We start from the raw sequence: 72,089 nt of genomic DNA on the forward strand, positions 1-72,089 counted from the left end.
CCACTCATTAGGCTGCTTAACAAGCTGTGAGCCAATGGGGAAGGATTATAGCTTGGATAAAGCAATGGCTGATTGGCAAGAGGCAAAGAGTGGGAATAAAGGGAGCCTTTTCTGGCTGGCTACAGGTGACTAGTGGTGTTCCACAGGGGTCCAGGTTGGGACCATTGTTTCTTACATTCTATATCAATGATTTGGATGATGGAATTCATGGCTTTGTTGCAAAGTTTTCTGACGATATGAAGATAGGTGGAGACGCAGGTAGTTTAGAGGAAGTACAGAGGCTACAGAAGAACAGACAGATTAGGAGAATGGGCAAAGAAATGGCAGATGGAATACAGACGATGGGCCAAATGGCCTAATTCTGTTCCTATATCTTATTACATATTATTTGTGGTCTTATTACCGTATCTGCCATCCCTTGTGTCTCCATTTTTGATATGGGCTTCTTGGCGTCTTTCACTAAGGTGAGGCTATTGAGTCATGTAGTGAAATCTGGGCCAGGACTGAGTCAGTAGGTGATGAAATCTGGGCCTGGAGTGAGTTACTGAGCAGCATGGTCTAGGCCCGGGGTCCTTCACAGCGATGGTGACTGACTCCTAGTGCAAGGAACCTTACGCTGTTTAGACAATTTAAATGCCAGCCCAGATGGGAGGCGAGTGCCAATTTCACCTACTCTCCACGATCTTCACTCAGGGCAGGGCGCCGGAGCCTTTCGCTGTTCTGTTGTTAGGTCAATTTAAACATGGTCCCAACAGACTGAAAAGACAGGGGGTCGGTTGGAATAAGAGCTGATTTTGCTCGTTCTCTACGATTGTCATCTCCATGGCACTGGCTATGAAGACTGCCCCAGCTGCTATGCTTTGTGCCCTGATAAGTGAGGATTTGGGCTGCTACAGGGTTTGATCCTGAATTGTGGTTCCGAATGCTGTTATTTGCTTCAACTGTTTGCATGATTTTAATTTTTTCCCTTTCTGTGGCGCTTCGAATGTTGGTCTTTTATTTTTATTCTTTTTTGGTTTACTTTGGGTTTCTTGCCTTGTGGCTACTTGCAAGCAAACAAATCTCAAGGTTGTATAATTTATACATTCCTTGATAATAAAATGTACTTGAAATAACTAAAGGGATCTAACAAGCTAACTGCTTTGATGAGGCAGCTAAAAGAGATCTTCTTGCTATGTAGCATTTCACTGTGATCAGACTGCCAATATTTTCCATATTCTTTGATGAGCTAGTACTATTACACCATGATGTGTCAAGTGAAATACAATCGATGTAAGGTTTACCTGGAATTGTGAGATGAGGGAAAAGACTCAAAATTCTGGATTAACAGTATTTTGCCTGGGAGAATGATGTGTATGTATGATGACACACTGTTCAAGTTTTATTATTATCTAACCATACATGAATATAGCCAAACGAAACAGCATAGTTCTGGGGCCAAGGTGCAAAACACACTACCAACAGCACACAGTACAAAGCTCTAGCACATATGGCTACCATAGTAGAAAAATGTACCGTCACAAAAAAATAATAATAATAATATAGCCCAAGTCCCTGAGTGGCAGGGTCTGTAGATTGATGGTGTGTAGGATGTTCTTTCACCAATCTCTCAGCTGCCCTCCAAGAGAAAATATCACATAAAAAAAGTATACAGAGGAGCTGCTGGATATCAGAAGTTGGAGACAGAATGCTGAGGTAGGTAACCATAATAATTACAGCAGTGCTAAATCTTCCCCGATGTGCTCTTGGTCTACAGTGAAGTAAAATGCAGAACAATAAGCGGGAAAGACAGAGAGATCTACGAAATACCATTTGGTCCTACTCAGATTGTGCACATATGCACCATTGTACACACATTAAATATCCAGTACTATGCAATGTTGTCACAACTATTTGAATATGAGACTGAGCAAACCTGGCCAGAAAAAAACAAATCCCTTACTTTCTAGTCCCGGTGACTCCACACTGCAGTGAGGTCATGGACAGTGTACAAATTACAGAGGAGGAAGTGTTCACTGTCCTGAGGTAAGTTAGGCTGGAGAAATCCCTAGGGCCTGGCAAGCTGTTCTCCTGGACGCCATGAGAGGCTAGTGCAGACATTGCAGAGGCCCTAGCAGAGATATTTAAAATGCCCTTAGCAACAGGTGAGGTGCCAGAGGATTGGAAAATAGCTAATGTTATTCTGTTCTTTTAAGGAAAGCTCTAAAAATAAGCCAGGAAATTGTGGGCTCGTGAGCCTGATATTAGTAATGGGTAAATTATTGGTAAGTGTTCCAAGGGACTGGATATATAAGTATTTGTGCAGACAAGGACTGATTAGGTATAGTTAACATGGTGTTTTGCTTGCTAGATCATGTCTAACCAATCTTATAGAGTTTTTCGAGAAATTTATCATGAAAGTTGATGAAGGCCAGGCAGTGAATGTTGTCTTCGTGGACCTTAGCAAGGCATTTGACAAGGTCCTGTAATTTGGAGTATTGTGTGCAGTTCTGGTCATCTACCTAAAGGAAAGATACCAATAAGAGTGCAGAGAAAATTTACAAGGATTTTACCAGCACTAGAGGAGCTGCGTTATAGGGAAAGGTTGAATAGGTTAGGACTTTATTTCCTTAAGTGTAGGAGAATGAAGGGAGATTTGATTGAGATATCCAAAATTATGATGGGGATAGATAGAACAAATGCAAGCAGGCTTTTTCCGCTGATGTTGAGTGAGACTAGAACTAGAGGTCATTGATTAAGTGTGAAAGATGAAATGTTTAAGGGAAACATGGGGGGATGGTGGATTCTTCTTTAATCAGAGGATGGTGAGAACGTGGAATGAGCTGCCAGCAGAAATTTTGTGTTTGGGTTCCATTTCAACATTTAAGAGAAATTGGATAGGTACTGTACATGAATGGGAGAAGTGTGGAGGGCTATAGTCCAGGTGCAGGTTGATGGAACTAAGCAGATTAATAGTCTGGCATGGACTAGATGGGCTGAAGGGCCTGTTCCTGTCTGTAGTGTTCTATGACACTCCAGGTCTTTTATGTTGTGCCTTCAGCACCCACTTATCTTCCAGTCCAGGTGACGGCACACCAGGACATGTTGAACCAACTAGATGTAGATACTTATGTTGGAAACATGGTAAGCACTGCAGGTGAGGCTGAAACAGCATGGGTTCAAGTCTCTCTTCCCCAGCATACGTCCAGGGCACAGGGAACAACGTTCATGTACTAAGAGCGAGACTGATCTACCAAAGAGAACTGAGGGACTGCTGAGTGCTAAGTCTTGTTGAAACATGGCTCGCAGTCACTTCACCCGACTGTGTCATACAACCTGAAGGCCCCTCAATTCACTGGATGGGCCCTACAGCTCTTGTTTATGTCAAAGGTGCTAATGTCGAGAAGGTTGAGAGCTTCAACTTCCTAGGGGCAAAGACCACCAATAGTTTGTCTTAGTCCAACTTCATAGATGGCTAAGTGCCTCCTGTTCCTCAGGAATTTTGGCAAGTCCTCTTTGACCCTTTCCATTTTTATTGTTGCACCATAGAAAGCATCCTATTTGGATGCATCACGGTTTGTTCTGGCAGCTACTCTGCCCAAAGGCACAAGGATCTGCAGAGAGTTGTGGGCACAGATCAGCATATCATGGAGACTAGCCTCTTCTCCATATACTCCATGTACTCTTGCCACCCCAGTAAAGCAGAGAGCATAATCAAAGACCACACCCATTCTGGTCTTTCTCTGTTCTCCCTCCTCCCATTGGGAAGAAGATGCAAAAGTCTGAAAGCACATATCACCAGGATCAAGAACAGCTTCTGTCCTACCATTATAAGACTATTAAATAATACCCTAGTGCACTAAGATAGTCTCTTGAACTCAGTTTACCTGACAAGGATCTCGCACCTTATTGACAATCTGCAGTGCATTTTCTTTGTAACTCTATCAGTTAACTCTGCGTTCTGTTACTTTTGTCCTACTTCAATAAACTGCTGAATTGATGTATATGAACAGTATACAAGACAAGTTTTTAACTGTACCTTGGTACACGTGACAACAATAAACCAATTTAGCAGTATCCCAAACTTAACTAAAACCATCAGCAAATCTTCAAAAGAAATCCAGGAGAGGAATAACCATTGTTATTTATTTATCATAGAAAAAGCAAAATGTCAAATTTCTTAAATAATACAACTGTCTCCTATTTCTACTAAAGCAGTTTTATTGCTGTGTGGCAATTCTTTTAAGAACATTTCTCCATTAAGTGATATGAAGAGCATGAAGTTCGCAGGCAGAAAAAAAAACTTTGGTTTTAAACTTTATTGGAATACATAGTTTAAAAGCAGTGAGATGATGTTTAAGAAGTTCACACATTAATTTACAATATTATTCACATTTTCTTACAACATTTTCAGTGCAGACACAGGACGTGACAGTACATTGTTCTATATACATTTGACAGGTAAGGAAAAGAAACATTCCGAAAAGAGAATGAAACTGTTTTCAAACTTTAGCTCCTAAAAGTAGTGTGATTAATTTCATTGGAACATGATCGGGAAAAGTTTAGAGCAGGTGTTCCCTAACTTTTTTTATGCCATGGACCAATACCATTAAGCAAGGGGTCTGAGGACTCCAGGTTGGGAACCCCTAGTTTAGAAGAATTGGGTCAAATGCAGGGAAATGGGACCAGCTTAGATGGGCATCTTGGTCAACATGGATAAATTGGGCCAAGAGCCTGTGTCATGTTATATTACTCAATGACTCTACACCTCTCTCATTTTGCATGGAATGGATTTAGACATACAATCCCTAAATCAAACCCGCTCTTCACTATCACTGACATTGATAATTCCACTCTCCCTAGACTTTTGAACTACATTCCAAGCATATTATACTCTACCCCTTTAAATGATGTCTCAACAATATATATTACTTTTTGCTTAAGTCAAACAGTCACTACGTGACTTTGCAAATTTCTTCATGATTGAAAGTGATTTTAGGAAGTTAGGAAGTGATTTTTAAAATTAATTCATGTTATTTATAATTCACATTTAAGAAATATTACTTCGGGAACTTCTATGCAGTTAGCATCGAAGCATGTTGAAGAACTAAAGTTTTGGGAATAATCTTTGCTGCTTGATTTTGATCTCTTTCCTTGTACTTTGCTGGATAAAGCAAGGAGAGCTGCTTGGTACTACATTAAGCATCTTCATTGCTCCTGTACAATTATCTGGCTTTAGATGCTTGAGTAATATACTTTGTAACATTTAATATTGAGTTTTACTGGGTATAACCTACATTGCTACCTACAACTCCTTTTCAATGTAGATAAGAGTTAGCTTTCTTCTGTTTTGTTACTGGCAACAAAATAATAAAAACCCTTTCTTAATAACACACAACAATAGCGATCAGAGGAAGTTATCCATCACTATAAAAGAAGATCACAGGCAAATTTAACAATTTTCTATTGAGTGTGTATCATTCAACTTACTTTAGGGACTGGTGCTCCAACATAGATTATAGTTCTATTTTCCGGTGTTACTGATTGCTCAGGGTACAATGCAAAGGTCTTAGTAAAACAACACACCATTTGAGTCATACTAGTTGATGTTTAGAAAACTTTCTAACAAGTAAAACTTGGACCTGCAGACTGTTGGAAGCCTTAGGTCTTCTGAAGATTGCATACTCAGACTGAATATGTCTCTCTTATAAGACTGGATGCCTTTCCTTAATCAGCGAGATCAAACGTATTATTCTAGCAATATGTAGCAGGTAATTTTTATGGTTATTGCATTATGGAAATGTGTTTTTAACTTTCCTCCAAGATTACTTTTAATGGTCCAGTCCTTAATGGTTTATCCACAGCAATGACCCTAACACAATTAAAAATAACCTTCTCCAATGTCCTTTTTAATCAGCTGATGGGCTCATAGTAAGAGGATGAGGATTAGGGTTGCCATCTGTGAAGCTTTCTCTGTTCTTTGAGAGCTGTGCTGCTCTATGTCGGTGTGTTTATCTTTTTCACAACTGCGAGAAAGGACAAGAAGAGTTGAACTATAGTCTATTACCATTAGTTCAATCAAGCATTTAATTTTAAGCATTATAAGAACTTGTAGATGCTTGAATCCGGAACAACATATGAGGCGCTGGAGGAACTCAGTGGGTCCGGCAACAGCAATGGAAGGAAACAGACCAGCAAAGTTTCAGCTCAAGATCCTTCACCTGGATGTTTAGTTGAAGGGTCTCAACTGGAAACATCAACTGCCCACCACCCTCCATAGAGGCCTGTGGAGTCACTCCTGAATCTGTTGTGTTCTAAGTTTTTAGTCTCAGAATATCCTCTAAATTGATTACTGTCTTCCAGATTGCCAGCATTCACATAATTAATAGTGATAGGAGAAGATAGATGGCAGTTTTTTTTTAACTAACCACAGGAGGCTCTAAAATGCTGTTAACTCACTGTCATCATATGGAGAACACAGTAACAGATTTGAGTACAGCAAGATTTCACAAATAACAGTAACATCGTTAGCAAGGACACCTGTTCAAGCATTTTGGAGAGAGGTTAAATACTGGGCAAGACAATATTCTTGGAATGATGCAATGGATCACTTACATCTACTTGGGAAAGATCCAAAACAAATTGAGTGAACATTTGATCAGGAAGAAGAGACCAGTGACTAGGCAACACTCCCCTGCATTGCTCCACAGTACCAGCTGGGATTATGTTTTCAAGTGGGGTTTGAAATATTCATAATCAAAGCCAAACTTAGAGAAGCCAAAGGATAAGCACGTTATGGGATTGAAAATGGACCTTGCTGTTTTATGGGGAGAAGGCATTACAATGGGGTATGTCAGCCATGATGGAATGGCAGAGCAGACTCAATGGGCTGAATGGCCTAATTCTGCTCCTATGGTCTTATGGTCTTAAGTCTTATATTGAGGATTAGCTTTGTGACCAAATATTATACAACCAATGAATCTGTCTGATCTAAAAATAAATGTTGCATTGAATCTGAATCTTCCCTGAAGTTGTCACTGGACCCCTCACACATAATAAAACCAGAATTTTTCTGGCATACTCAGGCAGTATTTAAGGAAAGAGAATGAGAGTTACCTTTTCACATCAAAGACCCTTCAGCAGAACAGGACAAGAAGAAAGCAAATTGGAGAGAGAGTGAGAAAGAGGGATAGATAAGGTAAAGGGAAGATTGCTGCCATTGTGAAGCCAGGGTTGCTAACGAGGTAAGACACAGACATAGTCATCTGGTTTACAGACTTTATCAGTGTCTTCATCCTGCTAAGTTAACTCTGTTTCTTCCTCCTCACAGATGCTGCCTGACCTGCTGAATGTTTGCAATATTTTCCAATTTTGCTTCAGTTTTCTAACATGCACAGGTTTTATAATTTCCTTTACACACAATGCCTGCTTCACCCTCTGTCATACAGACATTGTTATAATAGAGCCAAGGCTGGGTTTCTCTGCTTAGGATTCTTGAATTGATCCTGACTAAGCTCAAACAGGGATGGACAATAAATGCTATTTATTTTATGCATTGCCTCTGATTTCAGCATTCCAAACCTGCATATCAACACAAGTCATTGATAAGGGAAACCGAACTCTTCAACCCTATAACAATTTACCTGTTTAAATCTACCTGACAATCTCAATCAAGTGTAAGCAATGAAAATGGATTGGATCGCTCTTCTGTCAGAAGATTTATACAGGAAAATACACAAAACTTAGAAGCTTATGCATTTGTAGAAATAAATTACCTGGGCAGTCTCCTTTTGAAGTTTTAATGCTTTCATTTTTTTGTATCTTGCCATTTCTTCCATCTGCAAACCGTGAGTACTTTGCCTAAATAAAAGCATGTTTAGTTGAGATGAGTTGCTGCTGGTCCTAGAGTTATTGTGCAATTTCCAGTACAAGTGGACGCCAAGTGGCCCACCATGTCCACTTGGAGCTGAACAGTTCCTTCCCTCTTCACTGTCATCCACTCAGTTATATCTTAATATCATCTGAAATTAACTCTGTAATGTTCACATAGTTAAATTCAAATCTTTGATATACATCACAAAATGCAAGTGAGTCAGCATGAGTTCTGAGGAACCCCCATTCAAACAGCCTACCAGTCTCTGAAGCACCAACTCTGAGCCAACTAGGGATTCAACTCACTACTCTTATTTGCATCATAGAAACATAGAAAACCTACAGCACAATACAGGTCCTTTTCCCTACAATGCTGTGCCCAACATGCACTTACTTTAGAAATTACCTGGGGTTACCCATAACCCTCTATTTTTCTAAGATCCATGTACCTATCGAGGAGTCTCTTAAAAGACCCTATCATGTCCGCCTCCACCTCGCAGGCAGCCCATTCCATGCACTCACCACCCTCTGTGTAAAAAAACTTACCCCTGACATCTCCTCTGTACCTACTTCCAAGCACCTTAAAACCGTGTCCTCTTGTGATAGCCATTTCAGCCCTGGGAAAAAGCCTCTGACTATCCACACAATCAATGCCTCCCATCATCTTATACAACTCTATCAAGTCACCTCCATCGCTCCAAGGACAAAAAAGTTCACTCAACCTATTCTCATAAGGCATGCTCCTCCTTGTAAATCTCCTCTGCACCCTTTCTATAGTTTCCACATCCTTCCTTTAGTAAGGTGACCAGAACTGAGCACAGTTCTCCAAGTGGGGTCTGACCAGGGTCCTATATAGATGTAACATTACCTCTCAGCTTTTAAATTCAATTCCACGACTGATGAAGGCCAATACACCCTATGCCTTCTTAACCACAGAGTCAACCTGCGCAGCTGCTTTGAGTGTCCTATTGACTCAGACCCCAAGATCCCTCTGATCGTCCACACTGCCAAGAGTCTTACCATTAATACTATATTCTGCCTTCATATTTGACCTACCAAAACGAACCACTTCACACTTATCTAGGTTGAACTCCACCTGCCACTTCTCAACCCAGTTTTGTATCCTATCAATGTCCCGCTGTAACCTCTGGCAGCCCTCCACACTATCCACAACAACCCCAACCTTTCAGGGTGAAGGATAGTAACATCCTCTCCACTTTCACTCCCTGACCTGTTCAGGGTGAAGGAGAGTAACGTCCTCTCCACAGTCACAACATGACCTGGACAGGTGGAAGAACTGTAATTTCCTCTCTGCAGTCAGACCCTGAATGTGTCATCTGCAAATTTACTAACCCATCGCTCCATTTCCTCATCCAGGTCATTTATAAAAATCACAAAGGGAAGGGGTCCCAGAACAGATCCCTGAGGCACCCCACTGGTGACTTAACTCCATGCAGAATATGATCCATCTACAACCACTCTTTGCCTTCTGTGGGCAAGCCAGTTCTGGATCCACAAAGCAAGGTCCCGTTGGATCCCATGGCTCCTTACCTTCTCAGTAAGTCTTGCATGGGGTACCTTATCAAATGCCTTGCTTAAATCCATATACACTACAGCTACTGATCTACCTTCATCAACGTGTTTAGTCACATCCTCAAAAAGTTCAGTCAAGCTCTTAAGGCACGACTTCCCTTTGACAAATCCATGCTGACTATAATTTTATGATCTTATTTCCCTAATTAACCTGTCACATATGACTTTGTTAAAACATTTGTAAAGTGCATCAGAATCAAGTTTAATATCACTAGGATGTTGTGAAATATGTTGTTTTGTGGTAGCTGTACATTACAGTACATAATAAAAATCTATAAATTACAATAAGAAAAGAAAAAATACACAAATTAAATATGTAGTGCAAAAACAGGGCAAAAAAAGAGAAAAAAAATAGTGACACACACAAAAATCTGGAGGAACTCAGCAGGTCAGGCAGCATCTATTGAAAAGAGTAAACAGTGAACATTTCAGGCCAAAACCCTTCATGAGTCCTGATCAAGGGTCCTGTTCCAAAATGTTGACTGTTCACTCTTTTCAATAGATGCTGCCTAGCCTGATGAGTTCCTCCAGCATTTTGTGGGTATTGCTTGGATTTCCAGCATCTGCAGATTTTCTCTTGTTCATGAAACAAATAGTGAGGTAGGATACATGGGTTTATTATCCATTCAGAAATCTTATGTCAGAGGAGAAGAAACTGATCCTAAAATATCAAACAGACTACCTTTATCAACTCTCTTTGTTGTCCATACACAATTTTCTTATATAAGTCCTTGTCCATGCATCGTTAAACAATCACTTAAAGGGCATTTCAGATTTTTTCCAGTTATTCACCTGCTACTAGATCTTTAATTAATCAGTCTATTCCCTTTTCACTTTTTAAATAATGGGGCCACATCAATAGCCTTCCTGTCCTTTGACAATATGATGGCATTTAAAGAGGATCTAAAAATTGGTGATCGGAACCTACAACATTGCTTACATTACTATTGCCAAGGTACTACCATGTAGACTTGACATAGTTACTTTACTTACCCGGGCTTCAGTTCTGGAGGCTTTGGCAAAGGCTTAGTAAAACCAACTTTCCCCACCAGCCAATAGGTCTCATCAAAGTCTGTACCCTTTCAGCAAAGGACATTGACACAGTATCAGTTACATTTTCAGCACCAGTGAATCCAAAGTAAAGGAACCTTATCAGGAAACAGTGGAAACAGTGCATACCTTCAGTTCCGCCTTGTCTCTTGGCTCCACATTATAACCCTCGTCCAGGCTTATAAGAATTTTAACAGTTGTGTGATTGACATGTATGCGATAGGCTACAAAATAATTGAAAGGTGTGCAACTTTTTTTGATGTAATTTCATTTCAATTAACTTACATCACCATGACCACCCCATTCCCCTCAGTACCCCTCTAGTGGAACGACATTTAATCTGCCGATCAGCAAACAGAAAGCTTTTTAATTTTAATTTTTAATTTTGTCATTTTTAAATTTTTTATTCTCTCTCTCATGTCTCTTTTCTCTCTGTATTTTGCCTGATGGCCTATTTTCTGTTGTTCATGGGTGAAGTATTTACTATTATTAGGGTAGAAAAACAGCTAAGGCATCACCAGCAATCCTCACCAAGTACCCTCTCTCCAGCAGAAGGCATTGAATAACAGTTGATGATAATTCCCATCATTAACGAATTTAAACCGCATGACAGTATCGCAAGACTGGCTGCTGAAACAAACTGTACTGGAGTGTGAGCCTAGAAGGTTCTGACAGCTTAGTCACGTACTGGCTCCCACTGAGTCAAAGATCTCTACATGCCATTCAAACAAGTTATCATTACTGAGGGCAGATGGGACCTCCTGACAATCTCAAGATTTTTCCTTCATCTGCACTTTCTGAAACTTGAAAAATAATTGCCAACTTAGAAGTGAAAGCAAGTTCTACATTCTAGTATTCTATAAGTGCCCATTTTCAAACAAGTGATCAGCTATGAACGACACAGGAAATCAGAGACTTCTTGTCATGCTAGTTAGTCACCTTGCCCTGTAGATTCCATACGAGAGGCTGTAGTGACAGTATCTCCGAAAAGACAATAACGTGGCATAGTCAGACCCACAACTCCGGCCACTGATGGTCCTACAAAAGTCAACATATTGTTATATCTGCAGCAGAAACTGTGAAGGTGAAATTTCTTCTTTGAAAGTGAATAGGCAATGAGCAAGATCTTGAGAATACACTGCAACTTCTCCCGATGTTCTGTACCTAATATATTTAAGACAGAGGTTAATAGATTCTTGATTGGGCAGGGCAGGAAGGGATACGGGGAGAAGGTAGGAGACTGGGGCGGAAAGGAAAATTGAATCAGCCATGATGAAATGATGGAGCAGACGTGATGGGCCAAATGGCCTAATTCTGCTCTTATATCAAAAAAAAATGTGATAGGTGAAGCCAAGTGGGTGGGAAAGGTAAAAGGATGGAGAAAGAATTTGATAGGAAAGGAGAGTGGACCAATGGAGAAAGGGAAGAAAGAGGGGCTCCGGGAGGGGGGGGGGCGGTGATAGGCAGGTGAGGAGGTAACAGGGTAAAGGAGAGAATGGAAGAAGAGGGAAGGGGGAGGGAAAAACAAAACAGAGAAAAAGAATTAACAGAAGGAAAAATCGATGTTCATGCCATTAAGTTGGAAGCTATTTAGACACAATATGAGAAGTTACCCTGAGAGTGGCCTCATCATGGCAGAAGAGTAGGCCATGGAGTGATACAGTGGAATGGGAGTGAGATAGAAATTAAAATGGTTGACCTCTGGCGAAATCTGCTTCTGGCGGATGGAGTGGAGGTGCTCGGCAAAGCGGTCTCCCGACTTACATCAAGTCTCACCAATGTGGAACAGGCGGCATCGGGAGCACTGGATACAATAGATGGCCCCAACAGATTCACGGGTGAAGTGTTACCTAATCTAGAAGGACAGTTTTGGGCCCTGAATGGAGGCGAGGGAGGAGGTGATTGGGCAGGTGTAGCATTTCAGTCGCTTGCGGGGGGAGATGTGCTAGCAGGGTGATTGGTGGGGAGAGATGAATGGACAAGGGAAACACAGAGAGAGCAATCTCTGTAGAATGGTAGGTAAGGACAAGAGGAACTCTGTCCCTGGGGTGAACACTGATGTCCAGGGTATGGAGGAGATGAGGGTGATGTCCATGTCAATGGTGGTGAAAAATAAGCCCTTTCTCAGCTTATTTTCCTGTCACACATTCTCTGTCACTCATTCACATGCAAAACGCTATCACATGCTCATCATTAGGGAATTTATTGTTAGTGTCCTGACCGATGTTTACCTCATTCCCCATCTGGTCACAGTCACATTTGACAGTTAACTGTTCCCAGACTGGCTGCTGGAGTTATTCACCATATAAGCGACATGAGACCAGCTATAAAATTATGAGATAGTTTTAAAAAAAATTTTCAATTTTATGTTGTCACTTTTGATTATGCTGCAATTCAACAAGTTGTAGAGCCTCACTAGCAGACAACATAGTCTGGGATATCAGAGAGATCACATCAGGGTTCTGTACCTCCATCTGTGTGTCTCGAGTCTGGCAGGAAGTGGAGCACTGCGAAGTTATCCCCAGCATTTCATCCCAAAGCGATAAGCCTTCCTCTTGACCAGTCATTCTTGCCATATTTTTAGTTTTTTTTGCTATTTTGCTGTTTGCCCCACTCCCATCAGGGAAGAGACTATGCAGCAGCCACACCAGAATCTCTAGATTCAAAAATAGTTACTTCCCCCAAGCCATTGGGCTGATCAAACACCTCCACCCATGAACACACCCCACCACGACTGCATGTACATCAGCCACTCCTCTCCTCTCCCCCCATGCACTACCACTTCATGATCACACCTCAAAGCTACACTGACACAGTTTGCCCTGCTGCTACCTAAAAGAGTTCCTCTTGCCAAGAGTCCGTGTGTCACTTTCTCATTTCCCGTTAGTCACTTTATGTTTAGATAATCCTCCGCCAGAGCCCAAGAAGAAAAGGGTGAGCTGCCTCAACAACTATCACCCAATACAAGGATGACCTTCCAGGTTTCCTGAAGTCTTGCTTCAAGAAGAGAAGAAATTCTAAACGAATTGAAGAAATACCTCCAGCATGTGGTGTCACTGAAATATGAGGAAAAACCAGATTATGCAGAAATACGTAAACAACTGAAAGATGGTCTTCAAAGGCTGAAAGCCTCACCAGATGATCCCCTGGATCTTACAACAACCACTATTTGAAAATTTCACTAGTCAACTGTGAAGCCAACGTATTATGTTGAGATAATTGTCAAAACATATGCCTTACAAGATGCATGGTGCCTGTTTGTTTTTAAATCATGCTTTTTATAGCTTTTTGGCCGGAGTTACTCTACAAGTTTTTCATGAACTTGGGTCAATGTGTGCCTCTGTGACTTTTCAAATTTCTATATTTACATTTAGTGTTTTTAAATAAAATTGAAAGATGCTCTTGTGAAGGGATTTTTGTAGCTGCATTTTTAATGTTGTTTCTCACCTGTAATGTATTTTTCTCCAGCTGGATCATTGCACCAATGTCACCATTGGCTATTGTCTGTTATCTACTTGTCCAAAAATAAACTCTTTGAAAGGTAAAAAAAACAACTATCACCCAGTGCCACTCACATCTACTGTGATGAAGTGCTTTGTGAGATTGGTCAAACCAGAATCAACAGCTGCCTAGGCAAGGGACTGAACCCGCTGCCATTTGCCTATCACCACAATAGATCAACAGCAAATGCAATCTCAGTGGCTTTCCGCTTGAATTTGCATCACCTAGGCAACAGCAATACCGATATCAGACTGCTGTTTATTGACTATAGCTCAGCGTTCAACACAATCGTACTCTCAGTTATAATCAGTAAGCTCCAAACCTGGGTCTCTGTACTTCCCTCTGCAACTGGATCCTTGACTTCCTCACCCAGAAACTACTGTCTGTGTTCGGAAATAACATTACTGACAATCAACACTGGTGCACATCAAGGATGTTTATTAGTCCACTGCTCTGCTCTTTCTACACCCATGACTAGACATAACTCAAACAGTATCTGTAAATTTGCCGATGACACAACTATTGTTGGCAGAATTTCAAATGGTGACAAGGAGGCGTACAGAAGTGAGATAGATCACTTGGTTCAATGGTGTCGTAACAACCATATACTCAATGTCAGTAAGACCAACAAATTGATTGTGGACTTCAGGAAGGGGCAGTCGAGGAACACGCATCAGTCCTCATTGAGAGATCAGTAGTAGAAAGGGTGAGCAGTTTCAAGGTCCTGGGTTTCAACATTTCTGAGGATCTATCCTGGGCTCAACATGTTGACGCATTTACAACGAAGACATGACAGCAGCTATATTTCATTAGGATTTTGAGAACTGGTATGTCACCAAAGACACACAAGTTTCTGTAGACGTACTGTGCAGAGCGGTCCAATTGGTTGCATCACCATCTGGTATGGAGAGGCCACTGCACAGGATCAGAAAAAAACTGCAGGAAGTTGAAACTTCCAGCTGCCAGCTCCATCATGGGCACTAACCTCCTGCGCATCCAGGACACCTTCAAAAGCCAGTGCCTCAAAAAGGTGGCATCCATCATTAAGGACCCCCATCACCCAAAACATGCCCTCTTCTCATTGCTACCATCAAGGTGGAAGTACAGGATCCTGAAGACACACACTCAATGTCTCAGGAACAGCTTCTTTCCCTCTGCCATCAGGTTTCTGAATGAACAATGAACCCATTAATACTACTTGAGTATTTTATTTCTATCTTTTTGCACTACTTATTTAATTTTCTTTTTTATGTATACTTTTTATTGTAATTTATAGTTTATATTATGTATGGCAATGGACTGTTACTGCAAAACAACAAATTTTGTGACATAAGCCTGTAATAATAAACCTGATTCTGACTTTATGTACATACAGTTAGCCTATTTATATAAGTTAATCTTACATATATACAGCCAACTGGTTTATTGTGCATTGAGATTTATAGAAATGCTAATGTATTTATATTTACTGTGTTCTTTATACTTTGTTTTTGTTACACTGCATCAGTTCCAGAGTAACAATTACTTTCTTCTCCTCTACACTCATGCCCTGAAGAATGATAATAAGCAATCTCGAATCTTGAATCCTGATCTTCCAAGTGACACGAACTGATTACCACTGCATGCAAAAATGGATGTGCAGCATCTACATTAACATTATGCAGTATTCACATCAGGTCCTTCCCAGTCACAGTGTGACCCTACAGTGGAGGCTTACCTGAGTGCAGCCCTATCCTTATTCTGACTGGCACGTCTGGCATATGCCTCATTTTAAAGGTGCCCACTGAGCTCAGGATATCCAGAGACATATTTGCAATCTCAGCCGCGTGTCTGTTCCCGTTCCGCTTTGGAAGGCCAGAGACAACCATGTAAGCATCCCCAATTGTTTCCACCTGCGGAGAAAACACAAAGATTTTAGCATTTTCCATATTCGTCACTGAAATCTTCCTAACTTGTCCTTCACAATCTGGAAGCATTACCAACATTGAACAGCTATTCGATTAGTCTCCCAATACCTTCATCCAGCTTGGCTTAACTTCCCATGTTCATAGAAGCCATGCTTCCTGATCCCTAACTTTGCTGAAACTTCTCCAGAAAAGGCTGTCAGACAAAGCATGGGTGATTTTCCTTCTCTTTGGAATATTCTGATTGATGCCTGGCTAATATATAATTAAAATTGTTCATGTTCCTCTCTACCACTGTTGGCTAATAAATGTCTTGGATAGAAAATTTGTTAGTTGGTTTCATCTGCTTCTGAGAATGGGGTTACCTTTATCCCTTCTATCTGGGAGGAGTTATCCTATTACTGATTAGATGAAGCATAGGAAAAAACATAAAACTTAATAATGCAGAGAGATGAGATTAAGCATGTTTAAACTCTGTATTTGTGATGTAACCAATGTTATCTGGAGTTATTCATCTTTCTTTAAAAATTGTTAATACTTTCTATCTTATATAACTTCCTTTGATTGGGAGAGATGTGTACAGAGAAAATAGGAATTTATTTCTATTGTATATTAATCTGAAATAGCCAGATTTCAAATAGAGAAGGGTCTCACTTCATTGTTTATTATGTGGAGAGGCATACGTTAAAATATTAAAGCAAATCCTTTGGTAGCAAAGGAAACTGGTTTAAATATGTTTATGTAAGAACCTTCACCAACAGAGATATGTTAACTGTAGTGCTCTAGTGAATAGCTCTGTAGCTTAATCTTTTGTTGTAGGTTTGCTAAACACCATGGTGATACATTTAAAGAAGGCAAGGGATCCCTATTGCTTTGATCATCATAAGTGTCAAGGCCAAAGGGAGGTTGTAAAATTGATTCATTACATAGACTCCCTCAGATAAACCAAGAATTTGGAGTATTAGTTTAAGGAAATGTCACAGAAATGAAGGGTCTTTTCATCTATATTAAGGTTAGGAGTAGATTGGAACAGAGTAGTTCAAGTTTATGGTTGTTAATTATATTGTTATGGTTGTTAACAGTAGAGATCAAGGTATATTTTGATAATACAGATAAAATCAGAGGCAGTTGTGTCTTTCAGCTGAACACTAATACTGTATCATTTGGCAATGAGTTCACTCCATTATTGGGCCTTTATGATGGCATGTAACAGTAAGTGAGCATCACACTCTTAATATCTTCTTACTTTATATTTCTCTTATTTATGTGTGCACAGCACATTTACATTTGCCTGGCCTCCTTGCAAAAGGCTAGGTTTATGCAATAGCATTGAGCATAGTCTTTTTTTTAAGATTTAGTATGCAGGTTAGAATATTAAATATGACATTGCTTTGCCCTGGGCATTTGTAGCACACAATGTCCATCCTTAAGGAAGATGGCAGACATGAATCAATCCAAGATGTACTTTCATAGTCAGGAAGAGTAAACTGGTAAATTAAGTAAACCTTTACAGCTCCTCGTGGCTCTAAACAAATCTACATTAGGGAGTCTTCACTTCTGGTGTGACAACATTCATTAGAAACATCAAAACCTACAGCACATTACAGGCCCTTCGGCCCACAATGTTGTGCAGACCATGTAACCTACTCTAGAAACTGCCTAGAATTACCCTACCACATAGCCCTCTATTTTTCAAAGCTCTGTATACCTAACTAACAGTCTCTTAAAAGAGCCTATTGTATTCTTGTTAGAGAATCATAAAACTTTTCTTCCCATTAATTTATAAATTCATAATCTTGAGAACCCCTCCATTCCTGTCACCTGGTGCAAAAATGCACAGCAAATTGAATAATGCTGGTAACAATAGAGAAATTGACAGTATGAATGCAACCACAGAAGGCTTGTTCACTGACAACTAAACAATAATATTAATTGATAATGGCCATTCCCATTTACTTGCCTTGTAGACGTCGTGATTTTCTAACACTGCATCAAAAAGTGTATAGAGGTCATTTAATAGGTCGACCACTTCAATGGGCTCACTCATCGCTGATATTGTAGTAAAACCTACGATGTCGCTGAAATAGAGGGTCACCTGGTCAAAGTACTCGGGCTCAACAGTACAACCAGTCTTCAGGGACTCCGAAACTGACCTAAAATTGAAGCACCATCTTGTCACAAAACTTCCAAAAATACACAGCAGTGACAAATTTTGAACACTCTCGATCATTGGTATGTTACTGACTTACCACACTGGGAACCCAGATGTGAGAAACACAGGAGATTCTGCTGGAAATCAACAGTAGCGCACAAAAAACTCTGGAGGAACTCGACAGGTAAAGCAGCACCTGTGGAAAGAAGTAAAGAGTGGACGTTTTGGGCTGAGGATTCAATAGTTGTCAGTCTTGATGAAGGGTCTCAGCCCAAAGCATCGGCTCTTCATTCCTTTCCACAGATGCTGCCTGACTGCCCAGCTCCTCCAGCATTTGTGTTTGTGTTACTCTGGATTTACTAGGATTGGTCATGATACGGCTTGCAAAAAAACCCTTAATAATTTGAGATCGTGCATTTGAAGATTATTGGTGGCTTCCTCTGGCAAATTTCATGACAGCATTGTAAGCAAACAACAAGGCCTAGTGGGGAAATAAACTAAGCACGTCTTGGCTCCCTGTAGCACCATAGATAACTTTATGTCAACAGATACAGCATTATATTGATGGGTTTATAAAATACACATAGAAAAGGTGAATACAAAAACAGGAGTTTGTATACTAATTTGTGTTTATCTGGGTGAACTTTGATGTTCACCAATTCAATATTATCCAAATTTAGGCACCAAGTATTAGTACCCACCTTCCCCAGGAAATAGTGATCTGCAGAGTGACACTTCCTATATTTTCTCCCAGCTGTGCCCATAAGTTCCACATTCAGAGACATCCTGAGCTATTCCAGTGTGTATCCTGGTATGTCCTACTGTGCATGTCCCACCTGCTGTACGGTTTGTGGGCGTCACTGCAGTGAAAATTAACCCAGTTAATCAAACGTGACAGGCAAGGCACCCTCTACTATTCTGGGATTTAGCCAGCAACCTTCAGCAGGATTTGACAAAGTGAGAACCTTGGATAATTTTCTCTCCCCCCCACCCAACCCCCCCGCTTAACTTAGATATATTAAAAATTATGTATGGTGCCCAAACTAAGGCGGTTTTAGTAAATGAAAATCAAGCATCATTTTGTGTAGTGAAATCCTGAACTATTTCTAGAACTTTTAAAAGAAAAATGGGAAGGATGAAATAAGTATAGGAAGTTCCGTCAATATTTTCAACCAATGCTTAGCAGTTTGAAAGGAAGCCTGACGAAAGGCAATACTCACGGGGGTAACATCTGGGTCAGAAGTTTCTCTGTCTTCTGCTTCTCTATCTCTAATTCCTCCGTTCGTTCTCTTATCAGATCTTCTAAATTACTGGAATACTGTTCAAGCATTCTCAGCATGGAGTCAATGATGTTGGTCTTTCTACCTTTGTTAATATTTTTGAACTGCGGAAGCAGAAGAATAGATGCATGCCAATAGGTCATACACTCAGAAATCACCTAAAGAGATCAGCATCTAAAAGCAGAGGAAGAGAACGGGACAGGGTTTCTACGACAGAAAGTAGTCTAAAACAGATCTCACAGCAAGGAAAATCATTAAAATCTTACGATATCAAAGATTTCATCAAAGGATGGTCTTTTTTCCAGTAATTCATTCCAACACTGTTTCATTAGCTGAATGCATTCCATGGGAGCCTGGTCCGAGGTAATGATGGGCCTGAGCAAAGGAGGGGGCTTTTTTATATTCTGGATAATTTCTGTAGAATGAAATTAATGTTATTTAACTAAGTTTTATTGAATTTTTTTGTGTTTTCTTCTCAAGTCATTGACTGCTAGACAAAGAAAAGCAAAAAATACAAATATTGGAACAATGTTAAAAGAATAAGAGACCCAAACAGATCCTTTAACATCTACATAGGGAAAAGACCAGGTTAAAATTCAGGTGTATTTCAGTCAAAACTGCAAGATAATAAGGTAATTTGAAAAATAGGAAATATAGGTTTTTCTTGGTCTAAAATGTTAATTGGGTAATTCCAAATTGTACATTTTAAATAACACATTGCACATTTCCAAATTGCCCAATGTATGGTTAATTAAGCTCTTTTTCAAATATTGTAGGAAACCACAAAGATCACAATGATAAAATTTTAAATTACAAAAATACTAACAATGTAATCACTCATAGCCCTTTGAAATCAGTGAAGTTGAATTCCCTGGCCCTTGTTTAAAGTCACAGGAGACAGCAGATGCTGGAATCTGGAGCAACAAACAACCTGCTGGTGGAACACAATGGGTTGTGGAGCATCTGTGGAGGAAAAGGAATTGATAAAATTTTGGGTCAAACGTCAGGGTGGAAGGGGAGACAACCAGGATGAAGAGGAGAAGTGGTGAATGATGAGGTGGGGGCCAGAGATGATTGGTAGTCTGAGGGGGAGTGGGTGATTGTTTGAATAATCCCCCACTGACTGTGGTGGGAACTCACAGTCTCTTTGTGCTTTTCTCCTACATACCATCACTGGAGTGTAGTCGGTGAAAATGTTCGCAGTTCTTCGTAATATTTTACATCTGTTGATGGATTAGGGAACAAATGAGGAAAATCATTTTAAGGAGCAGTCCGATGCTTCACTGAGTTCATGAGAACTATCAGTAACAAAAATGGGAACTGCATAACTCATTGAGAGAAATCAGCTTGGAGGGCTATGGTGAAAGATTGGCCCAGTAGGAATGATGGTCTTCCAAGAGCCATCAGAGACATGACGGGCTGAAAGGTCACTTTCTGTGTTGTATTTTATATCTTATGGTATTGATTCTGATTTTATGATTCAACCAAAAACAAATTTGCTGAGCATTCAGGTCACTCAGGTCCATTACCCTGAAGGTCTGAAGTGTCACCTCTCTGTTCACAGATGCTGAATGACCAGTTGTGTACTTCCAGCATTTTCTGTTTTAATCCTCCCCCACCCAGAGATATCAAGGCCTATTGTTACATATAACTGGTAACAATGTAAGAGCATGTAACCCAAAAGGACCCAAGACTTGAGACAAGCCCTTGCATATCACATTTCTATTCTAGACAATGCACTTAATATTTAAGCCTTGGGGGCTGGGTTTGCAGGTGGTGATCTTTGCATCGAATCACACATAGGAAATACTTACCCTCTGCAGACATTTCAAACATGCAATATGGTGGACCTCGTACAACCACCTCCTGCATTATTATAGAGAAGCTATAAATATCACCTTTAAAGGTGCCGTTCATTAAAGGGTTGGGCTTTCGTAATATCTCAGGAGCAGTCCAAAAATATTCTGAAACAAGACAAAAGTATAGATTTTATGGAAAGTACAATCAAGCATAGATTACTTTAGATTTAGTACAATTAAGTATAGATGATTTAGTACAATGATTTAGTAGAATTAAGTATAGATTTAAACAAATCAAAAGAGGCTTAATTGTTAGTTGATACTCCTCTGATCACCTTAGTTACAAGGGTTTTTCTTCTTGAATAAAAGAAAACTGTTATTTCTACTGAAAATACAAAGGCAGGAGAACTAGGTGAAACCAAATAACATTGTGAAGAAGAATAAGGTAGAGTCTATTATTATTTATGATTACACTATCATTCATTTATTTCACTGAGTTCATATTTTGCAACGTTACTTGTGTTACCTTCTTCAACTTATTCTATTTCTCGTCAAGATGTTGCCAACAAATAACACTTCCTCGGGCGAAATCTTCCAGATGGTCCACAACACTGTTTATTTCACTTCTATGTCTTCATTTTATTTTAAGTATGATTTTGGTACTGTTAGAGTTTTGCAATTTACAGGTTGAAGATTGATTGAGTGATCAGGTGCTTTGCTGTCTCTGAGAAAATTCCAGGAGGTGAGCATCCTCGAGGCGACGAAGCTTACAGATGGAGCCCATGATCGACTCCATTACTCAACGATGAAAACGTCGATGAAGATTGAAACATCAAGGCAAATGCGGAAGGATAGCAATTGTTCAGCGCTGACTGCCTGCATCTCACTTGCTTCTGCCGGAGGAGTTGTCTGTGTGTGTCAGTCTCTGGGAAGACCTCTGTATTCGTATGGTCCCTCTCTCTCCCTCAGTGCTGTTGGAGGATGTTACCAAAGTTCTGTGATTTATGAACAGCAGACAGCAGACAAATTGGACTCTGTCAGGTTTTACGTTTTTAAATTTTGTGTTTTCGCCCTTTCTCTTTTGTTGCCATGTACTCGATTTGGTTTTTCTCGTGTGGGAACGGTTGATTTTTGTTTTGTCATTTGTGTGATGCTTTTTTGTACGTGGTGGGGTAGGGGTTGGTTTGATGTTTTTCTTTGAGCGGCTTCTATGGTTTTTCTTTGTTTCGTGAGTGTCTGGAGAAGACGAATCTCAGAGTTATATACTACGTTCATACTTTGATAAAAAGTGTACCTTCGAACCTTTGAAAAAGTAGTGAATGCAGCCCAGTCCATCACGAGTAAAGCCCTACCCATCACTGAGGACATATACATGGAGTTTTGTTACAGAAAAGCAGAATCCATCATCAGGGACCCTACCACCCAGGACATGGTCCCTTCTTACTGCTGCATCAGACTGAAGATACAGGAGCCTCAGGACCCTAGGTTCAGTGATAGATATTACCCCTCAGCCATGAGGCTCCTGAACCAGAGGGGATAACTTCACTCAGCTTCACTTGCCCCATCACTGAACCGTTCCCAAAGCATTATGGACTCACTTTCAAGGATTCTTTATTTCATGTTCTCAATATTTATTTCTTCTTTATTTATTTATTATTACTTTTAATTCCCTTTGTATTTACAGTTTCTTGGCTTTTGTATGTTGGTTGCCCACCCTGTTGGTGTGGATTTTTCATATTATGGTTATTGGATTTATTGAGTATGCCCACAAGAAAATGAATCTCATTGTGGTACACATCGACATATGTACTTTTATAATAAATTTACTTTGAGCTTTATTAGAGTGAAATCAATGATTTCACCAACAGTACAAGTTTAAAATGAAGACAACAATGTTGTAAGAGGTACATTGGAGAGAGCAACAGATGTGGTAAATGGACTGATGTGGGAGCTTCTAGAATTTGGGCAAGAATATTGATAGGCATCCGTTAGTCTCTAGAGACCATGGATTTGCACCTTGGAAAGTTTCCAGGGTGCAGCCCTGGGCAGGGTTGTATGGGAGACCAGCAGTTGCTCATGCAGCAAGTCTCCCCTTTCCATGCCACCAATGTTGTACAAGGGAAGGGCAAGGGCTAATACAGCTTGGCACCAGTGTTGTCGCAAAGCCATGTGTGGTTTAGTGCCTTGCTCAAGGACACAATACGCTGCCTCAGCTGAGGCTCAAACTAGTGACCTTCAGATCACTAGACCAATGCCTTAACCACTTGGCCACATTTAACCACAATCCACTTGGGCAAGAGTAGTGTTGGCTATTCTCTCATCATCTTGACTTCCTAAAATAGGGATTCTCATATATGAATAATGGCTCCTTGAGTAAGCCATTGAATCATTCCCAGGATATATGAAGCATCTTTACACTTATTTCAGAAATCAAATTGAAGGAAATCAGTTGATCATGTAATTATGCATGCCAAATCCAAAACAGAAAAATAAAACACTATCCTGCACTGAACTTTATGCTCAAGGTTAGTTACCTCATTCATGATTGGTACAAAGCTCATGGACCATGTGTGAAGTGCAGCCAACCATTCAGCCTAGTTTGCTAGTTACAAATCTACAGGTAAGGTAGGGGGCCAGTTTCACCAATGTCAATCCTTGGCTGACCCATGAGAATGAGGACTGTGGTTGTCTTCAAAACTGCCAACCATTGGTTAGCACAATCCAGTCCAGTTCATTTGCCTGATGGTCTTTATTCAACAGAGGTATTAAGCTATTTAAAATAGATATACCTACATGCTGCTAAAATAGTGAAAGATAGAATGTGTATAACATGGAGTCATTGATTGATATAGCACAGAAACACTATAAATCCAAATTCCTAGAGCTTACAGACTGTCAACTAGACATAGCTCATTGGATAGACTGCTTATGGAGGAAAGCTTACATAAATCTGTACCAAGGTGAAAAACTGGGAAGCACACTGTGAAAAAATTTTGCTTGCTTTACCTTCTGCTGGAGGCTCCATCAATGAAATGTTCTGGGCTATTGCCACCTCAACATAGCCATAGTCTGTCACTTTGAGCACAAAGCGGCCATCCACTACACAGTTGCGTGACTTTAAGTTTCCATGTATGTAATCTCGATGGTGCAAGTACCTCATTCCCTATGGTATGAAAAAATTATAACACTGTTTAACTGGAAGTTTAAACAATTTGCAAACTGAGTAAGAATTAAAAACTTCTTGCTCCTCAGCAAGTTGTGTTGCAGAGTGCATGGCATCATACAAATGAGTGCTTTGTTAAGTTCGTTTGGTGGGCAATGGTTGTTATGTTGAACTGTACCTGAATGTGATGGCATTGCCCAACACATTCAACTTCCGAAAACTTTGTTTTGGTACTAATTTGTATTGTGTATATAAAGTCAGTTTTACAAACCACAAATACTAACTTGCACTGATATCTAGTTTGTCTCCTATCCCCTCTCGTGACCTCTCTGAGCCCACCTCTACTATTAGTCCCAACTCCGCTTCCCTCTTCCCTCAAGTCTAGTTCAGGCTGACTATTCAACCTCTTCCACAACTTTCATTTTAACTAATATGGCTGACAGCCCACTCACCTCAAAACAGAAAGGATATTTTAAAGTCCCAACCTACACATCTCACATTTGTTCAGTTTATATTGAAGTTGTGTGGTAGATTTCTGACCGTGTAAAATCGAAGGAGGACATTGGGAAATTTCAAACAGAATTCATGAATTATTATGGTTTTCATATGTGGTAATGTCATAATACTCTTGGACAAAGTAAGAATTATCACTTTCCATGAGTAATTTTCACTTTTAGTGTTCATTTAGTGTGGCACTACAGCATAGCAGTTAGCACAACACTTTACAGCACCAGTGATCGGGAGATCGGGGTTCAATGTCCACCACCATAGAAAGGAGTTTGTATGATCTCCCTGCGACCATATCATTTTCCTATGCATGCCCCAGTTTTCTTCCAAATTTTAAAAGACATGGGTTAGTGTTAGTAAGTTGAGGACATACTATGTTGACGCATGGCAACATTTAGCACACCTTCAGGCTGTGTTGGCCATTGACCACAATAAAGCATTTAGACCAGAAGACCATAAGATGTATGAGCAGAATTAGACAATCTCATCCAATGAGTCCGCTTTGCCATTCCATTATGACTGGTTTATTTTCCCTCTGAACCCCATTCACCTGCCTTCTCCCTGTAACCTTCGACACCCTGACTAATCAGGAACTTATCAATCTCCACTTTAAATATACCCAACAATTTGGCCTCCACAGTTGTCTGGGGCAATTAATTTTACATATTCACCACCCTCTGGCAAAAGAAATTTGTCCTCATCTCTGTTCTAAAGGGACGTCCTTGTATAAAGCTAATCCAATTTAATCTAAGCAACACACACAAAATATGCAGGAGGAAGTCAGCAGGCCAGGCAGAATTTATGGAAAAAAGTATAGTTGACATTTTGGGCTGAGACCCTTTGGCAGGATTGGAGAAAAAAAAATGATGAGGAGTAGATGTAAAAGGTGGGGGTAGGGGAGAGAGAAACACAACGTGATAGGTGAAACCGGGATGGGGAGGGATGAGGTAAAGAGATGGGAAGTTGCTTGGTGAACACCAGAAGTGGGATCTCCCTGTGGCCATACATTTTAATTCCACTTCCCATCCTCATTCCGATATGTCCATCTATGGCCTCCTCTACTGTCATGATGACGCCACACTCAGGTTGGAGAAACAACCCCTTATATTCCGTCTGGGTAGCTCCAACCCGATGGTATGAACATCGATTTCTCCAACTTCCGGTAAACCCCCACCCTCTCCTTCACCTGTCCCCATCCCTTTTCCCTCTCTCACCTGAAATCCTTGCCTGCCCATAGCCTCCCTCTGGTGCTTCTCCACCTTTTTCGCTTGTGGCCTTTCATGCTCCCCCTTCTCCAGCCCTTTATTTCTTTCACTAACCAACTTCCCAGCTCTTTACTTCATTCCTCCTCCTCCAGATTTCACCTATCACCTTATGTTTCTCTCTCCTCTCCCCCTCCTTTTAAATCTACTCCTCATCTTTTTTTTCTCCAGTCCTGCTGAAGGGACTCGGCCCAAAACATCGACTGTACTTTTCTCCATAGATGCTGCCTGGTCTGCTGAGTTCCTCCAGCATAATTTGTGCGTGTTGCTTGGATTTCCAACATCTGAAGATTTTCTCTTGTATCTAATTTAATCTAACACTTATTTCTCCATCAGTCAATATTACAAAAAATAGTTTATCTTGTTATTATAATGTATAAATTAGTTTGTGGGGAGCTTGCTGTATGCAAATTGGTAACAATACTTCTTACATTACAATATTTTATTGACTCTAAATCTCTTTCAAAGTCCTGCTGTTGTTATTGGCTCGGTATCCTCTCTACACCAAGAAGAAAGGGACTATTCATTTATCATCCACCTTGATCAGATCCAGCAGGAGTGACGATTTGAACATCCAGTCCAATTTGACATCTTCGTTTCTCAGTAGGTCAAGCAGGCTCCCACGAGTGCCAAACTCGGTCACGATAGCAAGCAGCCCACAGTCATGGAAGAAGCCAAGGAAAAGGTTTATGTTTTCATGTCGTAAGTCTTTCATCTATGGCAATAAAAATCTCTCTGTCAGTATAACAACGGCAAAGATAAATTACAAGAAATAAAATTAAGATGAAATAGTCTTTCCAGTGTATGCTGTTAAACATAAACTTGCCAAATGAGAATGTTGGCTGGATCGATGTGAATTATCGCTGTGGCTCATGGAAACTGTAGTTCCACCACAAAAAAAGAGAAATAAGCATATTCTTTAGTCAATCGTTATTGGCTCTGCTTATTGAAACCTTATTCCTGATCTGCCAATCAACTGCCAACAGATTGAAATGTAACACTGCTATTAACAGCACTTTCTAAGGATCTTCTACTGTACAGTGGTCTCATCAGCTGACTTTCGTGTTCTCTTTCTTCATTGTATGGATGGATCTCACTTCCACATCAGTGAGCTGAATCAAGGTGGGGAATTATCAGTTCTCGAAATTGCTGGACAGGTATGTCATATAGGTGAAAGTTTATTTGTTGATTGCAATGAATGTTGTCTGCTTAGCTTTGCTATTAATTTTAGTCAAGTAATTTAGTTAAGATATCATAATGAGTTCTCAGCTATCTTCCTGAAAACATTTGTCAAGCCTGTCATTTAGAACCTCTTGATCGAGTGACATAAATTGTCCCGCTATGAATGAGGTTTCATTTCTATTTAAACAAAAATAAAGTATGCCAAATATTTTTCAATAACAGGACTCCTAAATTTAGTCAGGAAGAGAAAGAAAACATACTTGAGAGTGAGGAAGCTATACTCAGACAGGCCCCTTGTTGCCCTTGGCAGGAAAGTGCCCAAGCAGGTGATTAAGAAGGGCAAAAGGGATAATCCGGGTAACCATATACCAGTGAGCCTCACCTCAGTGCTACTGGAGAGAAAACGGAGGGATAGGATTTGCCCGAAATGCATGTCCTGCTTAGGGACAGTCAGCATGACTTTCCGTGAGGCAGCTCCTGCCTTGTAAACTTGATTGGGTTTTTAAGCATTGTAAAAGATCCCTCCCATCCATCCAACACCACGGTAGTGTAGCGGTTAGCATGACGCTATTACAGCTCAGGGCATTCCAGAGTTTGGAGTTCAGTTTCAAAGGAGTCTCTGTAATCCTCCCCATGGGATGCACAGGCTTTCTCTATGTGCTCTGGTTCCCTCCCACTGTCCCAAGGCATACTGGTCATTTTAAATTGTCCTATAATTAGGTTAGGGTGAATCAGGGTTGTGGGTTTGTGGGGAGGCGTGGCCCGAATGGCTAGATGGGCCTCCTCTGAACTGTGTCACTAGAGAAAATAAATAAACAATCTTGTGGTGATATCACTTGCAATGATGTGCCAGTACATGATTGGACAGAGCACTGAGCATGCGCGGGAATGTTCCAGCATGTGGCTGGGTTAAGGCGTCTTTGTTTATTACTGTAAATAAAAGTTCTCTAATTCTTCCAGAATATGATTCTTCACTGTTAACCTACGGTACGTTTAAATAGAAGTAACCTAACAAATCCCTCTGATCCTCTACCATCAGGCAGAAGGTACCATTGCATTAGGACAAAAACAGCTTCTTCCCCTAGGCTATCAGACCACTGATCTCCCTATCACCACCCAGGTCTCCTCACATATGAAGCTCCAGTAGAATTATACTGCCGTAAGTGCTCCTTATTAGTTGTTAGTTTATTTTGTGGTAATATTACTTCTTGTATTATGTCTGTGAGATACATGTACTGTGTTGTGTACCTTGGTCTGGAGGAACTTTGTTTCGTCTGACGATATACATATAACTATATATAACCATATAACAATCAAACTGAACTGGCCTCTACTACTTCTATATAAACCATATAACCATATAACAATCACAGCACGGAAACAGGCCATCTCGGCCCTCCTAGTCCGTGCTGAACTCTTAATCTCACCTAGTCCCACCTACCCGCACTCAGCCCATAACCCTCCACTCCTTTCCTGTCCATATACCTATCCAATTTCACCTTAAATGACACAACTGAACTGGCCTCTACTACTTCTACAGGAAGCTCATTCCACAATGTGTACTGTTGAATGACAATGAGCTTGAACTTGAAAGGAGCTTGATGCGAGTAAGGCAGTAGATGGCAACTACGTGGACTTTAGCAAGGCATTAAATAAGGTTTCTTATGGTAGGTTGATTCAGAAAATAAAGATGCATGGTATCTGGGATGAATTGCAAATTTGGTTTTGAACTGGCTTGCTCATGGAAGACAAAGAATAGGGGTGGAAGATTGTTATTCTGGCTAGAGGTCTGTGTCCAGTGGTGGTCTATAGGATTGATGCTGTTGTTTATGATTTATGTCAATGATTAGAATGAAAATGTACTGTAGATTAACAGGTTTTGCAGAATAGTGCAATGTAAAGGACTATCAAAGAACTAACAAGCTAATGTTCTCAGAATTATATATTTATCTAATTATCTAACAAGCTAATGCTCTCAGATTTATATATTTATCTAATTATCTGTCGATTTATTGGCTCAATTTGTTTTCTTTTGCACATCTATTGACAGTTTTTGTTTGTGTATAGATTTTCTTAATTGTATCGTATTTCTTTATTTTCCTGTAAATGCCTGGAAGTAAATGAATCTCAAGGTAAGATAGGGTGACATACTGCATATGTAAGTTGGTAATAAATTTGAGATTTGACTTTGCAAATAACAACACAACTTAAAGTAACTTCAGGTTTTAAACTTACCATTTCAAACACAGCTTTTGTGCTTGGTTTTATATCACCAAATTCTTCGCAAGGGAACTTTTTCAGCCAAACCCAGTCACCCTGGAAAGATTAAACCACCTGGATTAGGATGCATGCTTTCCCATTCAGGGTGGGCGTATTTAGAACAATTTTACTCAGCAAAAAGGATACGCTAAATGATATTACAATTGAGAAAACCTTTCATGTCCATTTACTTGTAATGTGATGCCCGACATATGCTGTTTTCATGTTGGCACATCTGACAGATCTTGGCAGATTTCTGCATTTATGTACCTGCGAATTCTCACTTGATGTATTTTTCTTAGGAACGTAAAACTGTTTAGCTCCTGTTACCTTTCACATTATGAACATAATGGCTTTTACATGTTGACATTTACAAAGCTAAGTAATTTCATCAGCAACTCCTCTTCAGTGGACACTAATGTTATGTGTGTACGTTTGCTGCTCTAGATTAATGGTACAATGTATAGCTGTGCACACTCCTCCTTCTAGTCCTGAAACAGTGCTGCCTAAAGCATTCCTCCCTGTGCCTCCCTGAGATGGGGCCACAGTCTCAATAATCAGAATAAAATCAGAAAATGTTGGAGATACTCAGCTAGACAGTATGAAACCAGAAAAAGAAGTAACGTTTCAAGTCAAAGTCCCTTTGTCAGAACTGTAAGGAACTGAAGTTCTGCAGCAGGGTCTCAGCCTGAAACATCGGCTGCTTATTCATTTCCGTAGATACTGCCTGACCTGCAGAGTTCCTCCAGCATTTTGTGTGTGCTGCTCTGGATTTCCAGTCCCTGCACAAGTTTCCATGTTTATCAAAGAAGTTTGTTACATTACAGCGAGAGTGGGGGAGAAGGAATGCCTCTGAGAGGATAAAGCTCAGTTGACCATGGGGGTAAACTGTAAACAAGATTATCTCGCAAAGGAATGAATGGGAACAGTTAGAAAGAGTGAATGTAGACAAAAGAACGTAGGAGTTGTGAAACACAGGGCAGGAGGACGTGCCAAGCTGGTCAGAGGTTAAAAAAAGGGAGAGAAAATAAAACAAACAAGCTGAGCCAACATCAATTCAATAGCCAAGTCAATAATGAATGCAGATGCATAGGTAAAAGTTTCTTGTAGAAATTTTGTGGAAATGGAGGTTCAATAGCAATTTTGAAGGTATCAGTTATTTTTATATTAGAGTATTAGAACTGTGTATATTATAACTAGAATGCCACACAAGTGCAGATCATATACAGGTTACCTCATAAACTGCAACACTTGAGTTTTCATAGGTGGCAGGTGTCAGGCTTCTGATTGAGTAAGATCGTATGGGAGATTTTCTGCTCCTTGACTCATAACAACTTTGTGCTCCTTCGCTAAGTTGACTGTCCTCAGTGCTGATTTTCTTAAAATGAAGCATGAGGCAGAGTGGATGATCAGGGAGGATAGTGATTATATTCAAAATATAATTTACAAATTGGTAAGCTATAATATAAAGAAATATAATCAGTAATCGAACTGATTGGCAGTCCAACCACAAACCTTTTTGCTGAACTGTGGATTTATAAACGTCACGTCATCAAGTGTCAGCAGAATCTTATCAGGTCCTTTCATTAATTTTATTTGAATTATTCGCCGCCTGCAAATGCAAAGGAAAACAGAAATCAGACCAAAAATGAGTGTAAAGTTACAGCCAGCAAAACAGTCATACCCTTCAGCTCTGACGCCTCCACCCTGTGTCATTTTTAATTGTACACAACCTTGTTGTAAACTGAAGACAAAATAGACTGAAGATTCCAGTACCTGGAATAATAGAGAAAAAACCAGAATGCTGGAAGAATTGAGCAGGGCAGGCAGGATCTGTGGTGTAAGTGAGTGCTTCTGTATAGTAGCATCTATCCTACTGTTTCATACTGCTATAAACTGGTTATCTTTCCTATTTCCTCTCAGACCTAATCAGCATCCTGACCTGCAACATCAAATGAAGCTTTTTGCCTCCATAAATGCTGCTACACACACATAGCTCTTCCAGCGTTCTGCTTTTTGTTGTAACCTGCCCTGATGGTGCCAGCTTTGCTCACATTGCCTCTGTGTCAATATTTTGCTGGATCAAGTTCCAATCCAGAGACACAGGAACACGATTCAGGCTGGTATTTTGGCACAGAGCAGATACAGTGCTACACAATCAGAGGTGCTGTCATTTGAATGTTGGACCAAGGTCTGGACTGTGCTCGCAAGTACATTCGAATATTCCGATGGTCTTTTTCAACAAAGAGCTGTGTCCTGGCAACTTGCCCAGTACTTATTTCTCAATCACCATTAAAACCAATGCTTAGTCATAACTCTACATATTTTACATGTTTCTATTATGTTTCATTGTTAATTCCAAGCTTGTGACTGCTTTTTCATTTCATTAAAATTGTTGTATTTCATTATTGGTTTCATTCTGTTGCATTTTCAACATCACTGGTTTATGGTTGGTTATTCTACGTAAGGACATAAGATATTAGAATAGAGAAGTCAGGACGTGTTTTAGAGTTGGCACAGCATTGCAAAGGGTGAGGTTATAAAGCCCATTTTCAAGGAGTGCTGTTGGAGCAGCACTCTACATTCGGATAAAGCTGGCGCTGATTTGGAGTTTGAGTTGGATGTTTGGACTATGTCCTGTGTCTGCTGTACAATCTGGCCCAGACTGAGCCAAATAAGCAGACAGCCCTTCACGTGGGACGTTAATTCCGATGCAATGCTGCAGCAGCTGAGTCCCGTGGCTCAAAAAGACACACATTCAAATAAACTTACAAAGATCCATCCTGTTCCTCACGCCTGCAGATTAATATTGGGATCGACACAGACTACAGCCCACTTAAATGGGAACTCCATGACTCATTCTGGGGACCAGAATGTTGGGGCAGCTGGTGTACAGGTAGATAGCATGTCTGTGAGAAAGGATTGGCAGTTGATAGGGCTGAAATAATTGACTAATATTGACAAATATGAAGGGGCTTAATTTTAAGGTTATTGGAGGAAAATACAGGTGAGATGTCAGAAGAAAGTTTTTATTACACACTAAAAGTGGTGAGTGTATGGAATGCCCTGCCAGAGGTGATGTTAGAGGCAGATACATTAGGGACAATTAAGAAACTCTTAGATGGATGATAAAAAGAGAGTCATGTAGGAAGGAAAGGTTAGATTGATCTTAGAGTAGGTTAAAATGGTGGCACAACATCGTGGTCTGAACGGGCCTGTACTGTGCTCTAAATATTCGATGTCCTAACTTTAACAAGTTTCTGCCTGACAGGTAGGGTTCAAATCTCTCAATCTTGTTAATCATATGATGGCAACAGCACATTTGAGTGTGGACGAGTGAATAATTTTTAACCAGTGGACCATAAATTTCATTAAACTTTCATATTAAGGATAATGACTGTACCTTATTAAACAAACAAGACCTGCACCAAAGAGCAAGGCAAACATAATCAACAGTGGCACCGTGACAGCAAAGAAAGGATCAATACCTGAAAACAAAAATATGGAAATGTAAATCAAATGATATAACAATAAAATTAAAGCGATACAGTACAAAAGTTTTCTGGTGATGAATACTAGAAATATATGGAGATTTACTTTAACATAATCTTTTCCATTATCCTACAAGTGGATGGTTTAAAACATTATTTCTAACCTGTGATTGGATAAAATAGCTTTTTTTCAACTCATTATAAGCGGTGTGAATCAAAATTCCAATGCGAAGGTGATCTTTGTCTATTCCCTATCAGATTTGTCTTCATCAAATAGGCAGACTTTGAGGCAGGGATGATCAGAAGCCCCTGACAGGAGATTAGCTTGGTTCCTAACTCTTCAATCCATCTTGGTTTAATCATCTACAGCAGGGGTTCCCAATCCGGTGTCCACGGACCCCCTTGCTTAATGGCATTGGTCCATGGCATAAAAAAAGTTTGGGAAGCCCTAGATCTACAAAAACACTGATGAAATGCACTAGGTCTTATATTGCAACAGAGGCAATGGAGGCCCAAACATGCCCAGCAAATGTATTCAAGTTCTTTGTCAGCCAAAACAGATTGGAGAGAACCCCCAAAAATAATATTTGGATTTTCAAAAGAAATTAAGCAACACGTCACATAAAATTTTGCAAGAGCTCATAGAGCTGAAAATAATATGTTAGCATGACTAGAGGTTAGAGAATAGACCAGAAAGAAATAATGGGTTATAAGAGGGACATTTTCAAGATATTAATCAGTAACTGGTCGGCACCACAGTGACCAGTACTTAGAGTTTGGAATTATCATTTAAATGGTGAAAGATTGCAGCATGCTGCTGTGCAGAGGGACTTGGGAGTGCTTGTGCATGAGTCATGAAAGGTTGGTTTGCAGGTGCAACAAGTTATCATGAGGCATTTGGAATGTTGGGCTTCACTGTTTGAGGGACAGGACTTAAGAGCAAGGAGGTTATGCTGCAACTGCACGGAGTACTTGTGAGGCTGCATTTGGAATACTGAATGCATTTCTGGTCTGCTTACTTAGGGAAGGATATACTGGCTTTGGAGATGGTGCAGAGGTTTGACAGGCCAGTTCCTGAGATTGAAGGGTTAGCCTATGAGGAGAGACTGAGTCACTGGAATTCAGCAGAACAAAAGGGGAACAGATTTAGGAACATATAAAATTATGAAATGGGTGGATAAGATAGAGACAGGGAAGTTGTTCTATTGATAGGTGAAACTAGAACTAGGGGACAAAGCCTCAAGATTCAGGGAGTAGGTTTAGGATGGAGATGAGGCGGATCTTTTTTTCAGAAAATAGTAAATTTGTGGAACCTACTGTATAGGGAAGTAGTAGAGGATAGTTCACTAAATACATTTAAGGCATCGTTAAATAGATTTTTGCATAGCAGGGGAATTAAGGGCTATGGGGAAAAGGTAGGGAGATGGAGGTTAGTCCATGGCCGGATCTGCTGTGGCCTTATTGAATGGCGGAGCAGGCTCGATGGGCAAATTGGCCTATTCCTGCCCTATTTCTTATGTTCTTCTGAATTGTAACCAAAAGTGCATAGTGTGTAGAAATAGGTGGGAGGCTAGCTATATGAAGGATGTGAACAGTTTACAGAGTTCTGTTCATAGGCTAGGTGAGTGGATGAAAAATTGACAATGGAATAATGTAAAGTGTGAAGTTGCTGACCTTGGAAGGAGACAGATTATTATTTAACTGGAGGGTTGCAGACCAAGTGGATTTGGGAGTTCTAAACATGAAACACAAAGCTAACACAGTGATGTTAAAGGTAATCAGGAAGTCTAATGGAAGGCTGGCTTTTATTTGAAGGAGGCTGATGTATCAAGATAAGACAGTCTTACTATGAATTTATAAGCACAAGTGAGATCATATTTAATGTACTGTTTAGGTTTTGGTTGCCTTACTTAAGGAAGGGTCATTAGAGGCAGTTCAGAGAAGGTTCACAATGATAATCCTTGGTGTGGAGGGAGTATCTTATGTAGAAAGGTTGAATAAGTTGGATCTGTACTACTGGAGTTTAGAAGAATGAGAGGCTATCTTTTGAAACAAATAAAATTCTTAGAAGATTTAAAAATGTAAATGCTGGAGGATATGAGAAAGTTTAGGATCAGAAGATACAGTGTGAGAATTGGAGGCATTGATAAGGACTCAGATGAGGAAGAATTTCTTGTCACATAGAATGTCTTTGGAGGTTTTTCGGATTAGCCTTGTTTGTCACATGTACATTGAAACATCGAAACATACAGTGAAATGCATCGTTTGCATTAACAACCAACACAGTCCGAGGATTGAGCCTTCAGATGTCACGGGTGTCGAAACAGCATGCCCACAATTTAATTAACACTTACGATCCCATGCATGCTTGGAATGTGCAGGAAAACTGGAGCACCCAGAGGAACCCGGGTGGTCGCAGAAAGAATGAAGAAACTCTTTCCAGACAGCGGCAGGAATTGAATGCTGATCTCACAGCTGGTGCTGTAAGGTGCTACACTAATCACTACACTACCTCTCCACCCTTTCTGAGACAAGGATACCCTAGAAAGCTGTGGCAACTGAATCTTTGAATAGAAAAATACTGAGATAGATGCATATCTGGAATTAGAGAATGTAAGGAGAGGCAGAGAGTGAATTGAGGAAAGTTTGTTCAGCCGAGATACTGAATGACAGCAGGTTCGAAGAACCAAATGACCTACTCCTGTTCCTATTTCTTATGATCCCATGGTTTTATAGAACCTATAAGGAACAAACTTTAAGATAAATTTTGGAAGATCTTAATTTATTTGATGTTTTAACATTCACTTGTGCGTGTCCAGAACCATAATCTAAATGTTAATGGATATTACATTCATATAAAGGGGCACATTGCTGGGATGTGATCACATTAGCCCACTTCACTTGGAAACCGTTACAAAGATGTGCAGACTGAGATTTGGAGACCTCAATCGCTATCAGAATTTTAACACTATCAGCGAAAATAAAATCATTTTCATTCCATCAAAAAAATAAAGGCCTTCCATAATAATTCTAGTCTGCTCCTTAAAAGAGTTGATAACTCTGAAAATTTTGGAATTAGAATTTGAAAGATATTGTACGTATAAGAACATTTGTGAAATTCTGAACTGAAATTAAAGAATCAGATGAACGTGTCCTCTCACCTGCTGTACAGATTTTCCCGTGGGTGAACCAGCATGCCGCATCTGTTTTTGGCAGAACTCCATTGGGAAAGTGAATTACTTTCCCGGTTAACCGCAGTATATCCGTTTCCATATCTACAAGGTAAGTTCGGTGCAGTTTATTTCCTTCACCATCGGTGTCCAGGATTACATAATCAGCAAAGCTTTCTCCATTTTCATTGGTCCAGATTTTTTGGTTAAAGCCTTCAAACCTGATGTTTTTGGAAAACTTTGCTATGTTGCTGCCAGAGATCCAGGCTCCATGCTTTTTATTGTTGTGCATAGCTTTGGCAAGAAAATAGATTGCATTGTAGATTGTTCCAAACAAAGGTGACACCTGGTGAGCAAAAATAAACTGCTTGAAATACTTTCCTATTTTCAAATCCACTAATAGTAGTGGGATGCATTTAAATGATGATAAGTTTGCATTCCCAATTTCAACTGAGAATGTGGCTACAGGGATTTATAAAGGTTAGAAATGTGAATTGAACACATCATTGTATAACTCATATTCTGAGTTCTTTTTAATTTACTTATTATTCTATTTGCACAGATTGTCTTCTTTTGCACATTGGCTGTATGTCAGTCTTTGTACGTATGTGTGGAGGGTTTCATCAATTCTGTTGTATTTCTATGCTCTACTGTGAAAGTGTTCAAGAAAATGAATCTCAAGGCAGTATATTAGTGACATATTTACGTACTTTGAAAATAAATTTTCTTTGAACTCTGAACTTTGAAAATAATTCATGGATTTTTTTTTAATGCCAGGATATAATATAGAATGATGGAATTTATAACGTAGAAGAAGGCCATAGGTCCAAAAAGAGCTATTCAGAATTTCAGACTAATCTTATCTCTTAGTTCTCAGTCTACTGCACATAAAACATGCACTCAGGCTCTCTTAAGAATGAATCACACACAAAATGCTGGAGGAACTCAGCAGGTCAGGCAGCAGCTATGGAAATGAATGAACAGTCGACCTTTTGGGTTGAGACCCTTCAGCAGGACTGGAAAGGAAGGGCAAAGACACCAGAATGAAAAGGTAAGGGAAGGGGAAGGAAGATAGCTAGAAGGTGATAGGTAAAGCCAGCTTGATTGGAAAGATAAAGGGCTGGAGAAGAAGTATGCTCGGGGTTTTTATTCCCACTGTACTTTCAGGTAAGTGGTCCTAAAACTGCCTTGAATTAATACAATTTGCTTTAAATTTGTGCTTTCAGTTACTATCTGCTATGGGAAACTTCTGATTCATCATGCATTCTAATTGTATGCACTTTTATTAAACCTCCCGTTAGTACCTCTATTATGAAGAAAATAACCCAGTTTAGCCAATCACTCTTCATAGTTAACTGCTTTCAGCCTGAGCAACTTCTTCAAAGTTCCTCTAGACCACATCCTGATGGCAACACGTCTTGGACTGTGGTGAGCAGAACTGTAGGAACAAGCTAGCAATGGCTAAGTAGATCTATATGTACTCATTGATCTCACGTCATATCTTTTGTCCGATATAAGAAAGTACCCTGTACATCTTATTAATTTGCAGTACATCTTATTTGTTGATCCGTGCATCTGTTCTCCAAGTTCGCTTTTTCTTTGATATTTCTGCTTCCAAAACCACATGGTTCTCTAGATTAGAGTTTATTCCTCCAGAAGCTCCTCCAGCATTTTGTGTGCTTTGCTCTAGACTTAATTTGCCTTTTTTCTGGATTCCTTCCTCACCAGCTGCTACAGAAGTATTTTTATTAATCATCAACAAGTTTCATGGTTCAGGACTGATTCCAAATAAGATCATAAAACAGAAACAGAATTAGGCCATTCAGCCCATCACTCAGCCTGCTCCCCATTTCATCACTGTTGACTTACAATCCCCCTCAACCCCATTCTCCTGCCTTGTCCCTGTAACCTTTGAAACTATTACTAATACACTGCTTTCAATACACCCAATGAATTGGCCTCCACAGCCATCTGTGGCAATGAATATTACAGATTCACCACACTCTGACTAAAGAATCATCAATAAATACATTGAAAAATCATTGATAAATACTTCAAAAAGCAGACGACCTAGCACTGAGCCCAGCAGGACTCCCTCTGCAAACAACCTTTCAGTTGTTTGAACCAATGCCCATTAGCACTCTCTGCTTCCTGTGAATGACTCAGTCTAACCCAACATGGGTGTGATGGGACAGTATGCAGTATGGCACCTCTTCAAACCCAATTTAGGTTTTCCTCTAATTTGACCATGTTGTATGCACTGCTTTCGTTCTCAAAAACCACAAAGATTACTTCCCTGTAACAAACCTATAGCGTCATTAATGAATCCATGTCTTTCAAAGTGAAAAGTTTGATAGTCCCTCAGATGTTTCTCTCCATTAATTTGCCCACCGTTAATGTTGGGTTGACCAACCAATTGCTATGTCATGTTTTAACTGTGGTAGAATGTGGTAACTTCTCCTCTGCGCATTCTTGGTTTTAACACTCAGGTCACAGATGATCAAACAGAATGATACAACTGTACAAAGGAAATACGATTTTACAGCTAAATAAAAGAAACATTATGGTTTTTGAGCCCAGAAGCGTAGTAATCTCAGATGTAGTTCTAAAGGATGTCTCAATTTTCAACTCAGGAGGCAAAGTGTATTCCTCCAACTATTTAATTTTCACTACCAGTAAGAAAGTAGGAATGACTTCAGGGTTTTGAGTGAGTAGGAATGATTAAATAATTTTCTGAAATGTGTGGTTCCACTAACCCATGAAAAAACATTTGGGCAAGGCACCTGGATTAGTTAAACCCACATCTCACTTCACAGTCAGCAGTAAAACAGGGGAGATGGCTATAAAATTTGAAGAAGTATAAAACTTCAAATTCAAGGGTACCTGTTCAGGGTTCAAGTGAGTTGCAATTTCCTGCTTTTGCACACGTTCCTGAAATGCCTGATGAAATGACATTCTTGTAGAATCCATCGTGATGGTCAGCACTGAGTCATAAGCCTTCTGCAGCTTGGAGTTGTTCACCAGCACTGGGTAGGGAGTCCGTTCATATGGGAGGCTGTATAGAAGAGTATCGTATGGTACAAAGATATAACTGCCATCGGTCATCTGCATGTCGTGGGCAGTTTCCAAAATCTGTTTCTGAACCCTGCCTCCAATGAGAACTGAATGCATGCACATGACAATCACTGAAAACACACAGAAAAATAGTATTATGAAGGTATTATCATAGGTTAAAGATTTGTGATTTATTTTATTGTCACAAAAGGTATTTTATCTTTCAAACACCATATATTTATTGCTCAGGTTTGGTAATTTTATACAGTTCTATGCAATGCTTGGTTCACTCTCAATATTAGAGTGATATAGTTAGCCAATTGCATCTAATTTTCTTTGTATTGTAAAGGCTGAATGTCCAGGGTAGAAACACTTCTAAAGCTATCAAGAATATGTTGTCACCCGTGGCTTAGTTAGATCACTTTTTGCTTTGAATAAAACAGTTTCAGTTTAATTCTGACTCAGAGACATGAGTACATAAATTGCTAGGGAAGTACTCTGGTAAAGTATTAATGCAGTGTTGTCCATTAAGTGGCCAGCATTCCATTAAATGTGCTTTCTCAGGTAGATGCAAACGATGCCATAGGACTGATTTATGGAAGAGTAGGGAAGGTTTCTTCGATAACTCGATGATATTTATGTCTCAAATAAATTTTCTAGAAAACAGTTTATGTGATTATCTTATGCTACTTGCACCCATAAACTGGTAACTGAATTTCCTAAAATACACAAACTTTTCACTGGTTGTGCTAAAGTGATGCGTTGAAAAGTGGCAATAGAAATGTTTAATTTCCTTTTGAGAAAGGAGAATTAGGAAAGCTGTCCTCAGTGCGTACCCACGCCTCAAGGACTTCAGCAACTGAAGAAGGCCACGCACCACCACCTTCTCATGGGCAACCAGGAATAGGCTCAGCCTGTGAAGCACACGTTGTTTGAATGAATATAAAAAAGGGATGTTTCAAAGCATGAATTATTGCATTGTAGTCTATCTTGCTACCAAATCAAGTACATTGGGGGTCTGCGATAGAATGTATTGAAGCAGAAGTTGGGAGGATTTTTTAAATATAATACTGTGAAAATGCACAAAGAATCAGAGCTTCTAGGAGGGTTTAGCGGAAGCAGTGGAAGAAAAGAGAACAGGTTTTTAGCTTTATCGCTACTTAACTGGGTGATGGCTAGTTCAGGTAGAAAATGATCAGACTTGTTCATTTAATTACAAAGGAACTGTTGATGCCTTATAATAGGCCAGTGTCACAATCGTTGTTACTACCAAACAATCAGCCAGCACTAAAAATTAGCTCTACAGGCATGACGTTACAGACCTTTGGGATTAATCATCGCTGAATTTTTTAAGTGGTTGATTTTATTTTATTTTTCTGTCTTATTAGAATCTCTCGCACTTCCTTTTTCATTTCTACTTTCATTTCACTGTGTATAATATTGTGCATTAACAAGATCTGGAACTTAAGAACACGAAGAGGGAACTTTCTTTCATTGATTGAAGTATCAAGTATGAGATTAGGGAGTTTCCGTTAGTTAAAAATAAATAAATAACATCAGCTGAAGTTATGCGTACTGTTCCGCTCACCACAATATGGGAAGGATGTGATTCCCAAGAGGAAGTATAGAGAAGTTTTATGAAGATGATGCCACAACTGGAGAATTTTAGGTCTGGGGAAAGTTCAGTCAGTCTGGACACTTTTTCCTTTGAAAGCTGAGAGGAGATTTCCATCATGGTCATGGTCTCTTCTTGTGGCTGCCACTGGGAAGAAGGTCCCACACCACCAGGTTCAGGACCTGTCGTTACCCTTCAACCATCAGGCTCTTGAACCAGCGTGGGCAACTTCACTCACCTTGACACTGAACTGATAACCTTTGTACTCACTCTCAACGATTCTACAACTTATGTTATCATTGTTTGTTTGTTTGTTTATTTATGTATTTATGTGCTTGTATATAGTTTGTCTTCTTTTGCACATTGATTGTCAGTCTTTGTGTGTAGTTTTTCATTATTCTTTGTTCTACTGTGAATGCCTGCAAGAACAGGAATCTCAGCGTAGTTTCTGGTGACATGTATGTACTTCGATAAAAATTTACTTTGAACTTTGAATGTTGAGATTTAGTTTCAAAGAAAGGATAGAAAGTAAATATTCACATTGGGGTGGCGCGGTAAAGTAGTGATTTGAACAATATTTTGTAGTATCAGTGACACAGGTTCATTCCCCACTGCTGTCTGTAAGGAGTTCGTACACGTGTCTACACGTGACTGCATGGGTTTCCTCGCACAGTCTTGGTTGGTAGGTTAATTGGTCATTGTGAATTGTCTGGTGATTAGGCTAGGCTTATATCGGGGGTTACTGGGCAGTGTGTCTCGATAAATCAATAAATACATACATAGATAAATAAATAAATAATGATAATTAACTGGGGACTGTAGTACGGAGCTATGGAGTAGGATAATACTGGTTGATGTTTCTTTTGTCAGCATATATACTTGAGCTGATTTCCATGATTCTTTGATTTGGTGTTACATTTTTTTATTTAACCTTTTCTGGTGAAAGAGGTGGTTTCCACCTTACTCAATCGTCCAGTTCTTCCTCTATGCTCTGGTGCATTCTACGTACAGGATACGGGTGTCACGGTAGTGTAGCGGTTAGCGCGATGCTATTACAGCTTGGGGCATCAGAGTTCAGAGTTCAATCCCGGCATCCTCTGTAAGGAGTTTGTACGTCCTCCCTGTGGAATGCATGGGCTTCCCCGTTTCCTCCAGGTGCTCCGGTGTCCTTCCACAGACCAAAGATGTACCTGTTAGCAGGTTAATTGTACATTACAATTTGTCCCGTGATTAGGCTAGGGTTAAATTGGAGTTGGCGGGCGGCACTGCTCAAAGGGCCAAAAGGGCCTGTTCCACACTGTATCTCTAAATTAATTAAATTGATGGCATGTTTCACACACAGGCTGATCTGTATTGATTGTCCATCTATCATTTCCCCCGAGGAGACTTTGAACGTTACAATGTGAGTTTGGAAGAACAATAAAATGGAAGAGATAAGAATTGTTTCATTCTTCCAGGAGAGAGATTAGCTTTATTTATCACACGTACATCGAAACATAGAGTGAAGTGCGCCACTTGCGTCAAATCAAATCAGCGTGGATTGTGCTGGGCAGCCTGTAAGTGCCACCATGCTTCCAGCGCCAACATACCATGCCCACCAGCCGCTAACCCTAACCTGTATGTCTTTGGGACCTGGGTGGAATCCGGAGCACCTGGACGGAACCCCGCAATCATGGAGAGAGCATACAAACTCTTTAAAGACAGCTGTGGAAAGAGAACCCCAGTCTTATAGCTGACACAGTAAAGCATTACGCTAACCTGTGCCACCTCGTCTAACAACCAGGAAAAGATAGATTGAAAAACTGAGCAGTGCTGTAAATTTGCACAATCCTTTGCTATTAGGGATCGGCACTGTCCTAATCAGTAGAGTACGTATTGAAAACCAGCACTGATTAGTTCAACTCCAGACAAAAATTCATACATACTGCGAAGTTTGTCTAGAGATTTAATTTTCTCCAGAGCTTTTCTGATAGTTGCCGGTTCTTTGGCCACTGGCAATACAATTCGCACAGGCAAGCCTTGTTTCCTGAGAGCACTAGCCAGGTTCACAGCTGTATCCACCCAAATGTCTTCAGCTGATGAGACGATGGCCACATGTGCCCACCTGAAGTATTTCATCACCTTGAAGAGAACTTGTGCTGGAGATGGCAGGGTTCGCACAAACGTTGGGTAATTTATGGCATCATCCAATTCGTAATTAACACAAGCCCATGAAAATATAATTCTATTCCAGTTTTTCCCCAGAAGGGACGCTGCATCACAGTAGCCTGGATTCACTGGGCCAATGAATCCAGATGCCATATATGAATACTTAACAAAAGTAACTAATGCTTTGGAGGTTTGACAGTCTTCATTTAATATCACGTAATCTAAGTGGTTGCCGAGACTTAGGGAAGAATCCTTGTTGATTTGATCAACAGCCAATTTAGCAGCAACATCTGGAAGAGCTTTGGCAAAAATAGGGTCACATGCCCAGGGCCCAATGACCCCCACCTTGTATGTCGAACAGTGCATGGAGCAAGGAAAAGTTAGTGCAACCAGAATGGTCCAATAAAATTGAAATGGGGGTAAAGCATAGGATGCAAACCGTTGGAGCTTTTCTTTGCTAATCCAAAAGGGGTGGCTTGATAACTTCAACGTGACACTATAGAAGTAGGAGGAACACTGAAACATGGTTATCCTCCAGCAGTCCAGACAGCCAGTAGGAAGGTGCATTCAAAGCTTAGTCCAAACTCTTTCAGAAATACTTGCACTTAGTCCAAGTTCTTTTAGAAATGCTTGCAGTGTCCTGCAAAAGAAAAAAAGACACAGGTTTTATTCTAAACACAAGAGATTCTGCAGATGCTGGAAACCTAGAGCAACACACACAAAGTGCTGGAGGAACTCAGCAGGTCGGACAGCATCTATGGAGAAGAATAAACAGTCCACATTTTGGGCCAAGACCCTTCGTCAGGACTGGAGAGAAAGGGGGAGGAAGCCAGGATAAGAAGGTGGGGGAGGGGAAGAAGTATGAGCTGGCAGATAATAGGTGAAGACAGGTGAAGGGGGGACTAAAATAAGAAGCTGGGAGCTGATAAGTGTAAAAGGAAAGACGTTAAAGAATAAGAAATCTGATAGGAGAGGTCAGTGGACCATGGGAGAAAGGGAAGGAGGAGGGGCACCAGAGAAGATGATGGGCGGATTAGAACAAGAAAAGGAGTATAAGTGGAGCCAGAATGGGGAAAGTTAAAAGGGAGAAGAGGAAGGAAGAGAAATTACTAAAAGTTAGAGAAATTGATGGTGTAACTACAAAACATTAAACTAATTCAAAGGAAGACATGGGAATGTGGGTTTAAATTCATGTTTACTTTAAGCGAGGTGTGTGCATATCATGTGGTAGCGTGATGACATATGCAATTCACTTATTTTTACATATAACCTGCAATGAATTACTGAAACATATAAGAATGCTTAATCAAATAATATAGATATAAGATTATTCAAATATTACTGAAATATTAAGTACGCAACAGATGTTCATGCCATCAGATTGGAAGCTACCAACTTGAGGCATTTCATTCTTTCTGTGAACCTTCATTCATTTTCATTTACCCTTGAATGTACATTTTGATATTATGATGTCATTGCTTAAATACACTTCCTGACATGTCCTCACTAAATCTTCGCTCTGCTCAAATCAATGACTTATCCAGGCAGCTAAATCACTGATGGAGAGGCACACTGGAGGCAATACATTGTGGTATCTTTGCTAATTTATAATGAAGAAAACATCTTTGTTTGGGCACTGTGATTGCCTTTTTGGTTTATACAGTACTGTGCAAAAAGTCTTAGGCACATATATATAGCCAGGGAGCCTAAGACTACAGCAATTTAATGTATTGCACTGTACTGCTGCTGCAAAAGAAAACAAGTTTTATGACATACGTGAGCCAGAATCAGAATCAGGTTTATTACCACCAGCATGTGACGTGAAATTTGTTAACTTAGCAGCAGCAGTTCAATGCAATACATAATCTAGCAGAGAGAGAGAGAGAGAGAGAGAGAGAGAGAGAGAGAGAGAGAAATAATAAATAAAATAAAACACAATAAATTAACAAGTAACAACACACACAAAGTGCTGGTGGAACACAGCAGGCCAGGCAGCATCTATAGGGAGAAGCGCTGTCGACGTTTCGGGCCGAGACCCTTCATCAGGACTGACAAGTAAACGAATTATGTATATTGAATAGATTTTTTTTAAATGTGCAGAAACAGAAAGGCTGTTTATTAAAAAAGTGAGGTAGTGTCCAAAGCTTCAAAGTCCATTCAGGAATCAGATGGCAGAGGGGAAGAAGCTGTACCTGAATCACTGAGTGTGTGCCTTCAGGCTTCTGTACCTCCTACCTGATGGTAACAGTGAGAAAAGGGCATGTCCTGGGTGCTGGAGGTCCTTAGTAATGGACACTGCCTTTCTGAGACATGATAAATGTGATTCTGATATGGGTCTCTATTGTGGACTGAGAGTGGGAAGGGGGCAGGGAGAAGGGAATCATTGTTGAGAGCGGGAAGCGCTCAGAGACAGAGAGATATTCTGTAATGATCGATAAACCAATGGAATTAAGTGACCTTTCCTGGTATCTTAGGGCTGGGTGTGTCTACAACCACACCAGCCCCCACACCTGGCACTTCTCTGCCATCTGTCCCACACCCCTCACTGTTCCCAAAATCCTTTCCTCCCACAGGATTTACAAGCCCACTGTCCACTCCATGTTGACAAATGCAGTACTGTGCACCCTGGCTATATAAATATGCCTAAGCTTTTTAATGTAAGTAGAAATAGGCACCCAGCTTTAATTGAAACACCTTTTCAATTCATTTTTTAACGTCTCAAAACTAATATGACCCATTCTTCTTTCTCTTTATGTTCCTCTTCTAGCCATTCAGGCTCTTAAAATTCTAATTCAAGCGTAACCTTTCTCTTTTCTACATTTTTTGACTTGTCTCCTGCACATGATTACCCTCCAAAATTATTTATTCAAGCTCAGTGCAAACTATTGCATTGTCTTCTGGTGCTACAAATGATTATCTTGCAATCTTTGTTAATTTCTTTTCATTCGATTAGATTAGTAAACCTAAATTTGGTTAAAACGGATGAAATTATAAAGATAGTCTCCAAAACAAGGAAATGGCAAAACTAAATCTATGTAAAGATCTGTACAAAATCAAAGTGCCAGATTATTCACATATTTTGCAGCTGGATGCACCAATTATGCTGTCCAACTGACATCGGTAAAACACCGTGCATTGAAGATGCCTTACACACTGTATAAATTAATAGACAGAGGAAATGATCTGCAGAGTTTAGAGGCAGAAAACAGCAAAATGAAAATGCCAAAACTTAAAATAATCTTCCAGATTAAAATAATCTCGTCAAGAGGGAAAAGGAAGCATATGTTAGATATAAGAAGCAGGAAGTAGGAGGGGCTTATGAGAAATATAGGGTAGCCAGGAAGGAGCTAAAGAAAGGACTTAGGAGAGCTTGAAGGGGGCATAAGAAGGCCTTGGTATGTAGGATTAAGGAGAACGCCCTCAGGCATTCTATGTGTATGTGAAGAACAGGAGGATGATGAGAACGAAGGTGGGACCTCTAAAGGATAAAGAGGGCAACATGTGCCTGGAGGCAGAGGAGGTTGGGGAGATCCTAAATGAATACTTTACTTCAGTATTCACAGGTGAAAAGGATCTTGATCAGGATGAGGTCGAACTAGAGCAGGCCTGTGTGCTGGACAATGTGGAGATTACGGAAGAAGAAGTGCTGGATCTTCTTAAAAACATTAAGATTGATAAATCCCCAGGGCAGGATGTGATACACCCGAGGTTGTTGTGGGAATTGAGAGAAGAGATCGTTGGAGCATTAGCTATGATCTTTGAATCCTCTTTGGCTACAGGGGAAGTGTCGGAGGACTGGAGAATGGCAAATGTAGTTCCCTTGTTTAAAAAAGGTAAAAGGGAGAAACCTGGGAACTATAGACCAGTGAATCTTACGTCAGTGGTCTGCAAACTACTGAAAAAGATTCTTAAGGATAGGATCTACGAGCATTTGGAGAAGTACAGTCTACTCATGGATAGTCAACATGGCTTTGTGAAGGAAAGATCGTGCCTCACGAGCCTGACTGAGTTTTTTGAAGAGGTAACAGAAGAAATTGATGAGGGTAGGGCAGTGGATGTGGTCTACATGGACTTTAGCAAGGCATTTGACAAGGTCTCTCACAAGAGACTCATCCAAAAAGTCATGAGGCAGGGGATAAATGGAACCTTGGCTGTTTGGATAAAAAATTGGCTTACAGGAAGAAAGCAGAGGGTAGTTGTCGAAGGAGAGTATTCTGCCTGAAGGTCGGTGACTAGCGGAGTGCTGCAAGGATCGGTCCTGGGACCCCTGCTATTTGTGATTTTTATAAATGACCTGGATGTAGAAGCTGAAGAATGGGTGAGTAAGTTTGCGGATGACATGAAGATTTGAGGAGTTGTGGATGGAGCTGCAGGTTGTCGAAGGTTACAAGATAATATGGACAGGGTGTACAGTTGGGCAGAAAAATGGCAGTTGGAGTTCAATCCCGATAAGTGTGAGGTGATGCATTTTGGAAGGCCAAACCAGAAGACTGAGCACAGGATTAGTGGTCAGTTACCTAAGAGTGTGGATAAACAAAGGGACCTTGAGGTTCAAATCCATACATCCCTCAAGGTCGCTGCTCAGGTTGATAGGGTAGTTAAGAAGGCCTATGGGATGTTAGGCTTCATTAACAGGAGGATTGAGTTCAAGAGTAGAGAGGTCATATTGCAACTCTACAAATCTCTGGTGAGACTGCACTTAAGAGTATTGTGTTCAATTCTGGTCACCTCAATATAGGAAGGATGTGGAAGCTATGGAGAGGGTGCTGAGGAGAATCACCAGGATGTTGCCTGGTTTGGAGAACAAGTCATATGAAGCAAGGTTAGCAGAGCTGGGACTTTTCTCTTTGGAGCATAGAAGAATGAGAGGGGACCTGATAGAGGTCTACAAGATTATGAGAGGCATAGATAGGGTGGATGGTCAGTACCTGTTTCCAAGGGCATCAATAGCAAACACAAGAGGGCATATGTACAAAATTAAGGGACGGAAGTTTAGGGGAGACATCAGGAGTAAGTAACAGAGGGTTGTGAGTGCCTGGAATGACTTGCCAGGGATGGTGGTGAAGGCTAAAACATTAGGGGTATTTAAGAGCCTCTTGAACAGGCACATGGATGAAAAAAAAAGAGGGTTATGGGGTAATGTGGGTTTAGTACTTTTTTTAAGGATTATATGGGTCGGGACAACATGGAGGGCTGAAGGGCCTGCACTGTGCTGTAGTGTTCTATGGTTCTATGGATAAGTGGGAGGTACTGAGACTGTCACACTGGGGTAAAGTCAATGTAGTTAAAATGGTCATAGCACCTCAGTTTAACTATCTTTCTATGATGCTTCCTTTAAATAGTTCAGATTTGATCTACAAGCAATACAACAAAATTATTAGTGATTTTCTATGGGATAAGAAGAAGCCCAGAATTAAAATGAGTAAGAAGTATATGTCCAGGGACATGGGTGGGCTCAGTCTACCAGACATCAGGGTATATAAATCATCCTTTGAAATGACGTTAGCTGAACATCGGGACAGGGCTGATGTTGATTTAGACTGGGTAGTTATAGAATGGAGCTTGGCTGCACCACATTCTCCCCTTAACACCCTCTCACAACATGTGGAAAACAAGACTAATCTAAATCCTATACTATTTCACTCAAGGAGCGTGTGGAGTACAATTCATAAAGCTTGTAGAATGTCACATTCAAATCAGTTATACTCCTCGCTCTGGAATAACCCTTTGATATGCATTGGGAAAAGAATGGTGTACTGGAAAGAATGGGAGATTAACAGTGTAAATACAGTAGGTGATCTCTATGAGAATGGGATTTTTATGTCATATGTGGATTTGCAGAGCAAATATAAACTTGTAGATAAAGGGAATTTCTGGAAGTATTTACAAATAAGACATTGCATTAGTAGCATATTCAAGAATGGTGACCCACAAAGTAACCCTTCAACAGAATACTTCACACTACCACAGAAAGTTCATAAAGCATCAGTGTTTTATAAAATGTTCAAGCACTCTGTGTGTGAACCATGTAACAATCTCAAAGCAGTATGGCAGAAGGATCTTGGAAGCGATATTGAAGATAATGAGTGGTCAAATATTTTATCAAATGTGGGTAGACATATTAGGGAAGCGAGAGGGAAATTTATTCAGTATAAGATAGTACACAGATATTATTGGACACCAACTAGACTCTACAAAATGGGGATTGTTGATAATCATTTATGCTGGAAATGTAAAAACGAGGTGGGCACATATTTTCACATGATTTGGGAGTATTCCATGGTTCGTCCATTTTGGTGTAAAGTTCATGACTTGTTGGGGAATTGGTCGGGTTCTACACTGCCCTTGGGCCCACAGCTCTGTCTCCTGGGTGACAGGACAATGATACCTAATGTAAACAATGACAAATTTACTATTTTAAAGGTGGGTCTCATCACAGCTGCAAGAATTATATTACAAACTGGAAAAAACCCAGATGTCCCTCTGTGAGGGAATGGACTGAGGAAATGGTTAAGATTTCATCATATGAACACATGGTGGGAAGAATTAACAGTGAGGGAAAAGTGCAAGATGCGTGGGATCAATTTTGATTGTATGTTAATTTAAACCTAAATTAGAAGTTTCTTGCTGATTCTTAGTTTTATATGTTTTCCTGTCATGGGATAGTTGTGTAAATATGCTGTACTGTATCTGCTCTATGATATTCTGTGCTGCTTTGTAAAATAAGAATAAATAATAATAAAAATTTGAATTACAAAAAAAAGTTCCAGATTGAAATTAAATATCAAATTAAACATTGTTATTCTGTTTATTTATATTTTAATTGTAATTCCAACTGGACTAAAACCCATATCCACAATTCACTGCACAGCCTCTTGTAACAATAACAAAGCTGGATTAATCAACCAATTCAATAATCTACAACATATTTCTTTTTATTATGTATTAATAGTGTTTTCAGTGGCTTTTAAAATATTGAATATAAAATCAAACTTACCTATTTTAAGGCAATGAAGTGAGTCTGCTGTTTGTCCTCATTCTCAGTTTAACAAGGTCTAACACCTCAGATGATGATCTGATTACATTTATCACATTAGATTTCCTAACACCTTGAACCATTCAACAATACAAAAATAGATTCCTCATTTGTGTTATTTTCATTAGACCTATCTAAAATACGTATCCATAAAATGCAATTGCTAAGAGAAAAGGAAACCTCATTTGTTATCACAGATGGCAGTTTCTGTTCTGAATATGAATTAGCAAATACTTTACATGAATATGTACCAACGCTGTGTAAGTCAATGACCTTCAGATTAAGTTCAGTTGCATAGCAATGCTAAGTCTCTGAGTAAGACAACAGGATAAATATAATTAACAAACATGATGGATCAGTGAATTTACTCCAGATAATTAAAGGTGCTGCATCAACTCTTAGAACACAGTTGCAGCATGTGGCCACTAGATGGGTCTATCAAATAAGTTTCCTAAATCTATTTCCATCTTGAGTGCCCAAATAACTATTAACCGTGTCAAATGCCACAGCTGTTGTTTTATAAGAGAGCCATCCAGATTTTCAACTTGCAAAATGATCGCTAAGGACAACAAAAATGTAAAAACAAATGCCATTCACCATTGGGTCCATAACAGATCCATGCAGAACAATCCTATCAATCCTTATTTCTCCTCCAACAATCACTCCTCTTCTACATGCCCATTAAATAGATACCACTACCACCTTACCGATACCAGGGGTAACTTAATAAAGCTAATGAAACTTTTCATTACGTCCTGAGATATGGGGGTAGGGTGGAGGTGGAAACCAGAGGACCAGGACGGAATCACAGGGAGGAAGTTCAAGCTCCACACAGAACTCACTGGAGTTCAGAAATTATCCCAAGTTGTTGCGGTAATGAGACACTGACTGTTGCCCCATTGTGCCATTAGTGTATGCAAGTATACCCTTGGGAGCTGGATACCTCTGTTGGTTGATTTTAATGAAGGATATTCTGTACATAGCTCTACCAATGCTCCTTGCTCTTTGCAATCGATAACACTTAACAACAAAGATGGAATATTATGACATGAGCGAGTAGCGGGGCCGTAATTCAGTGCAAAGGAAATCAAAAGAGGAATTCACTAAACAGAGTTGTGCTAATGGCGGGCAATGGACATTGCGAGTTGAAGAAATATAAGTTGCCTCAACTAAATACAGTACAAGTGGGAAAGAGTTGCCAAAGTTCTAGGCAGAGGGAATTGTGGCCTGATATGACCAGAAAGGTAACATTGTTACTCATGATAAGACCAGAGATGTACGCAGATAATGTAGCATATTTAATATTTCAGTAATATTGTAAATATATTGTTTGATTAAGCGTTCTTTGTTTACGTAATTCATTATGGGTTATATGTAAAAGTACATGAATGGTATACACCATTATGTCACCATGTCATATGTGTGTGCCTCACTGAAGAAAAGGAAAAGAAAAGACTAAGTACACAAACATTCTGGACTCCCATGTTTTTCTTTTGATTAGTTTCTGGAGTTATAAAACTTAATAATGGTGATGAGGTGGGTTTGAAATGAACCTGGGACGACTACCTACATGTTGAAGTGCAGCATATTTTTTTCTTTGGGGGGGGGGGATATGACAGAGAGAGAGAGATTTTAAAAAAACACAGCTCATGTTTTTTTTGCCACAGAGAAAGATGAGTTAAAAAGGGGTAGAAAATGAATGAAATTCAAAGCCTCATAAACAATAAGTCCCGGGTGATAATAATAATAATAAATGAATATAAGCAGAAATGGTTGGCTACATCAGAAAAATAAATATGTCCCATTGCACAACAGATAACTGGTTGATGTATACTGAATGAATTGAACAGTATTTTGAAGCAAATGAAATAGCCAATGAAAAGAAAGTGCCAGTTTTTCTCAGAGTAATAGATGGAAAAGCATACAGCTTGCTTAGGAGTTTGACTGCTCCAACTAAACCATCTGGAATGAGCTTTGTGAATATCATGAAAGTAATGCAGAAATATATAGAATCGAAAGCATTGTTGATGGCAGAACACTTTTCATAACAGGTTTCATAAGCGGAATCAAAAGGAAGGGGAGTACTCTTCAGTTTACATGGCTGAACTGAAGAAATTGCCTGAACTTTTTCACTTCAGTAATGGGCTTAAAGATACACTGAGAGACCATTTGGTTTGTGGAATCTTACAGGAAATCATTAAAAACTGGCTTCTAAATGAAGCACAACCCACATTTGAAAAGAGCAGTTGAAATGACTGAATCAATGGAAACATCAGCCAGAAACGCAAATGGGTTGCTCTCAGTAATGTAAGTGAGCATGGACAAAATTGCAACATCTAAACAGAAGAGTGCCTGGCTGAACAAATTGTGTTACCACTGTGGCAAAGGCTCACATACAACAGACCAATGCCATTTTAAAGGTGAAATCTGCAGAAAATGAAACAAAGTAGGACACATACAAACAGAATGTCAGGCAGACAAAAATAAAAGGACTGCACAGGGAAGAGAAAAAGATAAAAAGTCAAGTTGCAGATTCAAAAAGAGCATGAATCTGCATGCTGTTGATGAAAAATCTGATAATGATGGGAGTGACCCAGAACTGAGAAACCTTGAGATATACAATGAGAAAACTAATGAGAGACAAGCAATGTGACTTACACCAGAAGTGAATGGTAAAGTAATTAAAATGAAATTGGACTCTGGCTCAGCTGTTTCAGTTATTTCACAAAATGAGTTTGAATGCCATTTCTAAGATTCTGAACTGAAGCCCACTGATTTCCAACTAAGAACTTATACTGGAGAAGAGAAAGCTCCTGTGGGAATGCCACTCATAACTGTGAAATTCAACAACCAACAAGCCACATTGAGCTTGTGTGTGGTTGAAACAGGAGGACCTGTATTGTGGGCCCATGATTGGCTGAGACAACTACAACTTGATTGGAGATCCAGCCACCATTTTTACATGTCATATTCCCTGAAAGAGAGTCAATTGAAAGTGAGTTATGAAAGGCACTGGATGATGCCACAGCAGGGTTCAAGGATGGCACTGGAAAGCTCCAACATATCAAAGGTAAAATAGTATTAAATGAAAATGCCACCATCCAAGTTTTACAAAGCCCATTCGGTTCCTTATACCATCCATGATAATGTAGTCAATGAGCTGGATTGCATAGTGGCTGAAGGAATTCTTGCCAAGGTTGAGTGGAGCCTATGGGCAATGACAATGGTCCCAATAGCCAAGAAGAATGGATCTGTCAGGATCTGTGGTGATATTAAGGTTCTCAGTACTAAGGATATCAACTCAGTACTGAAGGTGGATCAATGCCCTCGGCCCAGGATAGAGGATAACTTTGCTAACCTCTTTGGAGGGAAACATGCAGCAAAGTGGACTTAGCTAATGCCTACCTACAGACAGAGAAGAAGAAGAGTCCAACATGTTTCTCACTATAAACACTGACAAAGTGACTTATCTCTATAATAGGCTTGTTTTTAGTAGTAGCTGCACCTGCACTCTGGCAGAAAGCTATGGGCTAGGTCCTGCATGGCTGGCCAGACACTCAGTGTTACCTTGATGACATCATTGTTATCTGTGAGGATGACAAAGAACATCGCCAGAATCTCAAGGCAGTGTTAAAAAGGTTAGAAGTTTATGGGCTCAGAGCACAATTCAACAAATATGAATTCCTTGAACCAAACATCACTTAGTGTGGTCACACCATTGATGCACAAGAACTTACACAAGTGTGCAGAAAAAATCTTAGCAGTGGTGGATGCCCCCAAGGCTAAATGACGTGTCACAGTTGTCATCCTTTTTATGATTTACCAATTATTATAACAGGTTGAAAGTTCAAAGTAAGTTTATTATTAACGTACATATATGTCACCATATACAACCCTGGGATTCATTTTCTTGCAGGCAAACTCAGTAAATCCAAAAACCATAGTACTGGAGAATTAATGAAAGACTACTGGACAAACAACCAATGTGTAAAAGACAACAAACTGCAAATGCAAACTAGAAAAACTTAATAATATTAATAATAATAAATAAATAAGAAATAAGTATCGAGAACATGGGAAAAGAGTCCTTGGAAGTGAGTCTATTGATTTGGGAAACAGTTCAGTTCAGTAGCCTGCCAAACCTGGTTACTGTGCTCCAGCTTTTGAACTTATTACAACAGATCAGGAAGAAATAACAATGGACAAAGCAGCGTGAGGTGGCTTTCCAAAACACAAGGGAAATGGTAATACCAAGCACTGTACTCATATATTATGATCCACATCATCCAGTGAAGCTTGCCTGTGATGTTTTACCTTAAGGCGTAGCTGCAGTCATGTTCCATGGTACATGTGACGGAAGTGAACGGCCCATAGCCTTTGCATCACATTCTCTTACTGCTGCAGAGAAAAATTATGCACAAATTGACAGAGAAGCCTTGAGTCTGGTTTGGTTTGGAGTGTAATGTGTTTCAGCCAGTATGGGACAGAATTTACCCTCATTACTGATAATCAACCACTGGTGTCCATTTTCAATCCATTGAAGGGTGTTCCACTAACAGCAGCAGCATGAATGCAGAGCTCTGCTTCTTGGAGGACACAATTACAAGATTGAATTCAAGAGGATGAGTACTCTTAGAAATGCTGATGGATTGGCCTATTAGAGAACACTCCACCTGCCTCATTCTCCCTAATGCAAATCGAGTAATACTAAAAGGGATAGCAAAGGTTTCTTCAGATGCATAAAGTGTATCAGACTGCTGGAAAATGATGCTGGAGAGGTAGTAATGGGGGAAAGGGAAATGGTGGACGAACTGAATGTATTTTGCATCAGACTTCACTTTGGAAGACATGTGTGATATGGTGGAAGTTCCAGGTGTAAGGGGTCATGAAGTGTGTGAAGCTACCATTACCAGAAAGAAACTTCTTAGGAATTGAAAGGTCTAAAGGTAGATAAGTCACCTGAACCAGATGCTCTGCACCCCATGTTTCTGAAAGGGGTAACTGAAGAAATTGTGGAGGCATTAGTAATGATATTTCAAGAATCACTAGATTCTGGAATGGTCCTGGAAGACTGGGAAATTGCAAAAGTCACTCCACTCTTCAAGGAGAGAGAGGGAAGAAAAGAAATTATAGTCCAGTTAGTCTGAGTTCAGGGGTTGGGAAGATGTTGGACTCAATTATTAAGGATGAGGTCTCAGGGTACTTGAAGCCACATGATAAAATAGGCCGTAGTCAGCATGCTTGCCTTAATGGAAAATCTTGCCTGACCAATCATACAACATGCAGGTTAAACAAAGGAGAATCGGTTGATGCTGCATACTTGGATTCTCAGAAGGCCTTTGACAAGGTGCCACAAAAGAGGCTGCTTTACAGGCTACACGCCCATGGTATGACAGGAAAGATTCTAGCATGGATAAATCAGTGACTGACTGTCAGGAGGCAAAGGGTGGGGATAAAGGGAGCCTTTTCTGGTTGGCTGCCAGTGACTAGCAGCGTTCCACAGGGGTCCAGGTTGGGACCAATTCTTGTAAAGTCATATCTCAATGATTTAAATGATGGAATTGATAGGTTTGTTGCAAAGATTGGGGCTGAGAGGAAATTTGGATCAGCCATGTTGAAATGTTGGAGCAGACTCGATGGGCCAAATTCTGTTCTTATGTCTTCTGGTCTTATGGAAAGACTCCCTATTATGGCAAAAGGGAAACCTGTAAAGACCCCGCACTGTCTCAGATTTATATGGCAACTCAAAATGGCTGCAATGTGCGGCAGAAGTTCCAGCTCCCCCATTTCTACCAACACCAGGATGAAATTGCCCTTGAAGGGGATTGCCTTACAAGTGGTTTGTGTGATGTACCATCCAAGCTGAGAGCTGAAGTGTTGAAGGAGCTACATGCCAGTCATCTAGACATGATCAAAATGAAAACATTGTCTCAAAGCTTTGTCTGGTGGCTTGGAATGGATTAGCAGATCGAGCAGCTTGCCATGAACCGTTTGGGATGCCAACACATCCAGAAGATGTCAAGAAAAGAGATTCTCCATCCCTGGGAATGGCTGGCATTGCCTGACAGAGAATTCATGTGGATTTTACTGACCATTCCTGAGTATGTCAGGAAGATGGGCCCTAAGGACAACCTGCTAGGAGAACACCTCAGACAGCAGGCAAGGGAAATGGAAATGGAAGTGGGTGAAGCAGAGCCAGGGGATCAGAGGCCATGGCAGGATAAGCCACTGCACGGGGTGTACCATCGCCAAATATCAGAGGTGGCCTACATAAGAAAGTCCTACCAATGCTGGAATTTGTAGGGCTGAGGTACACCTCGGGTCCCACACCACCAGGTTCAGGAACTGTTCCTACCTTACAACAATCAGGCTCCTGAACCAGCGTAAATAACTTCACTCACCTCAACTCTGAACTGATTCCACAGCCTGTAGACTCACTTTCAAGGGCTCTGCAACTCATGTTCTCAATATTACTTTTTTATTTGCACAATTTGCCTTCCTTTGCTCATTGGTTATCAGTCTTTGTTTGTGTGTAGTTCTTTGGAAATTTGATTGTATTTCTTTACTGCTGGCCTTTGTATTTGGCTTTTGCTCAATGGGAGGGGTGAAAACTGTGGATGTCTGGGTAAGTGGTGCCTTTGATTATGCTGGCTGCTTTCCTGGGATGCGCTGAGCTGTGCCCACAACTCTGCAGTTTCTTGCGGTCTTGGACAGAGCAGTTCAAGATCCAAGATTCAAGATGGGCTGAAATGGTTGTCATAAGAGGACAGAGGTTTAAGGTGCTGGGGAGTAGGTACAGAGGAGATGTCAGGGGTAAGTTTTTTACGCAGAGAAAAGTGAGTGTGTGGAATGGGCTGCTAGCAACGGTGGTGGAGGCGGATACGATAGGGTCTTTTAAAAGACTTTTGGATAGGTACGTGGAGCTTAGAAAAACTGAGGGCTGTAGGTAAGCCTAGTAATTTCTAAGGTAGGGACATGTTTGGCACAACTATGTGGGCTGAAGGGCCTGTATTGTGCGGTAGGTTTCCTATGTTTCTAGGTTTCTAGGTAAGATTGTTTAATGTCATTTCCAGTACACAAGTATAAAGGAGAACAAAAGAATTGTTCCTCTGGATCTGTTGCAGCACAAAAAACATATTTAAGATAAAGAACACAAAAATTTTAAAAGATACTTAAGGTCGTCTCTATACATAGGTTGATATGTCCTTAATTCAAAGCATATGTATTATTGAAGTATGTTTACATTATACAACCTTGAGATTTGGCTTCTAGTAGGCAGCCACAAAACAAAGAAGCCCAAAAGAATCCATTAAAAAAAGACTATTGAGCACCCAATGTGCAGAGAGAGAAAAACAAAATGGATCATGCAAACAATAGCTGCAAGCAAATAGCTTTCTGAACCTTAGTCCACAAAGAGAGTCTGGGTCCCACGGTTCAGCAGGGCTGAGCAAACATTGCAGAGCAGCAAGCTGAACTGGCCCGTCCCTCGCCTTGACACCCTGAACCTTTCTATCTGACCCGAAGCCCAAGGACGAGGTTCAATCGCTGGGATATGCGCTGGAGCCTGGGCCCTGCCACCCTGAACCTTTCTATCTGACCCGAAGCCTAAGGACGAGGTTCAATCGCTGGGATATGCGCTGGAGCCTGGGCCCTGACACCTCAGTTTGGCCTGTACCTTTCCAATTTAGCACAGCACTTAAATCGATGCCCAAACATTGGGTTCAGTTGCCTCGATTGGCTTTGGGGCTTGGACCCCACCGCCTCAATTTGGCCTGGCGCTCAAATCGATTGAAACTCAGGCCTACCTCACTCACAGCCATGGGCCCACTGCCTCGCATTTCATTGGTTCTGCCAAGCCGAATTGCCTCAAAGTTCAAAGGGAAGTTACAGACCATTACTTGAGATGACTGATTACCAGAAAAAATGTGATTAACAAAGTATTTAGTTATTTTCCTTATTTCGTCAGCTGTCAGCCAGAAGTCACTGAGATACACCAGTGCCAATGAGATTCTAGGCACAATAGTGTCTGTGTATACGGTGACACTAACAGAAAATGATAAAGTAGTGGTGGGTAGGGGGTGTGGGGTGTGGTGAGGTTGACTAGGTTTACTGCTTGGTGAAAGTAACTGTTTTTGAGTCTGGTGGTCCTGGTGTGGATGCTACGCAGCCTCCTCCCTGATGGGGGTGGAACAAACGGTCCATGAGCAGGGAGGGTGAGATTCCTCATGATGCAATTTCAAGCTGTTACACATTCAGACTGATTCTCTCTGTGGTGCATTTATAAAAACCGTTAAGGGTCAAAGGCAATATGCCAAGTTTCTTTAGCTCACTCAGGAAGCAGAGCTGTTGTGCTTTCTTGGCTGTGGCTTCTAAGTGGTCAGACCAGGACAGCTATTGACGATGTTCTCAACTTGAAATTCTCAACTTTCTCAATGTCAGCAACACTGATGTAAGTAGGACCGTGTGCACCACCCTTTCCTGAAATCAATAATAGACACTCAGATAAGAAGATAGCAATTTCAGTTGTGGCCAAATGCTTGGCTAAAAATGGTAAAACAGTAAGTTTCTATGAGGCTCCCTAAACAAGATGAATGGATGGATTAGCAAGGCAAAAAAGAGTCAAGCGATGGAAGTCTAGAATGTAGCATTTGATTGTTGAAGGCACAGATGTTGGTGGTGGAACAAACGCTAGAATTAGAGTGTGGGAATAGTTACAATAAGAGTGTTGCAAGCCACAGAGATACAGAGGGACTGGAGTCTATGTAATTTCTCGGTATTGGAGAATTGAGAACCAGTATGGGCCAACATAACTAGGGATGAGTCATGGCACTGTTGGGATTTTGAAATAGAACTTGCTGGAATGCTCAGCAAGTGTGGAAGTGTCTGTGATAAGCGAAACAGCATTAACACTTCAGGTCACAGTCTCTTTTGTCAGAACTGACCCAGGGTCACATCTGGAGGAAACAGCAGCTTGTCAGACTTAACAAAAGAAACATGAGTACTGTATACTATATATTAATAGCTGGGAATTATTAACACTCAAATATAATACCATAGACCACAGCAAAATTAAATTATGCTTTAGAGAACTTGAACATCTCCATTAATGTCAAGACAATGCACATTGCTACAGTTTTTCTTCCCAGGATAGTGAAAGCTCAAATTAACCATATAACCATATAACAATCACAGCACGGAAACAGGCCATCTTGGCCCTCCTAGTCCGTGCCGAACTCTTAATTTCACCTAGTCCCACCTACCCGCACTCAGCCCATAACCCTCCACTCCTTTCCTGTCCATATACCTATCCAATTTTACCTTAAATGACACAACTGAACTGGCCTCTACTACTTCTATAGGAAGCTCATTCCACACACCTATCACTCTCTGAGTAAAGAAATACCCCCTCGTGTTTCCCTTAAACTTCTGCCCCCTAACTCTCAAATCATGTCCTCTCGTTTGAATCTCCCCTACTCTCAATGGAAACAGCCTATTCCATTGAAGGAAATTAGAAGGAAATTTTTTAAAGGGATCTGAAGGGAAGGTTTTTCCACACAGAGGCTGGTGGGTCAATGGAATGAGCTGACAAGAACTGATAGAGGCACGTAGTTACAACATGTAAAAGATATTTGAGCTGGTAGATAGGTACGAAAGGTTTAGAAGGATGTGGGCCAAATTGGACTAACTTTTGTAGGCACCTTTGTTAGCACGATCAAGTGGTGTAGAAGGGAAAGGCTATTTTAACCTTTGAACTTCTCTGGTGAATGGTCAATAATGACAGGATTTGCAAAATGGTGATCATTTAAATATTTAATACATTAGGCAGCCAGAACAATCAAAGACACCTTCCACCCTAGACATTCTCATTTCTTCCTTCTCTAACTGAGCAGAAGATGGCTTGCATCAGCAGCAGCTTCTATCCTACTGTCATAAGACCAGCAAATGAACCTCTTTAATGATAAGGTGTATTGTTGACCTTACAATTAACCTTGTCCGAACCTTCACCTTTGGCTGTGTGCCCAGAGACCTGAGATCTTTGAGCACATATCTCAGAAAAAACGATGCAACGGACTGTTAACGTTGTAAACCAGTGAGTTGTTCGTTATGTCTCCCCTCTTGCTGTGGAACGGAGACACCTCTTTCTCCCTGATTGGGGAGAGAGAGAGAGAGCCTGTGGTATGTTGAATACAGGGTGAAGGAGTAGTCTTTGGAGTACTGCAAGTCTGTGTCTTTGCTGGATGCTTCAGTGCTCGGTGGCGGATGCCGATGCTTTTTTTTTGCCTGGGGGGGGAGGATCATTGCTTGCTGCCGCTTACACGCGGGCGGGTGGGGAGCTGGGGGGATTTTGGGGTTTAAACATTTAACTGTCATTCATTCTTTGGGGCACTCCTCTGTTTTTGTGGATGGTTGTGAGAAAAAGCATTTCAGGATGTATATTGTATACATTTCTCTGACATTAAATGTGCCTTTGAAACATTGTCATCTGCCTGCGTAACTGAAACATTATCTTATGCATTCCTTTACTACCTCACTATACTCAGCACCTCAGGGAGCGTGTTGAGGAACTGGAGCTGCAACTCGATGACCTTCGGCTCATATGGGAGGCTGAGGAAGTGATAGATAGGAAGAACAGGGAGGTAGTCACCTCTAGGTTTCAGAAGGCAAATAACAGGGTGGCTATCAGGAGAAACAGGGGAATATACAGCCAGTACAGAGTACCCCTGTGGCCGTTCCCCTCAATAATAGACATACTTTGGATACTCTTGAGGGGGATGACCTACCACAGGGAGCTGCAGTGCAGGTTCTGGCAGAGTCTGGAGCTGAGACTCAGAAGAGAAGAGAGATTGGAAGAACTGCAGCAGTGATAGGAGATTCTATTGTTAGAGGAACAGCAAGGCCCGGGTGGGATGTTGCTTCTCAGGTGCCACAGCATTCTAAAGTGGGAGGACGAGCAGTCAGAAGACGTGGCACCAATGACATAGGTTGGAAAGGCAAGGAGGTCCTGAAGTGAATTTTAGGGAGCTAGGTAGAAAGCTATAAAGCAGGACCTCCATGGTAGTGTTACGAATGTGCCACAACTCTGAGGGGCCGAAGGGTACAAAGTAGCCTCCTCCTTTGTGAGAATCGCAAGATCGCTATTAATTCGGGTCTGGGACCCAGGAAATGAGAGAGAGAGACACATAGAATCCACAAGGGTTGGGAATGTGCCCTGGCCTCAGCAAGATGGAACCATTGATAACGGCTATTGTCTCTTGGAGACGGAATTGTGTATTGAGTACTGTACTATTCAATGACACCCTCAGGGGATGACCAGAGCGGGCTGGTTGAAGGATTGCATCATCCCAACCTGATTGACATCTGAGACCCCGTGAGTAGGGATAAAAGAGGGTTTGGGGAACAACCCCTTCAGACACACCAGGAGAAACGCTTGAAATCCAGTGACAGCATTTAATAGCGACAGCCGGTGGAGGGCTCGCGTGCGTCCTTTCCCTTTGCCTGGGATTGGGGCCTTACCACAGAAGAAGGCTTAGCTAAAGGACAGGTCACAAGTGACCGGCCACACCAACGGAATTCTGGAAGGATCGAAATCATAAAAGGGAAAAGCTGGCAAGTTTCTAAAAATCTCTCTCTTGACTCCAACCAAAGGCTGCAGCCTGAATGAACTGAGTGACCTTTATATTTCCATCGGACAATACACTTATCCCCTAGACAACGATAGGGCTTATTTCTTATTGATTATTATTATACCCACACATTTAGATTTAGTATTGACGACATATATTATCTGTATGTTTGCATTGATGTTATTTTTGTGTATTTTTACCAATAAATACTGTTAAAAATAGTACCATCAGGCTTCAACGGACCTCTCTATCTTTGCTGGTAAGTGACCTAGTTACGGGGTTCGTAACAGTAGTAACCTCTGGATTGCTCCCTGTCCCACGCACCAGTAAGGGTAAGATTAGGAGCATTTGGCAGATAAATACATGGCCGAGGAACTGGTGCAGGGGGCAATGGTTCAGATTTCTGGATCATTGAGACCTCGTCTGCAGGAAGGTATGACCTGTTCAAAAGGGATGGCTTACGCCCGAACCCAAGGGGACCAACATCCTTGAGGGCAGGTTTGCTGTTCAGGAGGGTTTAAACTAATTCGGCTGAGGATGGGGTAGTTGGTTTACAAACAGAGGCAGCGTGTAGTGAGACTGCTAGCAAGGACAGGCTGATGATAGGGCAAAATCGCAGTCAACAGGATGATGTGCAAAGTAAAAGGGGGGGCAAAATCAGAAAGGGTGAGAAATACAGGACTGAAAATGTCATATAGTGCAGTTGCCTTAGTCTATAACTGAAAGTGCTCCTCTGTTCAGCCAAGGTGTCATACAGAGGGTGAGAAACATTGTCCAGAATTGCCAGGATTTTCTAGAAGGCCCTTTGTTCTACCACCACCTCCAGTATGTCCACTTTGACTCCTGTAACAGAGCCAGCCTTTCGAAACAGTTTAGTGAGCCTGTTGGCATCACCCATGTTGATATCATTGCCCCAGCACACCACCACATAGAAATTTGGTGACAACAGACTGGTGGAACATATGAAGGAGAGGCCTGCACACTCCAAAGAAACTCAGTCTCCTCATGAAATAGAAGCAACTCTGGCCCTTCTTGTACACAGCCTCTGTGTTGGTACTCCACTCAAGTCTGTCATTCAGGTAAATCCCTAGGCACTTGTAGGATCTCACCACACCCATGGCCTCTCTATCAAAAGTGCAGGGTTGATCGTCCTAAAGTCCATCACCATCTCCTTTGTCTTACTGACGTTCAGCTGCAGATGATACAGCTTGCACCATTTGACAAAGTCCTCCACCAGGGCCCTGTATTCATCCTCCTGTCCTCCCTTTAAACACCCACCTGTTGCTGAGTTATCAGTAAATTTCTGCAGATGACATGACTCAGTATTGGCCAGAAGGAACTACAGCTTGCAAATCAGTGAATTCAAATGAATCAAGGACATTGGAAGCAGTCGAAACAATTGTCTTTGTTCCTGCCATGTGCTTGGAGATGGAGGCTGACATTTTGTGAAATTGTTTTGCATCCTCCATTTTGTGTGGTAGTTGCTTGACTCAATCAGTGTTTTAAAGAAGACACAATGATGCCTCAGGTAATCTGCTGAACTGGGGATCATTTCCACATAAGAAGTTATTTGTGAGGTGTTCTTTGGTTGGATATAACATCTCGGTTTATGTTTGGTCTGTGTGATTCAAGCTGATTGAGAACAAAGAGTCATTAATTACTGATTGCCACTTGCTGGGAAGAGGGCAATAAATGGATGTTGGCCAATAAAAAGGTGCTACATGTCAGGCATATGACCTACAGCCAATGACACTGGAATGCAATATTTGAATTAGTAAGAAATGGATATAAAAGGAGACGCTTCGTCTGCTGGAAGTGGTAACTCTGTAGGAGACAAACGATCGCGGATGTGAGGTGTCCCATTGACACATGGAGCGTTGAAACAGGATGACAAGGAGCATGTGGCCAGCAGCAGAAACTCCTTTTCTGTTCTTTGACAGTTCAGGGGCGTTCAGGAAAACTTCGTAGGTGTGCACACAGTTCACGTGTTCTTCTGTTGAGACAATAAAGGGAGTTGTTGGTAAATATACATTCTCGGTTACTCATTGACCATTATTACAGGGGGTGATTCTTGTAACATCACTTTTGTACCTGAAGTCTGAGGTATACACGGTAAACAGGAAGGGAGCTAATACAGTCCCCTGTGGGACCCCAATGCTGCTTATAGCCATGGCTGACACACAGCTCTGAAGCTGCACAAACTGTGCTCTGTCAGTCAGGTCGTCCATTATCCAGGATACAATGGAAGTGCCAACCTGTGCTGAATGGAGCTTTCCCCCAGCATTGAGGGCCGTATGGTATTGAAGGTACTTTGATAAATCAAAAAACATGATCCTGCTTATCCAAATGGGAGTAGGCTCTGCTCAGCAGGCAGGTGACAGCATCGTCGACTCCAGTGTGCTCCTGGTAGGCAAACCGCAGGGGGTTGAGGGCTGATCTGACCAGGGGTCAGAGGTGAGCCAGGACCAGCCTCTCTAGGGTCTTCATGATGTGTGAGGTCAGGGCCACTGGATAGTAGTCATTCCAGACTTTTGGTTGGCCCTTCTTCGGGACTAGAGCCACACATGATGTTTTCCCAGTTGGGACCCTTTCCAAACTGAGTCTCAGGTTGAAAATGAGCTAGAGAACTCCACACAGCTGCTCAGCACACTCCTTCAGGACTTTGGGGGTTACACCATCTGGTCACAGTGCTTTGCCATGTCTGAGTTTCCCCAGAGACCTTCTCACCTGCTCCATAGTGAAGGTGAGTCCATGATGACCGGGGAGTTGGTGGAAAGTAGGGGCTGAGGGAGGTGAAGATGGGGATGGTAGCAGTTGGTTTGTGGAGCTGTAGATGTGGCAAGGAGGGAATGTTGACAGTGCTAGCCAGTGTTGTGCATCCACGTGTTGAACTGGAAGGGAGGTGTTGATGCTGAGGGAGCTTTCCGTTTTCTTATAAACTTGGATGTCTTGCTGCACTTCAACAGGTAGGTGATCGGCTCAAGTTTGTTTTAATACTTACCCATTGCCACTGTTCTGTTTTGCAACATCAAGTCATACAGTGCCTTGAAAAAGAATTCGGCCCACAACCTTTTGCTCTCATAAATGAGTGTTACAACCGGAGATATTGATCAATTTAACTGAGAACTTTTTTTTTAACTTTATTGAACAAACACATATCTACAAAGAAGCATTGGCTATCAGTCCACAGTTCACTGCACGATGGTAAATACCTATATTAACAATACCAGGGGTAGCAGAGAGTGGGAGTGATGCACCATCAATAACTCTCCGAGACGTGAGGCGAGATATCGGCTTTTATTGACTAGAAGAAGGAACAAGCAGTGAGTGACCACCATACTACATCCTGGAGACTGAGGGCAGGGCTCAGACCTCAATCGCCTTTATACCGGGGTCTGTGGGAGGAGCCACAGGAGCAGTCAGCGGGGGGCGTGTCCAGACTGGTATATGTAGTTCACCACAAGGAGCAAGTGAAAAAAGAAACAACGAGCACGTACATACAATTACATACAAACACAAACATACACATGATCTACATACTTTACATCACCCCTGAATGTAGATTTACATCTATTTTAAATACAATCACAGTCCTCAGTAAATCAACTCAAGTCCTACATTTTACCAGCCCCTGTGTGGGCCTTTCACTGTGCCAGATATACTATAGCAGAGCTCCATCTCTCCAAGTAAGTCCATTTTCAGTTGTAAACTTGCAGTGAAGCTATGACGATTACAGGGACCTGGCCAAGCCAGCTGGATGATGAAGTGACTTTTCGGTGCCCAAAACAAGGCTTTAGATATTTGGGGGTTTGTTTAACTCGTAGTTCCTCCCAGCTGTTTGCAGCCAATTATGTCAAACTTATTAATCAAGTGAGGAGAGATTTTGAACATTGGGAGATGCTTCCTTTATCACTGATAGGTAGAGTAGAGGTGATCAGGATGAATATTTTGCCCAGGTTTCTTTTTCTTTTCAGTGCTCTACCCATAATAGTTCCAACATCTACTTTTAAAATGTTGGATAGACTCATCAGGTTTATATGGCAGAAAAAGAGGCCCAGGATGAGACTCGAATAAAAAACAGGGAGGTTTGTGGAGCTGTTATACTCAAATAAAAAACAGGGAGGTTTAGCTTTACCTCATTTAAAGACCTATTATTGGATTGCCCAATTAGCAGCAACTGTGTCATGGATCAGAGAAGACATGGATTCAAGGTGGGTCACATAGAGCAAAATTCAATTGGCAAGTTATCTTTAGCAGCTCTTCCCTTTTTAAATCCGAATATGTGGAAGAATGGTGAGATTCAGAATGAATGGGTTAACTATACATTGAAAGAGTGGGATAGAATTAGGTAACTGAGAACTTTTGTTTGTGAATCACATGCTCCATTTTTTCCACAGTGAACCATGTCTCCATTTTTTCACATTAGAGCCCAAAAAAAAGGAAAATGTAAAGCATGAAAAGCTAAAAATTCAAAACCAGAGATGTTAGTAGTTCAAAAGTATTCATTCCCTTTGCTCAGTTCTTAGTTGAACCACCTCTCACAGCTATTACAGTCAGTAGTCTTTTTGGATAAATCTCTATAAACTTTGCACAATGTGATGGAGCAAGATTTGCCCATTCCTGCTTGCAAATTTGCTCAAGCTGTGCCAGGTTGGTCAGGGAGAGGCAGTAGACAGCAATCTTGAGGTATTGCCAGAGTTATTCAATTGGGTTAAGGACACGACTCCAACTGGACCACTCAAGAACATACATTTTTTTCATTTAAAGCCACTCAGTGGTTGCTCTGGCAGTTGGTTTTGGGCCATTGTCCTGTTGACGAGCTTCCTCCCCAATCTAAGCTTTCTGGCAGAGGTTAGCAGGTTTTATCCAGGACGTCTCTGTATTTAGCAGCATTCATCTGGTCATCAATTCTGACCACATTTCCAGTCCCTGCTGCTGAAAACCATCCCCATAGCATGATGCTACCTCCAGCATACTTTACCGTAAAGGGGTGTTACCCTGGCTGATGGGCAGTACTAGATTTACACCACACCACTTAGTGTTGAGGCCAAAAAGTTCCACTTTAGTCTCCTCCAGCCACAAGACCTTCTTCCACATCCTTACAATAACTTCTAAGTGAGGCTTTGCAAAGTCTTTATGATCAAGGATATGCTTTTTTTTAGAGATATGTATCTAGTGCAGATTATCAGCCAGGTAGCACCATCCCTAACTGGCTATACAGCTAACAGTTATAGGTTTATGCATACTTGAAACTTCAGATGGCTTTTGCTATGATAACATACAAAATATCATAAAATGAAATTACAGGCATTTGAGAAATAGACTGAGGATTGTCTAACAAACAGAAAGCAAAGGTGTGGTGAACTACATATACCAGTCTGGACACACCCCCCCTGCTGACTGCTCCTGTGGCTCCTCCCACAGACCCCTATATAAAGGCAATTGGAGGCACTGCTCCTCCCTCAGTCTCCAGGATGTAGTGTGATGGTCTCTTGCTGCTGACAGTGCTTTCTTCCAGCTAATAAAAGCCTATCTCTCGCCTCACATCTCCGAGAGTTATTGATGGTGCATCAAAAGGATAGCAATAGACAGGTCAATTTTAGATTGGGGGTCTGCTATTATTGCGGTGCTGTAGTGGTTGGTCCCAGCTATCCACAGATTATTTGGATTTGAATGTGAGAATTAAGGATAATATTTCCAAAATTGTTGTTATTAAAAGAATGGGTGGCAGCGTGGGCTGCAAGCGTTGCTATAAAGTTTGCAGACACCTAAATGGATGAGGAGATACATGGCAGATAAGATATGAAGTAGAAAAATTCAAGATCATTCATTTTTGTTTGGAAAATGAAAGTGCAGTGTAAATGGTAAATTACTAAAAAGTGATGGGAATCAGAAGTATCCCTGTGTCCTTGTACATTAAACATGAGAGATAATACCCAGGTACATCAAATAATTAAAGTGCAAAAGATTTGAATATAATAGTAGATGTTTTTCTCCTATTTTATAGGGCTTTGATGAAACCACATCTGGAATATGGTTACTTGTCTGGTCTGCTTATCTAAGAAAGATATACTTGCATTTGAGGGAATGCAGTGAATGTTCACCAGACCGATTCTTTGAACTTTTTTTTGTTGCGTGAGGATGATTAAGCAGACAGGGTCTTTTAAGTTTGGAAGTGTGAGGAAAGTTCTCCTTGTTTTTTTTAATGAAGCTTTATATACTTATGGGAAAGAAGTTTTTCGAGTATCTGGAACGAGATTTCACTAGCTCGACATCAAAGGTTGGCCATTAGGTACAGAAACAAAGATGGCATTTCTTTAGCTGAGAGATAGGACATCTATGGGTCTCCCTGCTGAAGGGCTTGTAGAGGTTCATTGCCAGTATCAAGATTGATGGATTTTAAGTGGATTAGTGTTAGAGGATAGTGATAAGGTTAAAAAGTCAGCTGTGATCTTAATGAATGTCAAAAGCAACCGAAATCGAATAGCCTATCTTGCATCTGTATTCAAACTAGCGCCATAAGTATGCAAGCAGTTGAAACCTTCTTTTGATTACTTAAGGCAAATCTGTATTTTGTGGATGTTGAATTTTTCCGCATACGCGGTTAGTAGACATGCCAAGGCCCTCCTACAAACTGAATCAAAAAAGGTCATTGCCTATCATCGTGTGGTCAGGTCGGAACGGGAGTTCCGAGCCGGGGTTTCCGGCGGAAAGGTTCCCAGCGCTGCACAGCGGAAGTGTCGGTGTCGGTGTCGTCGCTGGCGGCGGTTTCAGGCGTTGTGTGGACGGGGCGAGCGGCTGATGGCCGGTTCCCTGGTGAGAGCACAGAGGGCTGTGGTTGGGCTCCCGCCCGGGGAGGGCAAAACACCAGGAGTAAACCCGGTGCCGATGGGCCTGAGACCTTGCCTCGGTCCCGCGAATTGAGAAGGGTGGCCAAAGTGGCGCGGCGAGTGAAGCCGAGAATCGGGCATTTTCTGTCTCTCACCACATTGGATCCATGTTTCCACATCCCCACTGTAAATAAGTGAGCGATTGGAAAGTGCGAGAGTGGATCAGGGAATGAGGAATTGTTTATTAATTTTAATATACAGAGTGCACCTGGTCAACCTGTACTCCACAAACTGCAATATATTTGGAATTGGTTTATTATTGGCGCATGTACCGAGGTATAGTGAAAAACCTGTCCTGCATACTGTGTTGCAGAAATGTACAAATCATTTTACAACGCACGGAGTAGTATAAAATACAATTGCTACCAAACCAAAGTGCATTGTAGACATTAAGGTGCAAGATCATAATGAGGTAGATTGTGAGGTCAAGAGTGCATTTTCGTTGTACTAGGGAATCATTCAATAGTCTTATAACAGCAGGGTAGAAGCTATCCTTGAGCCTGGTGAAATGTGCTTTCAGGCTTTTGTCTTTTGCCAGTGGGAGAGGAGTGAATGCCTTCTTTATTGAGGCAGCAAGAACTGTAGATGGAGTCTGATGTGCTGAGCTGTGTTCACAACTCTTTTTTTTGTGTGGTCACATGCAGAGTGGTTGACATAGCAAGTCATGATACTTCAGGATAGGATTCCTTCTATGGTGCATTTCTTTTTTAAAACGGGGTCAATGGCGGCACGCCAGATTTCTGTAATCACCTGAGGAAGTAGCAGCATTGGTGAGCTTTCTTGGCTCAGGTGTCTGGTTTCACCAGGACAGTTATTGGTGATGTTCACTCCTGGGAACCTGAAGCTTTCAACCACAGCATCAACGATGAAGACAGGAGCATGTGCACTGCCCCCTGACTTGCGTCAATGACCAACCTGCTTTGCTGACCTTCTGGGAAGTGTTGTCATGACACCATGTTGCTAGGCTGTCAACCTCCTTCACGTATTCTGATTCATCATTATTTGAGATGCGGCTCACTACATTGCAGTGGTCTCATCTGCAAACTTGTGGATGGAGCTCAAGCAGAATTTGTGGAGTGGGGGACTGATGATGCATCAATATTTAGAATAATCATGGCGATTGCTGCCTGTCCTTACTGCTTGTGGTCTGTTGGTCAGGAAGTTGACATTCTAGTTGCAGAGGGGTCTGTTGACTCGCAGGTCTCAGAGTATAGTGATAATTTGCTTTGAATTATAGTATTGAAAGCATTATTGTAGCCGATAGACAGCAGTGTTAACATTGGTGTCCAGTTGCTATACTGTCTAGAGCAGGGGTTCCCAGTCTTTGTTATGCCATGGACTCCTACCATTAACCAAGGTAGATCCCAGGTTGGGAACCCCTGGATAGATGCTTTAGAGATGAGTGTTGAGCCAGGGAAATGGTATTTGATTTTGGAGTAGGGGAATTGCAGTGAGTCGAGGCGGTCTGGGAGGCTGGAGTTAATGCATACCATGGCCAGACCTTGGAAGTACTTCACAATGGTGGGTATCAGATCCATTGGGTGGTAGGCATAAAGGCAAGTTGCCCTTTTTTGTTTTAGATACTGGAATGACAGTAGTTTTCTTAAAGCAGGTGGAAACCTCAGATTGAAGTAGGCAGAGATTAAGAATGTTTGCACATACCCCAACAGCTGATCTCCACAGCATCTGAGGACACGGCCCAGGACACAGTCCAGCGCAGATGCTTTCTGCACGTTCACTTTCCAGAAGACTGATCTTAACATTCACACCAGTGACCATGGGTTCAAATTCATTGGAGGCTGTCAGGGGGTGTGGTGACATAATAAATCCCATCTGTTCAAAATGTACGTAGAATGCATTAACTTCACAGTACGGAAGCATAGCAATTAGAACGATGCTGTTACAGCTCGGGGTGTTACGGAGTTTGGAGTTCAGGGTTCAGTTCCAGCGCCATTCTCTCTCTGTACATCCTCCCTGTGGAATGTGTGTGTTTTCCCCAGTTGCTGTCTGGAGGTGTACCTGGTAGGCCAACTCGTCATTGTAAATTGTCCTGTGATCAGGTTAGGGTAGTGGGGTTCCTGGGGTGCTGTGGTTCAAAGGGCCAGAACGACTTACTCTGTGCTGTGTCGCTAAGTAATCGTAAAGGGATGTGTTTTTGTCAGCCATTGTAGCATGTAATCCTTGCCAGAACTGATAGCTGCTCTGGGACTCTATTTTGGACAGGTATTGTTTCTTAGTATCACTGACAGTTTTATAGAGGCTGTGATAGTAATGAAATAGTCATCTAGGATGGTAACTGAATTTATGAACATGGAGCAGTCTACCAACTAAAAGCAATCACGTAGAAGATCATCTGTTTCCTGAGACGAGCACTGTGCAACTTTCCATATTGGATCCTTCTGTTTCTGTTTCTATGCAGGGAGAAGGAGCATACATAGTCCCCTTGTCTAATTTACCAAACTGAATGGGGGATGGCTCAGTAGGCATTATTGGTAGTCATATAGCAATGGTCAGGGGAGTTTTGGCCCTGCTGGGGTAAGAAATGTGCTGGTACTAATTTGGTAACGCTCTTGGAAGGTGGTCTGGTGAAGTCACTGGCACGAGCAATGACTTTTTAACTTGTTCCAAGATCAGTGCTTCTCTCCTGCATAGCCTCCGTTTTTCTTTCATCCGTATGTCAAGGATAATTAAGAATAGGTAATGCACACTTTTATACCTGAACTATCAGATCCCACAAACCAAAATTGTAATCCTTCTCCAATTTCAAACTCTCATATTCTTACAACCAGATGCAGTACCTGTGAACAGAACAGTATAGATCCTTTGGCTCACAATGTTGTGCCAACCTTTCAACCTACTTGCCCTTCCCTCCCACTTGTCCCTCTATTTTTCTTTCATTCGTGTGTCTTTGTAATAAAATAACATATGTAAAAAGTAATAAAAATTAGTAATGAGGTAGTGTTCATGGGTTAATGGACCATTCAGAAATCTGATGGTAGAGGGGATGAAGCTGTTCCTAAACTGTTGAAAGTGGGCCTTCAGGTTCCTGTACCCCTGACAGTGATCACAAGAGTGCATGTCTCATGCTGGGGATCCTTAATCATTTAGATGCCTTGACTATCTTTTAGAAGTTATTGTACCTGCCTGAACCACTTCCTCTGGCAACTCAATCCATATAGATACCACCCTTTATGTTAAAAAAAAAAGTCACTCCTCAGGTTTCTGTTAAATCTCTCAAAAGTTCAAAGTACACTTATCAGAGTATGTATACATGATACAACCTTGAGGTTTGTCTCCCGACAGGCAGCCGCAAAACAAGGAACCCATTAAAAAAAACTCAATGTGCAGAGAGGAAAAAAACACATTGTGCAAACAATAAAAACAAACAATGGCATTCAGAATGAAAATGAGTCCACAGACACAAAGCCTGGAGCAGGCCCTCCCCTCCTACCTTAAAACTGTGTCCTCGAGTTCTTGATTTCCCAGCCCTGGGAAAAAGGCTGAATACATTCATCCTGTCTATGTCCCTCATGGTTTTATACACCTCCATAAGATCAG

At 41.0% G+C, this 72,089-nt stretch overlaps 2 protein-coding genes across 3 annotated transcripts in view; one reads left to right on the forward strand and one right to left on the reverse strand.

The window, feature by feature from the left end:
- Positions 1 to 5,756: 5,756 nt before the first annotated feature.
- Positions 5,757 to 43,506, reverse strand: LOC132397876 (retinal guanylyl cyclase 2-like). Its single transcript, XM_059976633.1, has 19 exons — positions 42,759 to 43,506; positions 39,048 to 39,349; positions 36,156 to 36,510; positions 32,907 to 32,991; positions 31,019 to 31,115; positions 30,738 to 30,881; positions 29,480 to 29,560; positions 26,601 to 26,777; positions 24,137 to 24,293; positions 21,146 to 21,295; positions 19,598 to 19,746; positions 19,272 to 19,435; positions 17,860 to 18,052; positions 15,713 to 15,887; positions 11,434 to 11,532; positions 10,624 to 10,718; positions 10,438 to 10,523; positions 7,755 to 7,839; positions 5,757 to 6,005 (listed from the first exon to the last, which is right to left on the reverse strand). Exons 1-19 carry the CDS (start codon positions 43,504 to 43,506, stop codon positions 6,000 to 6,002), a joined length of 3,348 nt encoding a protein of 1,115 aa, XP_059832616.1. The 3' UTR covers positions 5,757 to 5,999.
- Positions 43,507 to 68,333: 24,827 nt separating this feature from the next.
- nxt2 (nuclear transport factor 2-like export factor 2) overlaps positions 68,334 to 72,089 on the forward strand; it is a 9,759-nt gene continuing 6,003 nt past the window's right edge. For both annotated transcript variants that reach the window (XM_059976862.1, XM_059976863.1), the window contains exon 1: positions 68,334 to 68,457. In XM_059976862.1, the coding sequence (XP_059832845.1) occupies positions 68,443 to 68,457 (15 nt within the window). In that variant the 5' untranslated portion in view covers positions 68,334 to 68,442. The remainder of the gene's footprint in view (positions 68,458 to 72,089) is intronic.

The sequence above is a fragment of the Hypanus sabinus genome, chromosome 8, assembly GCF_030144855.1.
Source record: "Hypanus sabinus isolate sHypSab1 chromosome 8, sHypSab1.hap1, whole genome shotgun sequence".
NCBI lineage: Eukaryota > Metazoa > Chordata > Chondrichthyes > Myliobatiformes > Dasyatidae > Hypanus > Hypanus sabinus.

Coding starts and splice junctions, on each gene's coding strand:
- LOC132397876 (XM_059976633.1), bottom strand. CDS start 43,506: ATGTTTCAGTGTTCCTCCTACTTCTATAGTGTCACGTTGAAGTTATCA. Junction 15,888..17,859: donor AAAATCACGACGTCTACAAG/GCAAGTAAATGG, acceptor TTTTCTCCGCAG/GTGGAAACAATTGGGGATGC. Junction 11,533..15,712: donor AAGGATAGGGCTGCACTCAG/GTAAGCCTCCAC, acceptor TGACTTTTGTAG/GACCATCAGTGGCCGGAGTT.